Below are 72,089 nucleotides of genomic sequence, written 5' to 3'. Positions count from 1 at the left end.
GAAAACTTCAAAGACTGTTTGTCACAATTGACAAAGTCTTTGATTGATATGAGTTTTGATGGGCTAGAAAATCAGCTAAAATTCAAGAGGACATTTATCCTCTTCATCTAGAAGTGCTTCTTGTTGTCGACAACAATAAAAAATTTTTTCAGTTTACATGCCACCCATTCTTTATGTGGACACAATACAAGAATGGAATTGGGCTGCTCGTGTGCTCAACTTCCTCATCAAAGACATCAGAGAGAACAAATTGAAAAACAAATTTGTAGTTGATGGTTGCCAAATTTGCACTGATGATCGTATATTTTCATTAATCCACAAGCAAAAATAGGTCAGTGGATAGAATTTCTGGACCACCGTGGGTGTAACATTGGACTAGGAAGAAGCTAGTTAAAAGAATAAAAAGTGAGGTGAAGGATGAAGTAACTCAACAGAAATCTTTTCTTTAATTTCGGTGCATTTGTTTTAAATATATCATGCTAACTAATATTTTTTCTATTCTAAACTTCTAGGACCTATTAAGAAGAGCACAATTGAGAGACTAATCAAAAGACGAAAAGAAGGGAAAAGGGAAGGAAAAAAGGAAGCAACAAAAGAAGAAGACTGCTATATTGCACTCAGCTTCAAAAAGTGAAAATGATTCTGAGTATGAGTTTGATTCTGAACATCACTCGGAGGAGACACCTGAGAGAATGACAAAGAAGTAAGTATTACTTTTTGATGTCTTTTGTAAATATTTATTCTTTATTTACCTCGTGTGTTTGTACTTTTTCAGGATAGAATCCAAAAAAATGAAGCGTGTTATTGTGGATTCATCTTCCTAAACAGAGGCTGAATCTGATGATGAGTAAGATTCAGAAACTATCATTGTAATCTTATGTTTTGTTTTTTCATCAAAATTTTTTTTATAAACAGAATATTCTGTATGTATTGTCAGAAGTGAAGAAATGTAAAAAATAACAAAAAGAAGATTGAAGAAAAAAATAATAAGCCTGCACAAAAGTATGTGCTATTTTTTGTGTTTTTTTTTGTCAATTTTATTGTGTTTATTTGCCTGATGATTGTTTGTTTTTTAAGGATGGAATTCAAAAAGAGGAAGCGTGTTATTGTGGATTCATCTTCCTAAATAGAAGCTGAATATGATGACGAATAAGATTCAGAAACTATCATTGTAATGTTATGTTTTGTTTTTTTATCAAAATTTTCTTTACAAATAGAATTTTTGGCATGTATTGTCAAAAGTGAAGAAATGCAAGAAATAACAAAAGCAAGATTGAAGGAAAAAAATGATAAGCCTGCACAAAAGTATGTATTAATTTTCGGTATTTTTTTTACCAATTTTATTGTGTTTATTTGTCTGATAATTGTTTGCTTTTCTAGGATGCAGGAAAAAACTATAGATATTTCAAAAAGTGGGCTCTACTCGACAGAAGCTCACTATGATTCTTCCCAAAAGTAAGATTCAATATTTGAAATTGTTTCTTTGCTAAAATTTTCTAAAACCTGATGTAATTATCCTAGTTTTACTGAATAATATTTATTTTGTTCTTAAAATGGCACATGTAAATTTGTCGAGCGAAAATGATCCTGTATTTCAAATACAGTCAAGCTATCAGAGCTCTGTAAATCAACCAAGTCATGTAATTTATATTTCTATTACCATGACTTTATTTCTTTTGCTATCATAATCTGCTTCTGATTTCATATCTTTTTTTTTAGAATAAAAGGCCCTTTAAAATTTTATTCAAATAAAAAAGGCAAGAAAAAAAAAGAAAAAAATAACTTAGAGCCTACAACTATGTAAGTTCTCATACAACAAAAATTGTGTTTTTATTCAATACTTGAGGTGCTGTAGTGAGATGATTTCTGTGCATTACAGGTTTGAAGAACAAGAAGAAACACTAGATGAACCAAACCCTGTTTAGGAAGCAAGAATAGGAAAAGAAACCCAATTGCAGGAAAGGATGAGTAGCTCGTGTAACACCCTACCACATAAAGCTTTACGCTTAAGTCGTAAAATATAGGTGGTGAGGTGTTACGACCTCTAAAATAGTATAAAATAATATATATATATATATATATATATATATATATATATATACACACATATACACATATACATACATACATAGTAATAGTTGAAAGAAATTCATAACGAGGAGCCTTGAAAGAAAGCTTAAGCAAAAGGTCGCAAAAAGAAAAGCGCATTGCTCGCGTGAACGGAAACTCGGATAGGAAGAAAAGTAAAGATATATACATAAAGAGCAGAATATCAAAGATACAAAATATCAAGCTCTAGACTCGACCTACGAAGCTAAGGGCGGTCGGAGAATATTTACATACATATATATATATATATCCCAAATATCCCGAAATACATAAAGCAAGTATCTATTTCTCCATAGCCTCTAAGAGGATCAAACATAAGTATAAACGGAGAAGAAACTATATATATATATATATATATATATATATATATATATATATATATATATATATATATATATATATATATATACAAAGCAAAATATAGCATCCCAACTTCGCTTGCAGCAGGAACTCCAGACGCTCATCGAGGTACCTCTCGACCTGCATCTGAAAAGCAACAATATATGTATGGAATGAGAACCGGGGCTTCTCAACATGGTAATGGTGCCAACATAGGTAATATATAAGGTTCTGGAAAAGCCAGAGGCAATTCTAGAACTCCAATTCTCAGAATTAAACTTAACGGATTATATTAAACCATAAACTGGGCAAAGTCTCTAAGGTATTTATATTCTAAGCCTAACTTAACTTAACATTTCACTTTCCATCTCCTCTAATCCTCTGAAACACCGGTGGAACTACCCTCGTCACTCCTCCGCTAGACAAAGGATCTCTCAGTTGCATAGACATATAATACAAACAAAGAAAACACATAAAATGTAGTTATAGCAGATAGAACATATAGCAAATAGGCATATCTAATCAAATAGGCAAACCCAAGTATTTCACATTCAAAGAAAACAGACAAATCCATATGATGAATGCCTACCATATGGCTGATGAGTCTCATCTATCGGTTATATAGCCAAACTCGACATGTCCGGTAGCTAACCCTAGACAGTTGATAAACCACTATTTTATGGTTTATCTTGTACTCAATTGAATGGTTTTTATCAACTCTTTACCCACTTATTCATACTATTTGCATGTTTTACATTTTCCTTCCTCGTTTTGTGCTATGATTGAAAACATGCTTCTTTGATCTTATATTTGCCTATTATTAATCCTCTCTTATTACCACTAGATACCTTGATATGTGTGTTAAGTGTTTTCAGAAATTACAGGATAGGAATGGCTCAGAGGATGGAAAGGAAGCATGCAAAAGTGGAAGGAATACAAGAAGTTGGAGAAACTGCTAAGCTGTCCAGCCTGACCTCTTCGCACTCAAACGGCTATAACTTTAGCTACAGAGGTCCAAACGATGCGGTTCCAATTGCTTTGGAAAGCTAACATCCAGGGCTTCGATTTGATATATAATTCGCCATATCTGCCTCGAAGTTAGGGGATGCGAACGCATGAATGACGCGTCCGCATCGCATCTACGAATCTCAACCCGCACGGCTGCATGGACGACGCCTCCGCGTCACTTGCCCGCGACCTGAACGTAACAGAAATCATAGGGGGCGATTTCTGGGCTACTTTTGACCCAGTTTTCAGCCCAGAACACACAGATTAGAGGCTATAAAGTGGGAAAATGCATCCATTCAGGGAGCTCGCCAATTTTTACTTTCCATGATTTAGATTTAGTTTGGAGAGAGGTTCTCTCCTCTCTCTTTAGGATTAGGATTTAGATTTAGAATTTTTATTCGCTTTCAGGATTATCTCTTTTGGTCAGGTTCAATATTCCTTTTATTTACTTTTGCAAGTTACTTTATGAATCCTTTCATGTTACAGATCACTCTTTTATTAATGTTATTTGAGGTATTTCAATTTAATATTGATTTCTTTTATTTATGCTATTGTTGCTTTTACTCTGAAGACATTTTTATTCCAGTAGATTTACTTCCCCTTTTGATTTTGGTTAAGAAATCAGTAACTCAGGAGTTGTCAAACTCAAACACGATTGATAATTGTTATCTTGTTAATTGATTTGAACTTCAATAATCCCAATCTTTTCTTAGGAAATAAATAGGATCCGAAGATCAAACCAATTAATCCCTTGACCTTCCTTTATATTAGTAAAGGCTAACAAAGTGGGAGAAAAATCCAATTCTCATTACAATTGATAAGGATAACCAGGATAGGACTTCCTGTTTTCATACCTTGCCAAGAGTTTATTTTATAGTTATTTATTTATTTTATTCTTCTTATGCAACATACTGCTCCCTAATTTCTAAAACCCCTAATTTACAAACTCATAACCAATAATAAGAACATACCTCCGTGCAATTCCTTGAGAAGATGACCCGAGGTTTAAATACTCGGTTATCAATTTTAAAAGGGGTTTGTTACTTGTGACAACCAAAACGTTTGTATGAAAGGACTTTTGAAGGCTTAGAAACTATACTTGCAACGAGGATTTATCCGCAAATTTCTAGACCACGCAAAAGTTTTAACGTCAAAATGGCGCCGTTGTCGGGGAACTGCTAACGTGTGCCTTATTATTGGTTATTGTAAATATTTTTCTTTTACTTGTTTATTTATTTCTGTTTTTCCTTTTTAATTTTATTTGCTACTATGAACTCTCACCCCTCTCGCTTTGAGTTTGGTTCTAACTTTGTTGAAGGAAATAGAAGTTACAGCAGGAATATGCATCAAGGTCAGACCAATCAAGGATGGATGGAGCCAAGAGGATCTAATCAACCCTTTAGGCAACAACACCCTCCAAGACATCATGGACAACGACCATTCTACAATGCATACCCAGTTGATAGATATGGTGGGCAACCTTGTAGCTACCAACAAGCCCCATCCCGTGCCTATAGACCATCCTCTCAACATAACCTCGAACCACCACACTCACAAGCTTCTCTTCACCATTCGCCACCATATGATCCTCACTTACTCTGATTCCAATCCAATCACTCCCAAGCACCACCACTTCCCTATGTGTCATGTCCAAATCCATCACCCAGAGAATCAGAAGTTCGCCTCAAGAAAACAGTAGAACAACTTCAAACAACCATTCGTCAACTGGAGCAAGCAGTAATTCAATTAGCTTCTAGACGTTCGAACATTCAAGGACCAACCACAGCCCCATGTGGACAATCTAATGAAGAGCGTAGCATGAAGGAGATACTAGAAACTCCAGTGGACAAGACAGAGCATGAATTCGTACTAGAACAAGTAGAAGAAGCTGTCATTATGCAAGAAGAAGAGTTGGTTGAAGATTTAGGAGACGCTGAACTTCCATGGGAATCCAGAGCTGAGGAGAACTCCGTCGAGGACACTACAGTTGATGCTAAGGAAGATAGTGCACAATCCCCAAGGCAAGTCGTTTATGAAGAACTAGACGGAATAACCCAGGACAAAAATTCCCTTGATGATGATAGTCACAAGTCAAGTTCTCTTAGTAATGAACTTGCATCCGCAAGTGAATTCTCTAAGATCGAAGAATCTTCCCCAAGTAAATACGAAGATGATGTGGAGGTAGATTTCTCTCAACCTCCAGTCTATGACTTAAGTGATGAGGAGGACATAGAAGACTTTGATCAGGACACAGATGCATTTGAAGATCCTTGCAAAGAAGTGGAAAAATTCACAGAAGATTACTAGGGAGCAAAACTTACAGAACCACTGAAAACACCTATCCCAAGGCCATTACCACCTAATACAAGCTTCAACTGGGTACACTCCTTAGCTTTAATCTTTACTTTTCCACTTGAATATGGTTTGCTTGAAACAGATGGTCAACTTAGAGCTCTCTGCGGCTTTAAGAGTAAGAGGGAAATGGCTCGCACTCAGAGCTGGTGCACAAGGTTCAATAAGGTTCCACGCTTCAACTCGAAGTGCACGGATTGGTATCATGTTCAATCAAATGGATCTCGGAAAACGTTTGGTCATCTTGGTGAGAATCTAATTTCCAAACCGCCCGGATGGAAAAGTATAGATCAAAACGAAGGCGGATTTAGAACCAAAGTTTGGGATCCTGGAAAATATTCATCATCACGGGAGCCTGAAAATCTGTTTGAAGCTGCTCAGAAGCTTCACATGCCTAGTTTGGGACCCCGGAGGCTGTTGGCATTCCAAACATTGGTGGAGATTTCTGGACGAATTTAAGCATAAGCCACCATAACAAGAAGCTCACCAAATGTCCAACTTAAGGACTTTAACTAAAAGTGCTAGGTGGGAGATAACCCACCATGGTATGATAGTTTCTTTTTCAATTTTATTTCATGTTGTTTGTTTTTATTTTATTTTTATTGAACCTGGAATTATTCATAACATCCATATCAGCACTGCATATTGCATAAAAAAAAAAGCACGCATGCGACGCGGCAGCGTCGCTGATGCGTCCGCGTCACTAGTGCGTTGGGGAGAAAAAAATTGAACAGAGAGTCACGGGAAAGTGTGGCTGGAGGCGCGCCTTTAGCATAATTTGACCCCACGCGACCGCGTCGCTCACGCGACCGCGTCATGTGGGAACTTTGGCCTCCCACGCGACCGCGTCACCCACGCGGCCGCGTGACCTGAAAATCGACGTCAAAAGGGTGCATGGCCGAAAGTTGAGTTGGAATTGGGCTGGACCCGTGCTAGCAGCACAAGCCCTGCCACGCGAACGCGTCACCTATGCGTTCGCGTCATATTGGAAATAAGGCCACCCGCGTGATCGCGTCGACCACGCAATCGCGTCACCCTGGATTTTGGCAATACTAAGTTTTGAACAGAGAGTTGTGCGACCGCGAGGCTGCACTCGCGCCACTAGCACAAATCGAGTCACGCGATCGTGTGCCCCACGCGTCCGTGTCACCCAACCTTATCGCGCACCACGCGATCGCGTCACCCACGCGACCGCGTCGCCTGCGTCCCACAACTTATCCAGATTAGTGCCAACTATCTTATCTTTTCTTCTCTACTCCTAATTTCTTCTATCTTCTCTTCTTTCTCCTCCTTTCTTACCTTCTTTTTCTTCATCTTTTTAATTTCTCATCCTTTTTCACTTTCATTTTATTTAATTTATTTGCATACTTTCATTCATTGCATATTTTTTTATAAATTTATTATTTTACAATTGGTGTTCAAATTTTCTTATTTAACTGTTGCATCTTCTCTTGAATTATTTTGGGTGCTTAGTGACTTGTTTTATTCTGGATAGGTAATATTATTTATATCAATGCCAATTTTTTATACCTGTATTACTTTTACATTGACATGAATTTATATTATCTCTCCTTACCCACACTCTCTTCCCTACTTTTGCAATTTTTGCACCACTGGTATGCCATGGCTTCTATTATTTTCTCACGTACATGTTGAAGCTTCCATGTAAATGAGACTCTTATCATTTGGCATTAACCCAACTATATTTTATTTTATCTTTATTTTTGGGTTACTTTCCTTCCCTTTTTCTTTCAAGATGGCCACCAGGAAGAGAACCGGAAGACGTTTGCATGGGAGAGACACACAAGTTCCTACGCACATTCCTTGATGAGAAAAGCATCAGTTGGAACAACCCGTCCACCTGCACATCTTAGCATGCACTGAGGACGGTGCAATCTTTAAGTGTGGGGAAGTCGATACCGATCTCCATGGGTTTGTTGCTCTTCTATCTCAACACCAATGGTTCATTTTTCTTGTTCATTGTTGCATTTGCATGATTGATTGCATATTTGTTTGATTTTTGCATATTTTACCACTTGGTTAAAGTAATATTTTCTCTTTCAAGAAACCTTTTAAAGTATTTCACTAATTTGAATAAAATTTTGTTACACTTGTTTGAAGAAATATTATATTGGAACATGGTTTAGAGCTCGAACACACAAAACCTGTGAGATTTTTTGAGCCTAATTGATTGGTTGCATTTTGTCAACCAATAATTTATTTTTGATGTGTGTTTTTCTCTCTAAAATTGTGATCTTTTTCTTGCTTAATTCTATATTTCCATGGTTTGATGTATGCATGCACTTACATGACTGAGGCCTTTGTTTCACTAAGCTTACATACCCATATGGCCTTACCTTTCATTATCCTTTGCAAACCAATTTGAGCCTATTTTACCCCTTTGTTCTTTACTTTAACACATCATTAACTCTAAGCGGAAAACAATAATGTCCTTAATTTGAATTCTTGGTTAGCTTAGACTAGTGAAAGTGCTCATGAATTAAGTGTGGGGAAAAGTGAATTTGGAAACAATTGGTTTAAGAATTGGGTATTATATATCTTTATGAAAATGTGAAAGAAATGTTTAGAACATGATTCATGCATTCAATATCTTAATCATATGCATATATATATATATATATATATATATATATATATATATATATATATATATAAAAGTGAGAAAAAGAAAAGAAAAAAAAAAGAAGAGCAATTAAGCAAAAAGGGGACAAAATGCCCCAAAGTAAGTGGTAAAAACAATGCATATGTACTGTACTTAAAATTAGAATGCATGAATATGTGGAAAACATGGTTAATGGATAGTTAGATGTGGTATTATGATTACATGGATTGTCTAAAGTTAGGTGGAAAGTTTAAGTTAATTAAGGATTCAGATTTTAGTCCACTTGGCCAAATACAATCCTACCTTGACCCTAACCCCATTACAACCCTTAAAAGACCTCTTGATATGTGTATCTGTGCATTAAATTTATGTTTATTGTTAGATGAAGAGCAAGCCTTAGAAAGCAAGGTTAGTAGAGAATTGAGAGAATCGAACCTTAAACACTTGAGTGATTAGAGTGTATACACTACCAGTGAGGGTTCGATGCTCAATCCCTTGTTCCCTGCTTTCATGAGCTATTTTCTTCTTTCAAGTCTATTTGTACTTCATTTTCATGATTTGAATTAGTGAAATCCAGTTCATATTTCTTCTTGAAGGATTTTTTTACTTTTAACTAAGTAGGTAGAATCATTTTGCATGTAGTTGCATTCATATAGATAGGTTGCATTTCATACATCCTACCATTCCTCTTCATCTTTATAGCTTCTCTTGAGCTTAGCATGATGACATGCTATTGTTTAAGTGTGGGGAGGTTGATAAACCACTATTTTATGGTTTATCTTGTACTCAATTGAGTGGTTTTTATCAACTCTTTACCCACTTATTCATACTATTTGCATGTTTTACATTTTCCTTTCTGGTTTTGTGCTATGATTGAAAACATGCTTCTTTGATCTTATATTTGCCTATTATTAATCCTCTCTTATTACCACTAGATGCCTTGATATGTGTGTTAAGTGTTTTCACAGATTACAGGGCAGGAATGGCTCAGAGAATGGAAAGGAAGCATGCAAAAGTGGAAGGAATACAAGAAGTTGGAGAAACTGCTAAGCTGTCCAGCCTGACCTCTTCGCACTCAAACGGCTATAACTTTAGCTACAGAGGTCCAAACAACGCGGTTCTAGTTGCGTTGGAAAGCTAACGTTCGGGGCTTCGATTTGATATATAATTCGCCATAGCTGCCTCGAAGTTAGATGATGCGAACGCGTGAATAACGCGTCCGCGTCGCATATGCGAATCTCAACCCGCGCGGCCGCATGGACGACGCCTCCGCGTCACTTGCCCGCGACCTGAACGTAACAGAAATCACAGAGGGCGATTTCTGGGCTACTTTTGACCCAGTTTTCAGCCCAGAACACACAGATTATAGGCTATAAAGTGGAGGAATGCATCCATTCAGAGAGCTCACCAATTTTTACTTTCCATGATTTAGATTTAGTTTGGAGAGAGGTTCTCTCCTCTCTCTTTAGGATTAGGATTTAGATTTAGGATTTTTATTCGCTTTCAGGATTATCTCTTTTGGTCAGGTTCAATATTCCTTTTATTTACTTTAGCAAGTTACTTTATGAATCCTTTCATGTTACAGATCACTCTTTTATTAATGTTATTTGAGGTATTTCAGTTTAATATTGATTTCTTTTATTTATGCTATTGTTGCTTTTACTCTGAAGACATTTTTTATTCCAGTAGATTTACTTCCCCTTTTGGTTTTGGTTAAGAAATCAGTAACTCAGGAGTTGTCAAACTCAAACACGATTGATAATTGTTATCTTGTTAATTGAATTGAACTTCAATATCCCAATCTTTTCTTAGGAAATAAATAGGATCCGAAGATCAAACCAATTAATCCCTTGACCTTCCTTTATATTAGTAAAGGCTAACAAAGTGGGAGAAAAATCCAATTCTCATTACAATTGATAAGGATAACCAGGATAGGACTTCCTGTTTTCATACCTTGCCAAGAGTTTATTTTATAGTTATTTATTTATTTTATTCTTCTTATGCAACATACTGCTTCCTAATTTCTAAAACCCCTAATTTACAAACTCATAACCAATAATAAGAACATACCTCCCTGCAATTCCTTGAGAAGACGACTCGAGGTTTAAATACTCGGTTATCAATTTTAAAAGGGGTTTGTTACTTGTGACAACAAAAATGTTTGTATGAAAGGACTTTTGAAGGTTTAGAAACTATACTTGCAACGAGGATTTATCCGCAAATTTCTAGACCACACAAAAGTTTTAACGTCAACAGTCCCTATGTGCGCGCATCTCCAAGAGTCTATGCATATATATATATATATATATATATATATATATATATATATATATATATATATATATATATATATCCAAATTTACATCTCATTGGAGGGATTTCCGGGGAGTTAAAGTGTTTGGCCACATCTTGTGACGTAGGGTCAACAGTGTATCGAGTCTCAACCTAGAGCGAGTGGTGGCTAGCTACTGCATCTACTCAGGAAAACTCGTATCTCATATAATAGAAGTTCAATAAGCCATATCATCGTTCAAAATTCAATTAATCATGATCATTTACGGCCATAATTCATCACATATTCAGCATTTCTCCTCTTCTCAAACATAAATCATTCCTTCAAATATTTTTCTTCACTGTCAAGTTAACTCCTTCTCTAAGTTCACCCATTTTCCTATGATTAGGGACTAGGTACAACAACTTAGAAGGTAAATATAGAGGTTTAGAAGTTAGAAAATAGGTTTAATTGATATAACTTTTCCAAAACAGGGATTCCGCGTACGTATGCCATGTTTTGTGTACGCGGAGGTGTAATTTGTCTATCTCGCGTACGTGACCCTTGTCCGCGTACGCGAGCCCCTTGGACAGGGAAGCCTTCCCGCGTCGCGTGGTACTGCTCGGCAACACGAGCCTGTAAATCTCCCCATTTTGCGTACACGGGACGTCTGAACAGAGCTTAGGGTCTGCGTCGCGTGTATGTTCGCGTACGCATGCCCATCAAAAGTGGTAAAAAGCTGCTAAGTTCTGCAGAAATTACTTTTACACACCAAACTTCCAACGGGCATAACTTTTTCATTAAAAATCATTTTTTGTCTGTTCTTCAAACGGCATAAACTTCACGGACCCAATTTTATTTGAAATAAGTTTGACAAAATTTGAGGGTCCAGAAGTCAAGTTATGGCCCGCCAAAATTGGTCAAAAATAAAGTTGTTATCAAAATCACCAAATCTCTATTTTTATCAACACCCGCAATCCAACCCAATGTTTTACACCCCAAAACAACATTAAACACATTCAACATAGTTTCATAATCATTCAATACTTTCCAGAACATATCAATTCTTAATTTTAGCAATTCTATCCCAACAATACTCAATCAAAACCATACAACTCATCAACACATCAACATTTACAACTCAAAATCATCATTCTCATCAATCATCATCAAAGGCTCATGACAACTCAAAATATTTACCACATATCACTAAACCTTATCAAGTTCACATAGTTTAACCTATCCTATGGTCATCTAGCCTAAGTTTTCACTTTACATTATATATTATCTACGAGAAACCTAAATCATACCTTGGTCAATTCCTCCCAAATCCTAAAATGCCACAAATATCACCATTCCACCAATGTCCAAAGCACCATACACTCATCAAATAGAAACCTAGCCTCCAAGATCTAAATTCAGGCTCCCAACACCACCAATTTGTCTCCAAAACTCATAATTCACTGTAATACCATATAAATATCACTATATCAACATAGGGTTCGCTATACCAATAATTTCACAAGAGTTAGAAGACTCACACCTTACCAACGGATGTTTGGGGAAAGACCCAGCTAGTATACAAGGCTAATTATATCATAAACACCAAAATTTAACAAAATCTCAACACAATTGCTCAAAAATTTTGAAATTAAGGGGGTGAGCAGCTGGGTGAGGAAATGAGACTTACGTACCACTTTGTTCCAATGGATTCGAAGGACTCAACGCGGTGGTTGCATGGCCGCAGACGGTGCGGCGATCAGAGATCCAGATTGAGAGATATATGTGATTGAAATTGAATAAGGGTTTGGGTTAGGGTTCCTTGGCTGTGGCTTCCTCTTCAGTGTGATTCCATTTGATTTTTGGGGAAAGAGAAGCTAAGTTATGCCTTTTATATGATGGAATTTGGGTCCGGTCTAAACGGTTCAGCCTAATGGCCCTATTTTACACCAGATTCTTTAAAATTAGTGTTGAAATTCGTATTTTTAATATTTTCCCTCTTTAGATTAATAAAATTTTGTTTTCTGATGTATTTGATTATTAATTAATTTATTAACTAATTATTTACTAATTACATGGGGTTTACATCCTACCCACCTAAATAAGAATTTTGTCCTCAAAATTAGGATTCAGTTACATGAGAACGAGTATAGATGGTCCTTTCTCATTTTTGATTCAAGTTTCCAAGTATGTTCTTCAATTCTAGCCCGACTCCAAGCAACTTTGACTAATGAAACCTCCTTTCCGCGCAGTGACTTAACGTTGGTATCATCAATCCTGACTGGAGTTACTTGAAGTGTCAGATCCTCTTTAAATTGAACTGATTCTGGTTCTAGAATATGGTTGGCATTAGATGTGTATTTTCGAAGTTGCGAGACATGAAACACATCGCGCAAGTTTGAAAGATGTGGTGGTAAAGCTATCCGATATGCTACTAGCCCAATTTTTTTCAGAATCTGAAATGGACCGATGTAACGAGGATTTAGTTTCTTTGCTTTGATCACTCTACCCACTCCTGTTGTTGGAGTAACCCTTAGGAATACATGATCTCCTTCATTAAATTCTAAAGGTTTCCTTTTCTGATTAGCGTAACTTTTTTGGCGGTTTTGAGCAGTAAGCTTTCTATTTTTATTTTTTTTAATCTGTTCTATAGTTTCAGCTACTAACTTGATTCTCCAACTTCATACTAACACAGTGGAGATCGTCACTTTCTTCCATACAGAACCTCATACAGAGCCATTCCGGTGCTCACATGGTAACTGTTGTTGGACGCAAACTCTACTAGCGGCATATACTGATCCCAACTCACCAGTTGATCCAGCACACAAACCCTAAATATATCTTCTACGGTTTGTATCGTCTTCTCTGATTGACCATCGGTTTAAGGATGGTATGCTGTACTTAAGCTCAATTGAGTTCTGAACACTCGTTAGAAAGCTCCCCAGAATCTTGAAGTGAAATGAGGATCTCTGTCGGAGATTATGGTGGTAGGCACACCATGCAATTTTACAATTTTTAAATGTACAAGCGTGCTAGCTCCTCCAAAGCATGATTCATTCGAATGGGCAAAAAGTGAGCTGACTTTGTCAACCGATCCATAATCACCCAAACTGCGTCAAATCTAGCCGAAGTCCTCGGCAATCTTGACACGAAGTCCATTACAATACTTTCCTACTTCCATTGTGGAATTTCCAAAGGTTGTAGGGTTTTGGATGGTAATTCAATTCAAAATCATAATCTTCCAGCAGCTCCATCCACCTCTTCTAGTGCATATTTAGTTCCTTCTGATCAAGGAGATATCTCAAACTCTTGTGATCAGAGAAAACTTGAAATTTGACTCCATACAGGTAATGCCTCCAAACTTTCAGAGCAAACACAATCGCAACAAGTTCCAAGTCGTGAGTCAGATAGTTCATTTCGTTTGGTCTCAATTGTCGAGAAGCATATGCCATGACATTACAGTGTTGCATCAGTACGCACCCCAGACCTTTCAACGACGCATCACAATATACCTTAAAAGGCTCATTCGGCTCAGGTAACACAAGTACATGTTCTGTAGTTAGTTTCTGCTTCAAAGTTTGAAAACTCTACTCGCATTTTGACGTCCAGACAAACAGTGCATCCTTTATGGTTAGCTTGGTCAAAGGCAATGCGATTTGTGAAAAACCTTTGATAAACCTCGTGTAATATCATGCCAAACCTAAGAAGCTCCTAATTTTTATCACTGAGGTTTGTTGCCCCCATTCCATCACTGCCTCAACCTTAGAGATCCACAATTATTCCTTGCTGACTCACCATATGTCCTAGAAATTTTACCTTATTCTTCCGAAATTCGCAATTAGAAAGTTTAGAGTATCACTTCCTTTCTTTCAAAATCTGCAGTACGATCCGCAAGTGTTCTGCGTGTTCTTCTTCTGTCTTAGAGTAGATCAAGATGTCACAATGAAGACAACGACGAATTTATCCAAGAAAGGACATAATATCCGGTTCATGTAATCCATAAACACCACCTGGGCGTTGTTTAACCCAAATGACATTACCGTGTATTCACGGTGGCCTAGCGGGTTCTAAAAGCAGTTTTTGGAATATCATCGTCTCTTACTCTGATCTGGTGATAACCAGACCTTTGGTCAATCTTTGAAAAGAGTCCTGCTCCCTGCAATTGGTCTATCAGATCATCGATTCTTGACAACGGATATTTGTTCTTCACTGTGGCTTTGTTTAGTTATAATCTATGCATAGCCGCATACTTACATCCTTTTTTTTCACCAGTAATACCGGCGCTTCCCATGGAGAAATGCTTGGTCAGATGAAGTTCTTGCTCATCAATTCCTCCAGTTGAGCCCTAAGTTCAGTCAGTTCCAACGGTGACATTCGGTAGGGCACAATCAAGATTGGTCCTGCTCCAAGCACCAGCTCAATTGTAAACTCGATTTCTCGAGAAGGGGAAAATTCAGGTATATCTTCAGGGAATTCGTTCACAACCAGAATTTGGTTTACACTCTGTTCCTTGCTCGACGCATTTGCAGCTAATAACATGAAACCCTAACATTCACTTCCACTATAGTTTACCACAACGGAATTCAAATAGTGTCCTTTCGCCACCACCGATCCTTCCAACCCTTCCGACATAAACTGTAATGAGCTTTCAGAATATTCGAGCAATACATGGTGTTTAGACAGCCAATCCAATCACAGAATTAGATCAAGGCCAGTCATCAGCAAGCAAATTAGATCATGGACAAACATTCGATGTTTAATTCGGAACGGGATTTGTTGATAACCTAATCTGGTTACGACAGCCTCAGAAGTAGGAGTATGCACTTGTAAGTCATAGGCCAATAAAGTTATTTTCAACCCTAACCCACTAACTTTATCAAATGATATGAATGAATGTAACGCTCCAATATCAAGCAAAGCAACTAAAGTTTTACCCCCAGTTTTGTAGTTACCTCTGATCAGTGTGTCAGACCTCTCAGCGCCATCAGCCGACATAGTGAATATCCATCCTTGCTGCTGAGCTCACCCAGTATCCTGCTTCTTCCTTTCTGGAAAATTCCAAGACATATGCCCGGCTCCACCACAGAAATAGCATAAACCTAGTTCGACCACACACGGAGTTCCCGGATGGTAGCTTTTGCACCTCTTGCAACTCAACTCGTTTTGAGGGTGCTTCCCAAATCTTCTTCCCTGGTGGTTATTGGTATTAAATCTCCAAAAGTTGTTATGGCCCTGTGGTTGTTGAGGGACATAACCTCCTTGATTTCGCTGGAAAGGTACTCTATGACTTCCCTTCTCTAATGCTGCTTTTCGCGCACAATCCTCGGCAACCCTGCTCTTATTCAACAGTTCCGAGAAGGTTCGGATCTCCATTGGTCTTACGGTGCCCAAAATATCACTCCAGGTCCTCCGTCGTATTTAATACACTTTCACTCCTCAAAGTCTCCTATAACTCCCTGACAAATCCTAGAGAATCGGCACAATTCCTCAAACATATTTGTATACTCAACAACTGACATTGAACCCTGGTTTAATTGTAGTAATTCAATCTCCTTAGTCGTTCTGACTGAGTTGGGAAAATACTTTTTGTAAAATTTAGTTTGAAACACCTCCCAACATATCGCAGTATTATCTCGCTGCAGAAGGCGTCGCATTCTTTGCCGCCAATATTAAGCTTCCCCCATTAACTAATAGGTCGAAAACTCAATGCATTGATTTTCAGGCACTTGCTGTGCTTGTAAAGCTTGCTCCATCGCCTGAAACCAGTTGTCGGCCTCTGTGGGATTCGTAGTTCCTTTAAAGGTCGGTGTATGTATCTTCAGAAAAGTGGCGAGTGTCATCAGCCCATTATCTCCATTACTGCTATTCCCATTATTGACTTAATTTCCTAACACCTTGGCTGTCGCCTGCATAGCCGCAGCCATGTTTTCCAAGGCAGCCACGAAGTTCACAAGGGTATTTTTTGTCGTTTCAGGTTCCATATTACTAGTCCTACCTCTCCCTCGACCGTGTCCGCGTCCACAAGTCACCATCTGGTCCCAGTTCACACTAAACAAGTGATATCAAGCTTATCAGTCTCAATATCTCAACTCTAGTGCTTCGAAGTCCCAAATGCATGCTCCTGAACAATTATGCCATAAATACTAGTTAGATATCCTAATTAGCATGTTTAGACACCTAGAGTATGCCCGTAAGCATCAGTCTGTCCCTCAGGCTCTACAGGAATGAACTGCTCTAATAACATAATGTAACACCTACCACACAGAGCTATACGCTTAAGTCGTAAAACAAAGGTGGTGAGGTATTACGACCTTTAAAATAAAATATATATACATAGTAATAGTTGAAAAAAATTCATAATGAGAAGCCTTGAAGGAAAGCTCAAGCAAAAAATTGCAAAAAGAAAAGCGCATCACTCGCGTGAACGAAAACTCGGATAGGAAGAAAAGTAAAGATATATATACATAAAGAGCAGAATATCAAAGATACAAAAAATAAGCTCCAAGCTCAACCTGCGAAGCCAAGGCCGGTCGGAGAATATTTACATACATATATATACATCCTAAATATTTCAAAATACATAAAGCAAGCACGTATTTCTCTATAGCCTCTAGGAGGATCAACCATAAGTATAAACGGAGGAGAAACTATATATATAAAAAGCAAAATACAACATCTCAACTTTGCTTGCAGCAGGAGCTCCAGACGCTCACCGAAGTGCCTATCGACCTGCATCTGAAAAGCAATAATATATGTATGGAATGAGAACCCGGGGTTCTCACAGTAGGGGTGGCAAAACGGGTTGAGCCCGTCGGGCAGATCCGCTAAACCCGCTAAAAAAGGCGGGTCGGGCTAGGAATTGGAGCTCGCCAAATTAAAAAAACCCGCCAAACCCGCACCGCCAAATTGGCGGGTTTTGGCGGGGCGGGGCGGGCCGGTCCGCCGGGCCGAAGATTTTTATTTTCTTTTTTTTTAATTAAATAAAAGAGTGATTACTATTATAAAATTAATAATTATAGAATTTTTAAACACTTTTTTTTTCATTTTTTATTTTTATTCTTTTTTGAGTTATTAACTTTATTTATTTTATTTTACAATTTTGTATATATGCTCAAATTATGTGACTTATTTTTTAAAATAAAGATGATTCTATTGACAAATATTATTTTGAACAATTTTATTGAAGTTAAAAATTAAAAAAAAATAGTAAAAAAATTATATTATAATTTGACTATTTTTTATTTGTATTTGATTTTTTAATTATTATTTTTTGGTTAATTTTAATGAATTTTATTTTTCAAAAAAAAAAAAAAAGAGTCAAGTGGGCTAACCCGCCAACCCGCCAATCCGCCATAAAACGGGGCGGGCTAGCATTTTGAACCCATTTTAGTTGGCGGGGCGGGCCGGTCCGCCCCGTTTATGTGGCGGGCCTAGGCGGGGCGGGGCGGGTTGGGGCGGGCCAGCCCGCTTTGCCACCCCTAGTTCTCAGCATGGTAATGGTGCCAACATAGGTAATATATAAGGTCCCGGGAAAGTCAGAGGCAATCTTAGAACTCCGACCCTCAGAATTAAACTTAATAGATTATACTAAACCATAAACTGGGTAAAGTCTCTAAGGTATTTACATTCTAAGCCTAACTTAACTTAACGTTTCACTTTCTATCTCCTCCAATCCTCTGAAACATTGGTGGAACTACCCTTGTCACTCTTCTGTCAGACAAGGAATCTCTCAGTTGCATATACATATAATACAGAAAAAAACACAGATAAAATACAGTTATAGCAGATAGAACATATAGCAAACATGCATAGCTAATCAAATAGGCGAACCCAAGTATTTCACATTCAAACAAAATAGAAAAATGTATATGATGAATGTCTGTTGTATGGATGATAAGTCTTATCTATCGGTTATATAGCCAAACCCGACCTACATGTCCGGTAGCTAACCCTGAATAGTCCCTCTGTGCGCGCATCCCCAAGAATCTATGCATGCACATATATATTAATCATCAAAATTTCCATCTCATTGGGGGAATTTCCAAGGAGTTAAAATGCCCGGCCACATCTTGTGATGTAGGATCAACAGAGTATCAAGTCTCAACCTGGAGCGAGTGGTGGCTAGCCACTGCATCTACCCAGGAAAACTCGTATCTCAGATAATAGACAGTGCAATAAGCCATACCATCATTCAAATTCAATTAATCATTATCATTAAGACTATCATTCATCACATATTCAACATTTCTGCACTTTTCAAACATAAATTATTACTTCAAATATCTTTCTTCATTACCAAGTTAACTCCTTCTCTAAGTTCACCATCTTCCTATGATTAGGGACTTGGTACATGAGCTTAGAAGGTAAATATAGCGGTTTAATTGATAAAAATATAACTTTTCCAAAACAGGGGTTCTGCATATGCACGCCATGTTTCGCGTACGTGGGGGTGTAATTTCCCCATCTCGCGTATGCGAGTCCCTTGGACAAGGAAGCCTTCCCGCGTCGCGTGGTACTGCCCGCATACGCGAGCTTGTAAATTTCTCCATTTCGCATACGCATGCACACTTCTGTGTATGCAAGGCATCTGGGCAAAGCCCAGGGTCTGCGTCGCGTGTTTGTTTGTGTGCGCATGCCCATCAAAAGTGGTAAAAAGCTGTTAAGTTATGCAAAAATTACTTTTACACACCAAACTTCCAACGCGTATAACTTTTTCGTTAAAAATTATTTTTGATCCACTCTTCAAATGACATAAACTTCACGTATCTAATTTTTATTTGAAATAAGTTTGCCAAAATTTAAGGGTCCGGAAGCCAAGTTATGACCCACCAAAGTTGGTCAAAAATAAAGTTTTTACCAAAATCATCAAACCTCTATTTTTACCAACAACCTCAATCCAACCTAATGTTTTACACCCCAAAATAACATTAAACACATTCAACACAGTTTCATAATCATTCAATACCTTCCACAACATATCAATTCTTAATTTTAGCAATTCTATCCCAACAATCCTCAATCAAAACCATACAACTCATCAATACATCAACATTTACAACTCAAAATCATCATTCTCATCAATCATCATCAAGGGCTCATGACAACTCAAAATTTTTTCCAAATATCACTAAACTTTATCAAGTTCACATAGTTCAACCTATCCTACGGTCTTCTAGCCTATGTTTTCATGTTACATTATATATTATCCATGAAAAACTAAAATCATACCTTTGCCTATTTCTCCCTAAGCCCGGAATGCCACAAATATCACAAATTCCAACAATGTCCAAAGCACCAAACGCTCACCAAATAGAAATCCAGCCTCTAAGATCTGAATTCAAGCTCCCAACACTACCAATTTGCCTCCAGAACTCATAATTCAATATAATACCATATAAATATCACTAAATCAACATAGGGTTTGCTATACCAATAATTTCACAAGAGTTAGAGAACTTTCACCTTACCAACAGATGTTTAGGGCAAGACCCAGCAAGTATACATGGCTAATTTGATCTTAAATACCAAAATTTTTAAAATTAATGGGGTGAGCAGCTAGGTGAGTGGTGCGAAATTTCTAACCACAAGCTAACCGGCAAGTGCACTGGGTCGTACCAAGTAGTACCTCAAGTGAATGAGGGTCGATCCCACGAGAATTGATGGACTAAGCAACAATGGTTAAGTGATTTACTTAGTTAGACAAGCAGAAAATGGTGTTTGAGAGTTTAATTGCATAGACAGTAATTTTAGAATAAGAATAGCAAACAGTAAACAAGTTGTGAAATAATATATGGAGAAAATAGTTAAGGCTTCAGAGTTATCTATTTTCCGGATTGACTTTTCTTACCAACTATTTTAATCATGCAAGATTTAATTCATGGCAAACTATATATGACTAAACCCTAATTTCTTAAACCTTTTTAGTCTCCTCTAACTTTCATCAACCGCCAATTCCTTGGTCACTTAATTCCAATTAGAGGGTGAAGTTCAATTTCTAGTTTATATGCCACAAAAACCCTAATTACCCAAATATAAGAGGATTAAATGTCACGTATCCTGTTAAGTCCAGATAATTAGAAATTTAGGAGAATATGTTTTCAAGCTGTTGTTCAAGTAAAGAGCTTTTTCAAGTTATACAAGAACCCAATTAGAACAAGGGTCATACTTCCGTTCCACCCAAATTCATAAGATAAAGAACGAAAACAATTCTTGAATTATAAATCAGTACATGAATTAAAATAGAAAAATAATAGTATTAATCCATACAATAGACAAAGTTCCTAACCTTAACAGTAGAGGTTTAGTTGCTCATGGTTCAAAGAGAAAAACTAGGATTCAGCAAAACTGTAAATTGTAGAATGAGATAGAAGAGAAGAAGAGATCCCGAATGGATGATTTTTTCCCTTTTATATCTAAACTAAATAATATTTCTTTTCCTAATTATAAATAAAATAAAAGTTTAACCAAACTAAATTAATTGATTCTCGTAGCCTTTGGAACGCATTGGGGACCACTCCTTCATTAAGGTCCACGTTGAACTTGAGAATTTCTAAGTTCAGCGTGGAGGAGGTAGTGGCTAAACTTGTGCTTTTTCTTGGGTCCACGCTGAACTTGAGAATTTTCAAGTTCAGCGTGGAGTGATGCGCGTGACTTCCTTTGGTGCGTTGGACTGGCGCTGAACTTGAGAAAGCTCAAGTTCAGCGTGGAGGAGGCAGAGCAGATTCCCTTGGAACTTCAAGCATTGGCGCCGAACTTGACCATTGTTAAGTTCAGCGTGGAGGTCACGTGTGCATTCCTTGGGAGCTTCTTCATGCTGGCGTTGAACTTGAATAACTTCAAGTTCAGCGTGGGGGAGGCAACTTACATTCTTCACTCTCTCTATTCTCTAGCCTTGACTTAAACTCCGTGAAATTTGTCCAAAATGCTACCTGAAATAAACAGAATTGCACACAACTCAAAGTAGCATTCATAATGGCTAAAATATATTAAATTTTGATTAAACTTAGCAATTCAAGTGCAAATTCACAAGGAAAAGATAGAAAAGATGCTCACGCATCACAACACCAAACTTGAATTGTTACTTGTCCTCAAGCAACCAAAATTAGTACATGATTAAGATGCGAATTTGCATGAGAAGTGGGAGTTCAGTTATGCTCATGTCTATTCTTAAAGTGGGGTTTATCTATTGTAATTCTGAACAGTTTTGGCATCTCACTCTCCTTTGAGTCAGAGGAATGTCACTGTCATTCGGGATTAGAATTCGGATTATATTATGAATTCTCTGATCTCTATACTCCATTTTAATCCTTGAACAAAGCATATATCCTTTACTTCTCAATGAGTTGGTGCTTTGCACCCTGAGTCTAGCCGTGACTTTAAATGTTCTGTCTCAATGGTTTGTTGACACAAGAACACCACAAGCACTTAACTGGGGAACTCTCCTTAAGTTCTGATTACTCTTTCAGCTTCTCCCAGACAGTGGTGCTCAAAGCCTTTGGCATACTCTGCTAAATGCATTTGGTCATGACTCTAAATATTCCGTCTCAAGGATTACTTGACACAAGAACACCACAAGCATATGACTGGGAAAACAACTCTTTGAGCTTTTAATCATGTCTGACCTCCCTAGTCATTGATGCTTAGAGCCTTGGACCTTGCTTTTTATTCTTCCCTTGCTGTTTCTTTTGCTTTAAGGATTAACTTTCACTAATTTTAGAAAATTCATAATGGTTCTCTAAATTCCTGTTCCTTATACATCAACATCCCTTAATTCAAATTCAAATATGCACTGTTGATATCATGCATTCAAAATCACATATAATACCACCACATCTAAGTAAATAAGACTACTCTTCAATATAAGCTTAATTGCTCATGCAATACATCACTTCTTTTTCTTTTTCTTTTTAGATTCAAGCTCAGCGAGCGGTACATGAGACAAACTTTTAGTACTTGATAAACCCATATTTCATGAGTTCTTTTGTGCTTAATTTGAGTGATTTATACAATCCTTCACCCACTTATTCACATTAATTACATGATTTTACTTACCCTTCCTTATTATGTCATATTGTGAAAAACATGTTTCCTAAGCTTTAAAATTAATTAATTTAATTACCTTTATTTCCATTCGATGCCGTGATTAGTATGTTGAGTAGTTTCAGATTTTCTAAGGCAGAATGACTTAAAGGATGGAAAAGGAAACATACTAAAATAGAAGGAGAAAGCAAAACGGAGCTTTAAGGAAACTGGTATCCACGCGATCGCATGGATGACGCGATCGCGTGCCAAGCACGAATCAGCAGCGACGCGGCCGCATGACTGACGCGACCGCGCGCCTTAAGCAGAACGCATATGACGCGGTCGCATGACTGACGCGACCGCGTGGCAAGGAAAAGCTCCAAATGACGCGACCGCGTGACCCACGCGGACGCGTGACAGAGGCCACGTATCAGAATTTACAGAATACGCCCCCAGCAAATTCTGAAGCCCTTTTTGGCCCAGATTCAAGTACAGACAGCATAGACCAGAGGTTATAAAGTGTGGGAATGCACCCATTCAAAGAGAGCTCGCATATTTTACTTTTCAATGATTTAGATTTAGTTGAGAGGGAGATTCTCTCTCTCTCTTTTAGGATTTAGGATTTCTTCTTGTTTTAAGAGTAACTCTGGATCCCAGGTTTAATGTTCTTTTATTTTAGTTTTACTTCTATTTATTTATTCCAACATTTGAATTGATTATTATAATTTGATTTAAGAATTCTTCCATGTTACAGACTGTTATTTGAATTAATGATAATTGAGGTATTTTCAGTTTATGATTGTTCTCTTCGATTTAAGTTACCATTGCTTCCCATCTAAGGATATTTTTATTATTCTAGCAATTTTACTTTTTCCCCTTTTGGTTCTGGTTAAGAATTTAGTAACTCAACAGTTATTAAACTCAACATAATTGATAATCGTTATCTTGCTAATTGAGCTGAACTTGAGTAATCCCAACCTTTTCTTAGGAAATAAATAGGATTCAAAGGTCAATTTAATTAGTCCCTTGACTTTCCTTGCCCTGGTACAGGTTGATCAAGTGGAGTTTAAATTCAACTTTCATTATAGTTGAGAGAGATAACTACGTTGGACCTCCAACTTCTCTTACCTTGCCAAAAGTCTGCTTTATAGTATTTATTTATTTTAGTTGCCATTTACTTTACTTGTCATTTAAATTATTTGATTCTCATCTTCTAAACCCCGATTACAACCTTTATAGCCAATAGTAAGAACATACTTCCTCGCAGTTCCTTGAGAAGACGACCCGATGTTTGAATACTCGGTTAACAATTTCTAAAGGGGTTTGTTACTTGTGACACCCAAAACATTTGTACGAAGGGATTTTTGTCGGTTTAGAGACTATATCTACAACGCAACTGTTTCTATGAATCTCTTTACTGGTAAAAATCTCTAACGTCAAAATGGCGCCGTTGCCGGGGATCTGCTAACGTGTGCCTTATTATTGGTTATTGTAAATATTTTTTCTTTTGCTTGTTTATTTATTTTTGTTTTTCCTTTTTATCTTTATTTGCTGCTATGAACTCTCACCCCTCTCGCTTTGAGTTTAGTTCTAATGTCGTTAAAGGAAATAGAAGTTACAGCAGGAATGTGTACCAAGGTCAGACCAATCAAGGATGGATGGAACCAAGAGGATCTAATCAACCCTTTTGGCAGCAACACCCTCCGAGATATCCTGGACAAAGACCATTCTACAGTTTATACCCAGCTGGAAGACATGGTGGACAACCTCGTAACTACCAACAAGCCCCACCCCGTGCATATAAACCATCCTTTCAACATAACCTCGAACCACCACACTCACAAGCTTCTCTTCACCATTCGCCACCATATGATCCATCCTTACCCCAATACCAATCCAATCGCTCACAATCACCACCACTTTCCTTTGTCGCATGTCCAAGTCCAGCAACCCGAGAAGCAGAGGATCGCCTAAGAGAAACAGTAATTAAATTTCAAACAACCATTAAACAACTGGAGCAAGCGATGATTCAATGGGCTTCTAGGCGCTCAAATATACAAGGATCAACCACAGCTCCATGTGGACAGCCCAATGAAGAGCAGAGCATGAAGGAAGTGCCAGAAACTCCAGTGGACAAGACAGAGCATGAATTTGTACTGGAACAATTAGAAGAAGCTGTCTTTGTTCAAGAAGAAGAGTTGGTTGAAGATCTAGGAGATGCTGAACTTCCATGGAATCCAGAATTGAGGAAAACTCCGTCCAGGATGCTATAGTTGATGCTAAGGAGGATGTTGTACAATCTCCAAGGCAAGTCGTTTATGAAGAATCAGACGGAATAATCCAAGAAGCAATTTCCCTTGATGATAATGCTCACAAGTCTAGCTCTCTTGGTGATGAACTTGCATCTGCAAGTGAATTCTCTGAGATAGAAGAATCTTCCCCAAGTGAATATGAAGATGATGCAGAGGTAGATTTCTCTCAACCTCCAATCTATGACTCAAGTGATGAGGAAGACACAAAAGACTTTGACCAGGACACAAATACATTTGAAGATCTTTGCAAAGAGGTGGAGGAATTCACAGAAGAGCACAAGGAAACGGAACTTGCAGAACCACCAAAAACACCTATCCCAAGGCCATTACCACCTAATACAAGCTTCAAGTGGGTACAATCCTTAACTTATAACTTTACTTATTCACTTGAATATGGTTTGCTTGAAACAGATGGCCAGCTTAGAGCTCTCTGCGGCTTTAAGAGTAAGAGGGAAATGGCTCGTACTCAGAGCTGGTGCACAAGGTTCAATAAGGTTCCACGCTTCACTTCGAAGTACACGGATTGGTATCATGCTCAATCACATGGATCACGGAAAACGTTTGGTCACCAAGGTGAGATTCTACTTTTTAACCCGCCCGAATGGAGACATGTAGATCAAGATGGAGGCGGATTTAAAAGCAAGGCTTGGAATCCTGGAGTTTATTCTGACATTTGTCATCCCGGGAGCCTAACAATATATTTAAAGCTGTTCGGAAGCTTTGCGTGCTTAGTTTGGGATCCCAGAGGCTATTGGCATTCCAAGCACTGGTGGAGATTTTTGGACGAATTTAAACATAAGCCACCATAACAGGATACTCATCCAATGTCCAACTTAAGGACTTTAACTAAAAGTGCTAGGTGGGAGACAACCCACCATGGTATGGTCGCTTCTTTTTCAATTTATTTTTTTTAATTGCTTTCATTTTTTCCTTTTTCATTTTAATTTATTAAACCTGGAATCATGCATAGCATTCATGATAATCATTGCATTCTGCATTTTTCATGCATATAAAAAAAAGGAGATGCACGACGCGACTGCATGCCCCATGCGATCGCGCCATATCGCGGAAAACACCACCCGCGTGACCGCATGACCCACGCGGCCGCGTGATATATATATCGGCGTAAGGATCCAACGAACAGAAAGTTAGGCTGAAATCGTGCGGCCCCTGTGCGTTTCGCACAAATTGGCCCACGCGATCGCATGCCCCATGCGACCGCGTCACTTGCACAATACCAATCCCACGCGATCGCGTCGCATGGATTGCACATCACCCCAAAAGGAGACAGAGAGTTGCGCTAAAACACCGCTGGAGTCGTGCGTTTAGCACAAATTCCAGCGGCGCGATCGCGCGACCCACGCGATCGCGTCACCCTTCTTTTCCCCCCTCTCATGCGATCGCGCACCCCACGCGATTGCGTCACTCCCATTTTCATCCCAACCACGCGACCGCGTTCCCCACGCGGCCGCGTGGATTCGAAAATATAACCCCCCAGCCCGCGAACCCTATCAGTCGCGAGCCCCCCACCCCCAATCCTCTTCTCCCTCTCTACTTCCTCTCCCTCCAACCACCCCCAGCACCACCCAGCCGCCACCACCGGCCACTCAGACGCCGCCGCCACCCTGGACGCCGCTGCCGCAACCTCCTCCCCTCCCTTCTTCTCCCTTCTTCCTGTCTCCTCCCCTCTCCACCACTGCCTCCGCGACCACCGCCCCCACCGCCGGCCACCCAGCTGCGCCCCCCTCTCTCTCCACCACTGCCTCCGCGACCACCGCCCCCCACCGCCGGCCACCCAGCCACGCCCCCCTTCTCTCTCCGCCACCCACCCGCACCCCCCTTCTTCTATCACTAACCAAAAACCCTCGCCGCCACTGCCCCCATCAGCCGCCACCGCGACACCATGCCCCGCCACCGCGCCAGACGCCGCCGCAGCCCCTTCTTCCCCGTTCCACCCCTCCCGCCTACCAGGTTCCGCAAAACGCAACCCCCTTTTATCCGTTCGTCATTTTTCTGTACTTTTTTTCCGTTTTTGTTCATCATTAGGATAGATAGATATGCATTCTGTAGTGGATTTTTAGGTTGTTAGGTAGCTTAGGCTGTGGTTAGTGGATCTAGGTCTGTTTACTTGCACTGTTCCTATTTTTGTTTTATCATAACTGCAATTTTGCTGTCCCTGTGACCTCGTTCATATGCTTTGATTTCTTGCAATTGCTGCTTGTTACTCTAAATTTTCCTATTTCTATTCATTGCTGGTAACTGCAGCTAGTTTTTAATTCATATGAACTGCTATGATTGCTGTTTATTTATCGGAATAATCCAATTTTAGCCGGAATGCTGTCCAAATTTTTTAAATTTTTTTTTCATTCATGTTTTAGTTTGGCATTTCTGAACTCTATTTTACTCTGCTTTACCCAAACCATTTCATGAATGCTATGGTAGACATTCTTATCCTCTTTGATTTCCTGGTTCATAAACCGTATTTGTGATTCACTGATTCCAATTTTTGCTTTCTCTATTTCTGTTCGAATCAGCATCACCCTGTTTTCCTTGTTCGATTATGAGTACTTCTATTCTTACCTGTGAATCCTTGTTATATGGAATTTTTCTATTCCACTTACTCTAACCCGCACTTTACTAACTCACTAATTTTATTTACTAATTTCTTTTTCAAATTCTAACCATACTAACCCTTTTGATCTCTTTTCTGTTTATTTTCACTTTCCTCTAACTTTTTAACCATGGCATATTGATTATTTTTCTGTTTAACACAAATTCAATCACATTTCAATTACTCATTTTTCTTATTCTATTTCTCCCTTGCTGCTTTGAGTTTCCTTTGTTTAATTGCCTTTTTGCTTTCCCATTTTATCCATATCCTGATTTTCTATTTTTCAGGATGTCTGCCTCACAGAGGAAAGGCAAAGGCAAAGCTACTGGCAAGCGCAAGAGAGGAGATTCCTCCCAGTCCATCATTGCTCTAATGCATGATTCTTCATGGCGGGAGAAGAACTTCACACAGCAGGAAAAAGCTGACCAGCTGCTCCCTGCGACTGATCCTATAAAATTTGCAAACCGGTACTGTGAGCTGAAGTACCCGGCTTTTGCAAACTCCAGAAATCTATACCTGGAGCGAACTCTGAAGATTCCAGAAGCCCTCCAGCAGTACACCACTGATCAAATTAAGCAAAGGGGCTGGTTTTTTCTGGAGAGAACACTGACAGAGGTCAATTCATCTTGGGTACGGGAATTCTACTGCAACTACTATCTCACTACCCTAGATGCAGTGAACCTGAGAGGAAAACAAATTCTGGTCACTAAAGAGGCCTTAGAGGACATTCTCTGGCTCCCAGCCAAGTCCGATCAGCCTGATGGTTATTCAAAGGCTGAGGAGGACATGCGCCAGATGAAGTTTGATTGGGATGCCGTGAAGGCACGGATAGCTCTCGACCCGACAATCCCTTGGGAGATGGGTCAGGACACTACCATGCCTAGAGGGATCAAGAGAGTGTACTTAAACGATGAGGCTCGGTTATGGCATCAGATCTTGAGTAATTATGTGATGCCGAGTACTCACGAGACGGAGATCACGGCTGCTATGATCACCCTCCTTTGGTGTGTTCTGTAGGGTAAGGACCTTTATCTGCCACGTTTCATTCGGCATTATATGGCCAGGGTCCACATCCGAGGCACCCTCCCCTTTCCATATCTAGTTACACAGCTTGGCCGTCAAGCTGACGTGCCATGGGAGGATGCCGATGAGAGACCACCAGCAGCGGATTGCAGGAAGATCATTCCGCACAGCCGAAACTTCTTAGCCCTGGGCCATAGACCAGCACCATTCACTGCTACTGATGAGTCAGCCCCACAGTCTGCTGGACCCTCTTCCTCCACTGCTGCACCACCTACCCCTGCTACCACCACTGCACCTCCACCTGCCACAGAGCCCGTCTATCATCTGGTGCACCGCTTGTTCCGACGACTTGACCAGATGGAGCATCACAACAAGCGGCGCTATGAGCACCTAAAGCTGATGATACGATCCGACGACATCCCCTCCGAGCCCGACACACCATCCGAGGCATCTGAGGAGGAGGCGGATGCGCCCGAGGCAGAGACCCATCCCCAGGAGGCAGCACCAGCCGCACCACAGGCAGTGGTCCCACATCAGATTGAGGCTGCGGATCTTGAGATCCCGATCCAGTCACCACCTCCTCCACAGCAGCCAGACCCTCAGCTCACCACCACCACTGCGACTCTAGCTACCATTCCTCCCAGTGATGACACTCCTTCACACCTGGCTTGATTGAGCATCGGGGACGATGCTTCCTTTTAAGTGTGGGGAGGTCGCCATCTCTGGCGTTTATTTTGGTGAACCACTACATACTTTTTCTTTTATTTTGGATATTTTTCTGTATTTTTCTCTTTTTCTTTTACTGTTATTTTCCGAGTACTTATACATTGCTTTTATGTATTTTTACTCTATTTTTGCATTTTGCATCTTTAGTTCATATTTTTAGTTATTTAGTTTAGTTTGCAATTCTGATTTATTAGTGGATTAATTAGTATAGTTTACCCTTTTTAGCATAAGATAGTATAGTTTAAAATTGAAAAATATAAAAAGGAAGTAAGCTAGAAAATTGAACATATCAGATTTAAATCCACAAAACTTGTATATAGCATTACATGATGTAGTTAAGCTGACAACATTTCATCAAGGAGGAACATTAAAACTTTAAAAGCCACCCTAAATAATTTTTTTATGAGAATAATGGGAATTTTTAACTAAACCTGCATACAATATATAATTGATATATGATGCTTGAGTTAGAGAACACACAGCCTGTGAGTCTTGAGCTTAAATTGTATGGTTGCATTCAAACCATAATTTCATTTCTGTGTGTTACATTTCTTTTTATTCTGATGTTCTTTCCTTTGCTTTAATCTATATGTCCAATTATAGAATATAGAATAGATACATACCAAGAGAATGATTGAGGCCATCATTTGATTTTAGCTCACTCATCCCAAATTAGCCTACCTTTTACATCACCCTTGTTAACCCCCTTGAGCCTTTTAAAACCCCTTTATTCTATTTAGCCAAATTACTAGCCTTAAGCAGAAAAACAAAAGAAAATCCCAAGTGAATCCTTGGTTAGCTTAAGATAGAAAATCATGAATAGAGTTAAATGTGGAAAACCTTTTGGGAACATGGATGATAGAAACAAAAAGGTAAGAGAAGTTAAAAGAAATAAAATAAATTTGGGAAGCATGTTCATGAAAAAAAAATCTAAATGATTCAATTACCATGTGCATTAAAAAAAAAGAGAGTTATTTTTCAGCATTTAATAAAAGGGGATCCAAAAGAAATTCCCCAATGCAAAATAAAAGCAATGCACATGAAATAGAAAAAGCAAAAAGTGAAACATGAGCATGTAACAATAAGTGGGAAATATGGGAAAATAGGTAAAGAGATTTTGTTTTACTAAATATGTATGTTAGGTGAGATCTTAGTCTAATTAAGGATTCACTTATTAGCTCACTTGACCCTATACATAAAATCCTTACCCTTACCTTGACCCCATTACAACCTCAATAAAGACCTCATGACTTTTTGGCATGACTATATTCTATAATTGTTGATTGGTTAGATGAAAAACAAAGCTATAGAAACTAAGAATAAAAAGAAAAATAGAGTGAATAAACCCAAGAAACACTGAGTGACTAGAGAGTAAACACAAAATCCAGTGAGGGTTCAATAACTTATCAACATATATCTGTGCTTAAATTTACTAATTGTTTTGCAAGTTTGTACAAAGTTTTCTTTCCCATCTCATTTGCTAAAATTCTTTATTATTTAAGGGTTGGCTATATATATATATACATGACTCCTTAAGAATGTGAATTAACTTGGCTACATGTAAGCTTTTTATATGAGTGAATAAATTAGAGTTGCATGATGCATCATTCATTTAGGTAGTTGCATTTAAATTAGGTTGCATTGCATGACATTCCATCACTTTAGCCTTAATTATTTAGCATGAGGACATGCTAGTGTTTAAGTGTGGGGAGGTTGATAAACCCATATTTCATGAGTTCTTTTGTGCTTAATTTGAGTGATTTATACCATCCTTCACCCACTTATTCACATTAATTACATGATTTTACTTTCCCTTCCTTATTATGTCATATTATGAAAAACATGTTTCCTAAGCTTTAAAATTAATTAATTTAATTACCTTTATTTCCATTCGATGCCGTGATTAGTGTGTTGAGTAGTTTCAGATTTTCTAAGGCAGAATGACTTAAAGGATGGAAAAGGAAACATACTAAAATGGAAGGAGAAAGCAAAACGGAGCTTTAAGGAAACTGGTATCCACGCGATCGCATGGATGACGCGATCGCGTGCCAAGCACGAATCAGCAGCGACGCGGCCGCATGACTGACGCGACCGCGCGCCTTAAGCAGAACGCATATGACGCGGTCGCATGACTGATGCGACCGCGTGGCAAGGAAAAGCTCCAAATGACGCGACCGCGTGACCCACGCGGACGCGTGACAGAGGCCACGTATAAGAATTTACAGAATACGCCCCCAGCGAATTCTAAAGCCCTTTTTGGCCCAGATCCAAGTACAGACAGCATAGACCAGAGGTTATAAAGTGTGGGAATGCACCCATTCAAAGAGAGCTCGCATATTTTACTTTTCAATGATTTAGATTTAGTTGAGAGGGAGATTCTCTCTCTCTCTTTTAGGATTTAGGATTTCTTCTTGTTTTAAGAGTAACTCTGGATCCCAGGTTTAATGTTTTTTTATTTTAGTTTTACTTCTATTTATTTATTCCAATATTTGAATTGATTATTATAATTTGATTTAAGAATTCTTCCATGTTACAGACTGTTATTTGAATTAATGATAATTGAGGTATTTTCAGTTCATGATTGTTCTCTTCGATTTAAGTTACCATTGCTTCCCATCTAAGGATATTTTTATTATTCCAGCAATTTTACTTTTTCCCCTTTTGGTTCTGGTTAAGAATTTAGTAACTCAACAGTTATTAAACTCAACATAATTGATAATCGTTATCTTGCTAATTGAGCTGAACTTGAGTAATCCCAACCTTTTCTTAGGAAATAAATAGGATTCAAAGGTCAATTTAATTAGTCCCTTGACTTTCCTTGCCCTGGTACAGGTTGATCAAGTGGAGTTTAAATTCAACTTTCATTATAGTTGAGAGAGATAACTACGTTGGACCTCCAACTTCTCTTACCTTGCCAAAAGTCTGATTTATAGTATTTATTTATTTTAATTGCCATTTACTTTACTTGTCATTTAAATTATTTGATTCTCATCTTCTAAACCCCGATTACAACCTTTATAGCCAATAGTAAGAACATACTTCCTCGCAGTTCCTTGAGAAGACGACCCGAGGTTTGAATACTCGGTTAACAATTTCTAAAGGGGTTTGTTACTTGTGACACCCAAAACATTTGTACGAAGGGATTTTGTCAGTTTAGAGACTATATCTACAACGCAACTGTTTCTATGAATCTCTTTACTGGTAAAAATCTCTAACGTCAGTACTGAAGGTAAATAACAAAATTAAAAATAGCAAAATTAAACTAAAACCTAGGAATGAAAACAACCAAAGATCATGCAGACGTTCAAGTAAAATAGCAGAAAATAGGAATATAACATAATAAGAACGGAAGGAAATATAGAATGAAAGGAACTCAACCACCTCAGTTATCCTAGTGGCCGTCTCATTCTTAAAGCTGTGCTGCTCCGTGAAGATGATTCGCCTCCCTTTGATGCCATAAAAATAAATAGAAAAGCCATAAGCGAAGCAACAATACCAAACTTTAAAGTTTGCTTGTCCTCAAGCAAAGAAGAACTGAAAGCAGGAAGGGACATGAAAAGATGTACGGAGGAGTAAAAATAAATATTATTGCAAAAGAAGAATAAAATGATAAAAAGATAAGAAAGAGTAAAATAATTAAAATATATATATATATATATATATATATATATATGGTAGGGGATGAGAGGGGTTACATATATTAATATATGTAAGGGTGGGGAGGTCACGGATGCGGGGAGGGATCAGGAAAGGTGGGTGAGATTTGGTCAAGGGAGGGGGGGGGGGGTAAAGGCACACTGAACTTGAAGGGAGCAAGTTCGGCGCCACTGCTTGGCGTATGTGCTCTCCTTTTTTTACGTCATTCTCCACACTGAATTTGGAATTTTTTAAGTTCAGCGTGGGCCTTCCAGAGCCTCACACCCAATTTGTACGCACACTTCTACGCTGAACTTACAAAGGATCAAGTTCGGCGCTATATGCTTCTCACTTTGCATGTTATTACGCCGCTTTCCACGCTGAACTTGGGAAATTCCAAGTTCAGCGTGGACCTTCCAGAATCAAATTTTCTTTTTATATGCATGCACGACGCCAAACTTGGAAATCCCAAGTTCGGCATCAACCCTCTCCAGGGTGGGCAAAAATTTTCTAAGTGTCCGGTTCCTATTCTAAAAATATCTACATGATTAAAACACACGTAAAAAAAAGGAAAAATAGTAAAAACTCAATAAAAATCAAATAAATAATAAAACCAACACAACGGAAAATAGACTAAGGATACAAAACCATCGGGTTGCCTCCCGACAAGCGCTTCTTTACTATCACTAGCTTGACAGTCAGCTCCTCTAAGGAGGAGGATCATATGGGCTCAACTCTTCACCCCTCACTGTGAACTTCTTTCCTGTGCTCCCATTGATCAACTCTATATGCTCAAGAGACAGGATCCTATTCACTGTATGAGGTAGGATTGGACATGTAGTGAATACCACTTTCATTCCTGGGGAGAAGTCTTCAGTGGGAATCTTTTTGTTTCTCCATCCCCTAGGTACTTTCTTCTTTTTGGGAACCTCCTCCTTGGTGGATGATGCCTTTCCGACACCAAACTTAGGTTTGATGTTAGGAGGAATTTTATTGATTGTCACTAAAGGAGGTTTGAGCTGTAGATTCTGTTGTGCATCATCAGGAAGGTTTGGATCAATAAGCTCAGTCTGCATGCACCTCTCTTCTTTACCTGCTGAATGCATATCCTTGAAGACATGAAAGACCAGTTGCTCATTATGTACTCTAAGCACTAATTCACCCACTTCTACATCAATTAGAGCTCTCCCAGTGGCTAGGAATGGTCTTCCTAGAATTATAGAGGCATTCTTATCCTCTCCCGTGTCAAGAATCACAAAATCTGCTGGGAGAACGAACTTACCCACTTTGACCAAAATATTCTCCACTAATCCATATCCAGGCTTTATAGATTTATCTGCCATCTGTAATGCTATCCTTGTGGGTTGTGCCTCTCGGATTTACAACTTCTTCATCATAGACAAGGGCATTAAATTTATGCTTGCCCCTAGATCACATAGGGCTTTCTCAAAGGTGGTGCTCCCAATGGTACATGGAATTTGAAAGCTCCCTGAATCTGGCATCTTCCTTGGCAAGTTATTCTGAATTATGGCGCTACATTCCTTAGTCAGGACCATTGTCTCATCTACCTTTAAAGGCTTCTTCTTTGATAACAGCTCCTTCATGAATTTGACATAGAGATGTATTTACTCCAAAACCTCAGCAAAAGGAATATTGATTTGCAACTTCCTGAAGACTTCCAAGAACTTTGAAAACTGCTTGTCCTTGGTCTCCTTTTAAAGTCTCTGAGAATATGACATTTTAGGCTTGTACTCAGGTGCCTTAGGCAATGTAGGATGAATGTCAAGAGAGTCTAAGAATGGATTATCTGCACGCTTTGGAGGGACGTGCTCTACTTCTTCCTTCTTCTCCTCTGGAGCTTCTTTTTCAACTAGCTCCTCATTAATTTGTGCTTCAGTACTTGCCACTTGTCCACTTATCAAGGTGATAGCCTTGCATTCCTTTCGTGAATTTGGAATTGTGTTACCAGGAAGGCTATTAGTGATCCTCTGATCAATTTCATCAAACTTTTGTGGCTAATTGACCCATCTGAATCTCCAAGTTCTTGATTGATGTTCTGGTTTCATGTATAAAGCTTGCCATTAGTGCTTCCAAATCAGTGTTCTTCTCACACTGAGGAGTTCCTTGCTAAGATGACTGAAACTGGTGGTTATTGAAATTGTTCTGATGGAAACTGCCTTGAGAATTATTATTAAAATTCTGTGGCCTCTAAGGTTGCTCTCTCCACCCTGAATTTGGGTAATTTCTCCACCCCTGATTATAAGTCTTAGTATATGGATCATTATTAGGGTTTCTAGGAACACTCCCTATGTAATTGACCTGTTCAGAAGAAGATGGAGCATAATCATAATTCTCATTTTGCATAAAATTACCTGTCATGTAATAAGGGACCTCTTGAGGTGTATTTTGGGTGTTGACAACTGAAACTTGCATTCCACTCAACCGTTGAGTAATTAGATTTATTTGCTGAGACAAAAGCTTGTTTTGAGCAAGAAGAGCATCAACAGCTTCCACTTCCAAAACGCCTCTCTTCTGAGAGGTCTCAGAGTTCATAGGATTCCTGTTGGAGGAATATAAGTATTGGTTGTTAGCAACCAACTCAATAAGCTCAGTGGTCTCCTCTGATGTCTTCTTCATTTGCAAAGAAGTGCATGCAGAATTATCTAGGCGCATCTTGGACATTTCACATAAGCCCTTATAAAAGATATCCAGATGAGTCCATCTAGAGAACATGTCCGGAGGGCATTGCCTAGTCGGTAGCTTGAATCTCTCCCAAGCTTCATAAAGGGTCTCACCATCTTTCTGTCTGAAAGTTTGAACCTCCGCCCTTAGCTTAGTCAGCTTTTGAGGTGGAAAAAATTTAGTCAGAAATCCAGTGACAACCTTATCCCAAGTATCCAGACTCTCCTTGGGTTGAGAATCTAACCATAGCTTTACTCTATCCTTCACAGCAAATGGGAAGAAGATGAGTCTGTACACCTCAAGATTCACTCCATTGGTCTTCACAGTATCACAAATCTGCAGGAAATCAGTGATAAATTGATTTGGATCTTCCTGAGAGAGTCCATGATATTGACAGTTTTGTTGCACAAGAGTAACCAGCTGTGGCTTCAGCTCAAAATTATTTGCAGCTATAGGAGGCACCACAATACTTTTGCCATGAAAGTCTGCATTAGGAGCAGTGCAAGAGCCAAACACTCTTCTAGGTTGCTCATTCTCATTCAGATTTGCCATATTGGCATTAGTAGCATTATTATGATCCATGTTAGACTTTGCAGCCTTGTAAAGTCTTGCTTGTTGCAAACGCCGCCTGAAGGTCCTTTCAAGTTCAGGATCAAAGTCTAAAAGAGATTTCTTGTCCCTGTTCCTGCTCATAAACAAACAGAAAACAAAGAAAAGTAGGAATCCTTACGTCAGAGTGCAGAGAATTCCCAGTGAGGTAACCTGTGGAAAAGAAATAAAATAAAATAACTAAATAATTAAAGCAGTAGAATTTTAAAAATTATAAGAAAAAATGGGAATGAAAATTTCAAAATTTATATAAAAAAAAAAACAAAAAAAAAAACTAAGGGACACCAAACTTAATTTCAGGAATTAAGAAAAAAATAAATATATGATGCAAATTTTTTTTTAATTAAAGACAAATAAAATACACTAATAAAATATAGAAATAAAAAAATAATGGAAAGAAAGAAAAAAAGAAAAAAAAAACGAAAATAAAAGAACTAATGAAAGTTAAAAAAAAAAAAAAATAAGAATTAAAGTTAAAGAAAAAGAATGAACGATGACAGGGGGAGGAGGAATTACTAACGCCAAAAAAAAGGAAAAAGAATTAAAAGAACATAAAAGAAACGGAAAATAAAAATTAATAATGCTAACAGAAATTAATTAAAGGTTAAAGTAAAAACACTTATAGAAATAGATCAAGCAAAATTAAAGCAAAAACGCCTAATCTAAGCAATCAAACAACTGGTAGTTATCAATCACAGTCAATTCCCGGCAACGGTGCTAAAAACTTGGTACGGAATTTATAACCATAAACTAACCGGCAAGTGCACCGGGTCGTACCAAGTAGTACCTTGATGAGTTCATATTTTTCGGTATATTTTGGTTTGATTTGAGTGGATTTCATCATATAAACCCACAATTATTCACCTAAATAGCATGGGTTTGTGTTTGATCCCTAAATTGAACTTAAATGTGAAAACATGTTATTTTGTGCTTATTTTGACTAATTTTATTCTATTTACCTTCCATTTGATACCTTGATGTTGTTTGTGAGTGATTTCAGATGAATAAGGTAGGAATGGCTTGGTGGGAATGGAAGAGGAGCATGAAATTGGGAGAAAGCATGAAAAAAACAAAGGAGGAGAGCGTAGCCATGCGTGCGTATGCACAAGGATCTGTGCGTACGCACAAGGAGGAAATCAGCACGCGTGCATGCGCACAACCCTCTGTGCGTACGCACAAGAGGAAATTCGGCGAAGTGTGCGGACGCACACATCTGTGCGTCCACACAGGTACCAGCGCATGCCTCCATTAAAAAGTCACGTGCTGCGCAGTTTTGAGGGTCTCTAGGCCCATTTCTGAAGTGCTGAAGGCTGGTTTGGGAGGCTATATTAAGGGCATATCAACACATAACAAAGGGATCTCACTTGTAGGGTAGAAATACATAGTAGGAGTAGGAGTAGTGTAGATTAGGAAATTCTCTCTTAGGGTTTTAATTAGGGCTTACAGCATTTTATACTTTAAGTTTAATTTTGGATTCTAGCAATTGCATTGTAAGTATTTCTTTAATTTCTCTTTTAATTACATCACTTGTTCTACACTTTCATCTATTTCAATTTCTCTTACCAATTTATATATAGTCTTGCAATTTTGGATTTCTAGTTGGTTAATTTGGTGTTTGATGATTATTGCATGTTTGTTTGAGTTGCTTTTATTGATTTTGAGCATTTGTGATTGATAGCTTTCCTTAATTTACCAATTTTTCCATGTTTTATGTTTATGCCCACTATATGTTTGATGAAATGCCAATTTTGATTATGGGGTAAGTTCCATCCCTTGGCTTGGGAGAAATGAGTGTATGGATTACTAGAGCCATAATGTCCAACATTTAGTGATAATTCCTGGGTTGTTAATTGTTCTTGTTCCCACTAACGCTAATTTGTTGCTAAGTTAATTGGCAAGCAAGCTAGGATTTGTGGGTTAAGAACACTTATGCTCATTTAACTTACTCTCCGATGTGAGGGTTGACTTAGTGAGATTAATCCATCATAATTATCATAGTTGTGGTTATGGCAAGGAAGGGATTCCATAACTCATCCCAAGTCAAGGTTTCATTTATGTTTTAAACCACTTTTCCATCAATTTTGAGTCTTACTTGTTTATATTACATACATAGTTCTTTTGTTCTTTTATTACTTCATTAATTGCAATTTTGTCTAGTTCTTTTATCTCTTTATTTGTTTGCTTCCTTATCATTGAAAACACCCTTGTTTCCCATAACCAAAATTGTGTGCACTCTTTGGCATTAGTTCCTAGGGAGAATGACTCGGGACTTAAAACTCCCGGTTATTTTATGTTGATTGTGACATCTTTAAGATTATAATTTGATTGATGATCAATGGTTGGGTTTGGACTATACTGGCAACGTCAATCCTATTTTTAGTGTGAAAATCCAAACCCGTGCTATTGGTCATTTGTCATACCTCAAGTGAATGAGGGTCGATCCCATGAGGATTGATGGACTAAGCAACAATGGTTAAGTGATTTACTTTGTTAGACAAGCAGAAAATGGTGTTTGAGAGTTCAATTGCATAGACAGTAATTTTAGAATCAGAATAGCGAACAGTAAACAAGTTGTGAAATAATATATGGAGAAAACAGTTAAGGCTTCAGAGTTATCTATTTTCTGGATTGACTTTTCTTACTAACTATTTTAATCATGCAAGATTTAATTCATGGCAAACTATATATGACTAAACCCTAATTCCTTAGACATTTTTAATCTCCTCTAACTTTCATCAACCGTCAATTCCTTGGTCACTTAATTCCAATTAGAGAGTGAAGTTCAATTTCTAGTTTATATGCCACAAAAACCCTAATTACCCTAATATAAGAGGATTATATGTCACGTATCCCATTAAGTCCAAATAATTAAAAATTTAGGAGAATATATTTTCAAGCTGTTGTTCAAGTAAAGAGATTTTCCAAGTTATACAAGAACTCAATTAGAACAAGGGTCATACTTCCGTTCCACCCAAATTTATAAGATAAACAACGAAAATAATTCTTGAATTATAAATCAGTACATGAATTAAAATAATAGTATCAATCCATACAATAGACAGAGCTCCTAACCTTAACAATGGAGGTTTAGTTGCTCATGGTTCAGAGAGAAAAACTAGGATTCAGCAAAACTGTAAATTGCGGAATGAGGTAGAAAAGAAGAAGAGAGCCCGAAGGGCTGATTCTTTTCCCTTTTATATTGATAAACCCCATTTTTAGGGTTTATCTTGTGCTTAATTTAGTAGATTTTATCCATTATTCTCACGATTATTCATATAATTCGCATGTTTTATATTTTCCTTCCTAATTTTGTACTATGATTGAAAACATGCTTCTTCGGCCTTAAATTTGCTAATTTTAATCTCCTCTTATTACCATTCGATGCCGTGATATGTTTGCTGAGTGTTTTCAGGGTTTATAGGGCAGGAATGGCTTAGAGGATGGAAAGGAAGTATGCAAAAGTGGAAGGAACGCAAGAAAATGATGTTTTGAGAAGCTGGCAGCGACGCGCACGCATGGGCGACGTGTACACGTGACCAGTGTAGCAGACGAGCGACGCGTACACGTGAACAGCGAAGTCGCACAGCAATGCATATACGTGACTGACGCGTACGCGTGACAAAGCGTCACGTGCTGCATTACACAAAGGACGCTGGGGGCAATTTCTGGGCTGCTTTTGGCCCAGTTTCAAGCCCAAAAGTGAAGCTTAGAGGCTGTAGAGTGGAGCTGGATGGGGGCATGAATCATTCAACACTTCATTCACATTATTAGGTTTTAGATGTAGTTTTCTAGAGAGAGAAGCTCTCTCCTATCTCTAGGTTTTAGGTTTTTAGTTCTATTTCTTCTTCAATTCAGATTTCCATCTTGCTTTATTCTAGTTTCTATTCTACATTTTACTATTCTAGCACTTTAGTTTATCTTCTCTTGTTGATTTATTTATTTTCCAATTTGGTTTATGAACTCTTGATGTTAGATTCAATTTTCATATTAATGCAATTTATGTTTTTCATATTTATGATTGCCTTCTTCAATTTGTGTTATTGATGCTTGCAATTGGTTATTTAGATTTTATCATCCCTTATTAATTTTATATGCTTTTATCTTGTGCCTTCCAAGTGTTTGATAAAATGCTTGGTTGGGTTTTAAATTAGCTTTTTGTATTCTTAGCTTGGATTGAGTAATTAGGGACTCGTGAATTATCAATGTCTCTTATTGGTTAGTGATTGAAAGTTGCTAGTTGGCTTGAACTTCACTAACTCTAGTCTTTGATTAGGATTTGTGAGCTCAAGTTGAATTGCTCAATTGACTTACCTTCAATTGTTAGAGGTTAACTAAGTGAGAGTAAAAGGCAATTATCATCACAAGTGACTATGATAATGAGGATAGGAATTCCAATTATTAATCCTTGCTAGGACTTTTCTTAATTGTTAGTTTACTTCCTCATTATTTACATTTCTTGTTCAATAATTAAAAACCCCAAAAAGATACTTTTCCATAACCAATAGTAACACACTTCCCTGCAATTCCTTGAGAGACGACCCGAGGTTTAATACTTCGGTTTATTTTTATTGGGTCTGCTTTAGTGACAAACAAAGTAAATTTTGATTGAGGTTTAATTGTTGGTTTAGAACTATGCTTGCAACGAAATTTCATTGAGAGATTCTTTACTGACAATTTTCCTGCGTCATATATCTAATCCTAATTAATGTAAAATATATTTTCTAAACTAAATAATATTTCTTTTCCTAATTATAAATAAAATAAAAGTTTAACCAAAATAAATTAATTGATTATCGTAGCTTTTGGAACGCATTGGGGACCACTCCTTTATTAAGGTCTATGCTGAACTTGAGAATTCCCAAGTTTAGCATGGAGGAGGCAGTGGCTAAACTTGTGCTTTTTATTGGGTCCACGCTGAACTTGAGAATTTTCAAGTTCAGCGTGGAGTGATGCGCGTGACTTCCTTTGGTGCGTTGGACTGGCGTTGAACTTGAGAAAGCTCAAGTTCAGCGTGGAGGAGGCAGAGCAGATTCCCTTGGAACTTCAAGCATTGGTGCCAAACTTGACCATTGTCAAGTTCAGCGTGGAGGTCACGCATGCATTCCATGGGAGCTTTTTCATGCTAGCGCTGAACTTGAATAACTTCAAGTTCAGCGTGGGGGAGGCAGCTTACATTCTTCACTCTCTCCATTCTCTAGCCTTTGATTTAAAATTCGTGAAATTTGTCCAAAATGCTACTTGAAATAAACAGAATTATACACAACTCAAAGTAGCATTCATAGTGGCTAAAATATATTAAATTTTGATTAAACTTAGCAATTTAAGTGCAAATTCACAAGGAAAAGATAGAAAAGATGCTCACACATTAATGAGGAAATGAGACTTACATACCACTTTGTTATGATGAATTCGAAGAGCTTAACGCGGTGGTCACGTGGCTGCAGACGGTGCAGCGATCGGAGCTCCGGATTGAGAGATATATGTGATTGAAATTGAATAAGGGTTTGGGTTAGGGTTTCCTGGTTGTGGCCTCCTCTTCAGCGTGATTCCATTTGATTTTTGGGGAAAGAGAAGCAAAGTTATGCCTTTTATATGATGAGCTTTGGATTTGGTTTGGGCTCGGTCCATCCGGTTTGGCCCAACAGCCCTATTTTTGGCCAAATTCTTTAAAATTAGTGTCAAAATTCATGTTTTTAATATTTTTTCCTTTTTATATTTATGAAATTTAGTTTTCTAATCTCTTTGATTAATAATTAATTTTTGGCTAATTATTTACTAATTACGTGGGGTTTACAGCTCGACTGTTGATATCGATAATGATCTTAAAGAACAAATGATTGTTCTTCGAAAACAAACTCATTCTCAATCTAAACCAATAAACATGTGAGTTTTCCAATTTAGTTTTCTTTTGCAATCATTGAGTTAATGGTTTGCACTGAAATTTGTTAATTTTTACTGTATATTAATTTTTTCATTGTTTGCCATCATTAGAGTGCCACTACAAATAATTGCTCCTTTAACAGAAATTCCTGTCTCTAGCCCTCCACCTAGTGAACAAAAAATTGCTGTGCAGTCTCCAACACAAGAATCTCTGCCACAAAAACCTGTTAAAGCGTAAGTTCTAGTTAAATTCCATATTGTTGCATAATTCCTTTTTGGTGCTTTCTTTTATAGTTCTTTTTTGTGTAATCGTACAGTCCTCCACAAATTAAATAACCTATTGTGAAATCTCCTACAAAGGAATATACGGAAGAACAACCTCAACAAGAATCTCACGAGGAAGCTCTCAAAAAGGAAACTCAGCATGTAGCTCTTCCTAATGTTTAAGTTCTATTTAATAAAATTTCTTTTTAATATTTTCTGTGCATTCGTAAACTATTTTATGTGTAATCATGAAGTTATCCACAGGCTCAAGACTTGAAAGCTAGAATAATGATGGTTGCTAATGCTGCATTGAAGAATGATTTTGGGACACCATCATTTAGCCTTGGTTTTAGTCAATCAAGTGATGAAGCTACAATTACCCAAGAGGGTGAACCACCAGCTAAAATGGAAAAATCTCAACATAGCCCAGTGTTGGTGGAAGAGTTGGAAAACTTGGTTGAGGTGATGGATATTGGGGTTGTAGCAGCATTGAAATATGCTATGGAGGAAAGTCCCCCACGAAAAAAGGTGCAGCCTAGTCTGAGCTTCCTTGAGAAGTTTAAAACTCCAGTAAAGGAAATATCAGAGGAACTTAAAGATGACACCAGTAATGAGTGGAAAACCATATTCAAGCTAGATCATGAATATCAACTGGAGGAAACTAGAATGCACTTTGCATCTTTAAAAGAAGAATTATATATAGAAAATTTAGTAATCCTAGATTAACATTAATAATTTTCTTATGAGTTATTGTGCCATATATGTACTAAGTTTGGATTTTTTGTTTTTGTAGGTGGTCTCTGCAATGTGTCTAATTCTAAACAGGAGGAAATGAAAAAGATTTAAAGAACTCGTATACTGTGTCCTACCTAATATTGTGGTAAGCTCTACTACCATTGAACTTTTGGTGCATTTTGAAAATATATTATGTACTAAACTAGTTCTTTTGGTGTTGTTCAAATATTGCAGAATAACATGTTGGCCAAACATAAGGAGGTCTACATTGATCCAGAAACTAACAAGCCCTTTCACATTGATGAATATAAAGAATACATGCTGTTTTTGGACAAGAAAAAGCTTGCATCCCATCCATTTGTAAGTTTTCATTTCTAAAGCTTCTTAAATAATTCTTTCATTAGGTGTCATTTCTGGGCTAAAATATTGTTCTCTCTGGCCAAACTTCAGATATTTTCCCTAGTTTTCTATGTGAATTATTAGTGGCTTTGGATTGCAGATGTTCAAAAGCAAAAGTTTCATGTCCTTGACCCATATCATAAAACATCTCCTTTTGATGTTAGAACACAAATTAATAAATTTGTTGTAAGTTATTTATGTGATACATATTTGTTGTATAAATTCTCACATTATATAATCTTCGGTTTGAAATAAGGTGCACTGGTACTTGTTTGTGTGACGCTATCATTTATTCATTTCATTTTGAAATATAGAGCTTCTTATATTTGTTTTTTTTAAGGCTTGATGATTTCACAAACGAAAATGTTTGCTAGAGCAAAACCTTTTACAGACAAAGATGAGGGCATCGAAGCACTATACATTAACATCAGTGGGCAACAAACTTAATAATGACTTACCAGAATCAGATGATTCATCCTCTTCAATATCTTCTTAGCTAGAGTCACCAGTATCAATAACCTTTTCAGCCCCTCTAGATGAAGCTGGTCTGTGCTTTTCTCTAAAATCAATTTTCCTTGGCCCTCTACTGTTGAAGTCATCACTGTTACTATCACTGATATCTCCCAAGACTTTAGTGGGTTTATACAGACTATCTTCAGCACTCTCATATAAGTTATGAGAGTCACTATCATCCTGTATTGGGGCTGGCTTAACAACTCGACTAGAACTTGTGTATTGCAGATGTTCCTTGTTCTTATTCTGAGCATGTGATTTTTTTGAAGGTTGATAGCCACTTCTTGGTTTAATAGTAGCTTTCAAGGGATCAATGCAAGGTTTTATAGGTTGGGAGAAACTTTTTGGTTGGAACTTGGGTTGGAAATTGGGCTTTTGTATGGGCTGAGAACTGTATTTTTTGGTGGGTTGAGAATTGGGCTTATTAATAGGCTTCTGTGTAGGCTGGGAGGACCTTGTATTGGGCTGCACATACTCCTTTTTTTAGGATGAGGATTGGGTCCAGAAGAAGTAGGAGTGGCTTTGGCATTATTTTTTGAAGTGGAGTGGAGAGGGTTAGTCTTGGATGGGTGTGAGTAGCTCTTTGTGGGATGAGATGTAATTTTGGTAGCTTGCATTTCAGGTTGTGTGGTGGGCAGCTGCAAGAAGGAGGCATTATTTGGCAGAATTACTTCATCATCCTCACTCATGCATTCCACCACGTGTGGCTCTGAAACTCCATGTTCAAAGAATATATTCATGATGTTGTGATTCCTTCTACAAGTCTTCCAAATTTTTAGCAGATCTTTATCAGTCTCCAACTTTCTCAACCTACTCTCAAGCGAGAGCCAAGGAACTTTCCACCAACATATGTCCCTCCCAGTATATCCCAGTTCTTTATAGTATCCTTTAACAAAAAACACATCAAGAGTATCCCCATCAAGACTTCTGTATTATCTGGTTTGTAGATTCTACTTCCTTTCTTATCATTTTTAAAATTTTCACTATGATGAAATATGAATGTCATCGGAGGACCCTCAATTTACGTAATAGCAAACAACAATATTAAGAAAAAAAAGTTAATGTAGCAAGCCATCTAAGCTTATCAATGCCTCCAAATCCTATCGAAAATTAACACAGAACATGCATCACAATAACTCATCACCAACACAAGAACTAAACCAGTAACCATTACTTCATTGACACGAAAAACATGGAGTGTTTTTCGAAATCACAAAAACAGAGTCTTGGCACTCTTACCCATATAACCAATCATAAACCAAACACTAGGATGAAATTCTAAACCCTATTATATTCACTAACAGATTCTTCACCATGACTCAATCACATAATGGGGAAACTAAGGGTTCACATAGTGTTACCAATTTTTTTTGTGCAAAAAAACAAAAATTTTACCTCTCACATAGAACGCCCAAATAACACTGTGTCGTTGTTTTCAAGATTTCCACCAAGCTCTAGAACTGACGCACGAACAATGCTCTATCTAATGGTTGCGAACGACGTTAAGGTCTTCTTTGTCTTTGTGATGGTAGTTCATGGGTCAGAGAAACAGAAAGTCACGGTGAGAGTGAAGAAGAACAAATGAGAACTTCTTCAGGAGACAAGGAGTTACACTCTCTACATTTAAAACGGTGGCGTTTGACAACTTACACACTCTTAAAGGGCAAAACGACGTTGTTTGGTAGGGTGTGCTGCCACTTCACGTTCCAGGTCAGCAAATCGTTAACAGCAACGTGAAGAGATTAATGAAAAGACGAACGTGATTTAAAAAAAATCATCCAAGGACTAATTTGATTAAAAAAATCATTCAAGGACAAAAATGGAGAACGCGTGATCTTTCAGGGACGAATTTGAGTATTAACCCAATTTTAGATTGTCTTTGATTCTCATCCCATTTTTTCAGCTGCTTCTAGGGTCTTAAAGCTTTCTGGGAGGTCCCAGAATTGAACCCAGATTGGAAAACCTTCAATCTTTCTTTCCTCTAATTGATCCTCTTCCGTCCACCTCCACACATGCAGCACATAGTCTTTGAAAAGTCAAGGAGTGACTTTTTCAATTCTTATCACATCCAACTCTTTGTCAAAGAAGAATTAGAAGTGGTTTTTCTCCATTCTACAATTCTCAATCCCTTTGGCCTGCCCCAAATAGCCCTTAAAGCATTTTCCTTCATACCAACAGAGAAAGCTTTTTCTACAAACAGTTTACCAATCAGACTATTTGTATAAGTGTTAATCCCTCTCCATACATCCTCCTCATTTAACATTACCACCGTCTTTGCCTCTCCATCACTATTTTCTTGATTGTCACGGTCAGGATCTTTTCTCCTCTCCATGGAGGTCCACTTTGAATCAAAGAATGATTAATGATGTGTTAATCAAGGTGTGTTTAGGAAGGCACGTCATGCAGTTGCACTAAAAATCCTAGTGGGTCAATAATTTTATTAATACACTAGTATTATTAATGTAAATTTGGAATTTAAGCACAAATATATATATTTATAATTATGATAGTAATAAAAATATTTGATTCCATTATATACTAATGTAAAAGTCTTACAAAACATAAGTATTCAACTTAATGATACTGTAAAAGTATTCTTTTTATTACTATTGTACTTTATATAGCAACTGACTTTAAATCTGAATACTAAGAATATCAGTTTTTCCACAATTATTCAAAAGGAGTACAAAAAATTATTATATCGTTATGACCATTAGTAGGCATAGGAGAACTTGTTTGGTGTTTTTGAGCATATTCACAATTAATAAAAAGAATATCAGTAATTTTAAATAAAAATAATAAAAAAATATTTTACAAGTGGTAAATAAATTTCGTATTTAAAAAGTGCATTTGGTCATAATTTTTACAGAAAATTTAGATAATTATTTAAGTAGCGATTAAAAAAAAAGAGCGAAATTCGTTCAATTTTTAAAAATATTTTAGGCCATTTGCAAAAACATAAAGCCACAAAAATTCATTAGATATAAAATCAACAAATTTAAAGATAAAAATGTTCATTTTTCAATTAATGCCTACAAAAAATTGTATTAAAATTCGATCTCTTAAACCTTCATTTAGTGTATGTATTATATATGCTATTTTCGTTACATTTTTAAATTTTCAAGGCTTATCTATCTTACATATCTATGAAAATTATTTTTATTAGTTATATAAATTTTTAAGTATCATTTTGGTAGTTTATTCTGTATCAAAGAATTTGAAGTTGCAATTTCTAGTACGGTTTCATTATACATTTAAATATTTTTGTCAATCAAGTTCAACCAAGATGACCCAATCTAACAAAAAAAATGACTCACATAACGCGTGCATAAATCACACACTACTTTTTTGTGTTCTTTTTTCTTCTTCACATATTTCCTTCTCATTGACATTCTTTTATTGCTGTTGTTGTTGCTGCATTTTTTTATTTGTTCTCCTCTTCTTCCTGGTGGTTATTGAAGTATTTTTTATTTCTTCTTCTTGTTTGTTTGATTTTTTTCTTATTTTTATTCTTGTTAAGATGGTGAAACAAGAAGAATTATGATGAGAATGTGAATTAAGAAAGAAAAGTTGAAGAAAAAAAGAAGATAATGATGATGATAATCCAGAAGAAGAGGATGATGAAAAGTTTGAATTGTGCATAATTTATCAAAAAAATAACATCAAAACTTTTTAACCATCACACAAGAATTTTCTTAATTTTGACACCAAAAATTTTTAACTGTGACACATATTCTTGTTAAGAGGGTAAAACAAGATTTATGGGAATTTGAAAGAAGATTACCAGGAGAGTTTTGAATTATGCAGAATTTATTAAAAAATAGCACCAAAAATTTTTATTTGTGACACATGAAGTTTCTTAATTTTGAAACCGAAATTTTTTAACCGTGACACAGGAATTTGTTAACCGTATTATTTTCTACTAAATGATATACTTTTCTTATCATTGAACTAGTTGAATGGTATTAAACTAATATATAAAAGGTCTAGCCATTCTAGTGTCATTTGCAACAAATTGTTGTATTTTTTAGTTCCCAAACACATTTGAATGTACTTTATTAGTTGAGTGAGTTAAGATTTTGGACTTGTGTTTTTTTAAAGATTTCTTTTGTCATTTACTAAAAATTGTTGTCATTTCTAACTAAATGATACGTTTTTGTTATCACTGAATTGATTGTATGGTATTGAACTAATATATAAGAGATTTAGCTATTTATCTATCATTTATAATGATTTGATGTGTTTTTTGAATCTAAAATATATTTAAATATATTTTATTGGTTGAGCTTGTAATTCTTTGAAAAGTTCTTGTGTTATTCACCAAAAATTTCGGTGTCATTCATCAAAAGTTCTTGTGTCGATCATTAAAAATTTATGTATTATTTACAACTAAATCTTGTGATTTTGTTATCGTTAAACTAATTATGTAACGTTTAACTAAGAAGAAGCAGAAGAAGAAGATGATGATAATGATGGTGGTGGTAGTGATGATGATAATGATAATAAAGGAGGAGACAGAATAAAAAAAAGAAAGAGAAGAAATTAAATGAAAAAAGGAGGAGGACGAGGTGGTGATGATAACAACGACAATAACAAAACAGGAAGAGAAGTAAAACAAAGGAGGAGAAGAAGAAAAAGAAGAAGAAGAAGAAAAAAAAAGTACGTACAAGAAAAAAGAAGAAAAAGTGCGACACAGTACCTTAGTTGAGTTTGATTAAAAAATCATTTGGTTGTCTAACTTTTGTGTTTTTAGTAATGGTAAATAAGAACGTCGCATCGAATATGTACCTAACTTATGCCTATACACGGAAGATGAGGGATCCGTTTAAACATGATGTTCGGTGTAAATCTTTACTTATGTTGTTGAACAACATCATATGCTCAAATGATTTGTTACAATTCGACCATTAAATTCTAAGTTTCCAACATCTCACTCTATAGCTTAATTTAACTGTTGATACAAAATTCGACATGGCAATATTTCCACTATGAAGTAACATGATGAAGGTACTATGAGATTAGGACAGTCGAAAAGGCGATAAGAGAATAATGGTAGCAGAGTCAAATATGTGACAGTGACGTCAAACTAATAAAAGGTGCAATAACACGCAGAAAACAAATGAGTGCACACTGAATAAGATTGGTTTGCACAATTATTATTTGATTCTTAAGGTGAGATAAGAACGTGGGTAGTTAACCCTGGAGAGTAAAGAACCAATAACGTGGGTAGAAAATCAATAATTATGCAGCACAGTACAGATTCTTTCTCTATAGATGGAGGAATAGAAGAAGGTCAGAGGGACTTTAATTCAACATTTCAAATTATACTAAATCTATGCAAGAAAGTTTTCCAAGTCACACTGACGTCAAGAAAAATCATGGAGTGTAAGTGCATGAAAGTATTTGAAGTCAATTTATTTTGTTTCTTTCTTTTCAGCTTTCTTCTTTGTTCTTCATTTGTTCTTTCATTTCCAAATTTGGAGTATTTCTTCATTATGTTTTCTTTTGCAAATTTCAGTTTGTAATGTTATTTAATTTTCAATGTCTTTATTCATGTTAATCATTTGGTTATAGCTCTATTATTAATATATGAATTCCAATATTTTTATACTATATACAAGGCTCATTTCAACCTCTCTTCTTAGAGGAGTCATATCTGCTTTCCAAATTGAGATTATTGATACAAAGCTTGATCGAAACTCCTGTTGAAATCAAGCAAAATAAATTGGCACGTCCGGTGGAATCCTAGTATGATTTAGTGTCCAATTTTGCATGCAATTACGTAGTGAAAAGCTAATAAATATGTCAGATATTGCTTCCACTTCGACTGATATGTCGAATAATGACGATGGACAGACTGGAAAAAGTAGCACGAGAAGACCGAAAACTGAATCGACTCCCGCAGTGGTTAGTGTTGGTCAAAGAATAACTCCTATAATTGTTACAGAGGGAATTCCTTCCACCACACCAGCAACATGGCCCCCTTATGAGCTGCCTCCTAATTATTCCCCATCTTATGAAAACCAAAATATTGAATGTTTATGAGGAGTTACAACAATAAGATATAAGCTTTTATACAATCCCTTGCCTCCTCCAAGGTATCCTCAAATGGGTATGCAAAGAGGCTATAACCTTAGTGGATTTAATTACAATTCTTATATCTATTTGATGAGTACCCATGACAATGCCAAGTGTCTTTCCGACACAGGACATAGGGTCAGCCCAGCCAAACGGGTCGATTATGGGTAGTAGGGGGATCTATTTTTCCAAAAATATCGAGGCGAATTCTTGTTGGGACAGTGCCTCCAAAAATAGTCAAATTTTTTGCTGTATAACAGATTGAAGATAACCACCACGACTTAGTCAATATGCTTACTCAGCAGATGCCTACAGTTTTAAACCCCATGATAGAAAATAACAATGCTAGAATAGAGTAAGTGACTAGTCAAGTCGATGACATTACAGGAGCAACTAATCGATCATTTAACCCTATAATATCCACATTAGGTAGAACACGTGCAAATAATCCTCTTTGGTACACAGGGAAGATGATTCAAATAGGGTATTAAATGATGTTAGAGCAAATAATACTGCTCAAGCCTATGGTCAAAACAAAACCCAGCTGTCGAGCGAGTTTTGAATAGAGCAGGGTTTAACATAGCTGTAACAAATAAGCCTTATTTTATATCCCCATTTTTCGACTATGTAATATAGGCTAAACTCCCTAGGGCATCAAGGCCCCGAAATCCCTCACCAAGTTTTCAGGAGAAAGTGGTGAGTCGATTGTCGAGCATGTGCCTCGGTATATGTTTGACATAGGAGAATTAACAAATAATGAATACTTGAAAATGAGTTACTTTTCTTCTTCTCTTACGAAAAATGCTTTTACATGGTTTTCTAATTTGCAGCCTAATTCGATTCACAATTGGGTACAATTAGAAAGAAGTTTACATGATCAATTCTCTATAGGATAACTAAAGGTAACCTTATCAGATTTGTTTACAATTAGCAGAGAGAAGGAAAAGCCAATTGATTATTATCTCATACAATTCAAGAATATGAGAAACATATGTTTCACTCCTATTCCTAAACTAAAGGTTGTCCAAATGGCTTTCAATGGCCTTGACTTTAGTATTTTTAAGAAGCTAGTGAACCGGCAGTTTGTCGACTTAGCTCAGTTGGTTGGCAAGGCTCAATAGATTGAAACACTCAATAAAGAAAAAGGAGCATGAGTCAAATAAAAAGAAAACTTTCTTTAACAAAAAGTAGCTTTTGTCGAATGCATGGCTGAAAAAAGAGTCGAATAATGAAACTACTTTTGTAATAATGTCAAAAGATTGTCTACCTTATGTGTGTCGATCTCTTAACCCAGCTAAAGAAAAAGCTCCCTTATCAAGGGGGAGAGCATATTCCTTTTATTTGACAAAATTTGAACAAATCTTCGACATGCTTTTAAATGATAAGAAACTTGTTCTCCCTGAAAGGAATAAAAATCTTTTTGTATTTGAAATTAGAAATAATTTGGTAAAATTCATCAAGCTTCTGGATATTATACTAATAATTGCATACATTTCAGGGACTTAATTTAGAAGGCTATTGAATATGGTTGACTAAAATTTGCAGAAAAGCCTGAAGTAAAGGTAGATTTTGATATTCCAAGTCACCTCGAACTTTGCTGAAGCTAAGGAATTGGCTTTTTGAGTTAATATGGCAATTGTCAAACCAGTTACCTAGGATGACCAATTCAAACTGGATATGTTTAAATCTGAGAGACTTATTTATTTAAAGGTAAGGGAAGATTTGTTGGATTTTTTGCTAAAGTAAAGAGAGGAGGAAGGCAACGTTGTTGTTTATCCTTAATGTAATGCTTTGTTCAACGCCTCAACTTCTAGGACATTTGAGTCTTACAAGAAAAGAAAAGAATATGTTTACCAAGAGGAATTAAGGCAGGCTCGACTGAAGCAAGTTGGTAAAGGTAAGAGCAGGAACCAATAAACACTCCTATCAAACAACAAATGTGTACTATGACGATGGTCGACAAAAAGGCTCAAGGGGTATCGACCAAAAATAAGATTCCAACTGCTAATGTTTCCAATAACAAGTGGGTTGACGTGGCGCAAAATTGCCGATTAAAATTTATAGAGAAAACAGCGTTGCAAGTATAGTTCTTAACCGACGAAAACTCCGCTTATCAATTTAGAAATGGTTGTCATAATTTTAGAATAAAAAAATACTGGGAGTAGAAATCCCAGGTCATCTCCTAACGAGTTGACAAAAGAGTGCTATTTTATTAGTCAGAAGTTTTCTGAGAAATTTTAAGAGTTGGAGAACAGAAAAGTAAATAATTGTAAATTAAAGCAATGAAAATTAACGAGAGAATTTATATAATTAAAATAAAAGCTTTGACCGGGAGAGGATTAATCGGAAGTTCTATCCTTTTTGGATTTTTCCAAGTGTAATAGTGAAAGGTTATTGTTCTACTTAGTTATCCTTTACTGAATAAAGGAAAGTCAAGTAACTAACTAACCAATTCTGAATCCCAAGTCCTAACCCTCTCTTAAGGAAGGATTAGGGTCAGAGACTAGAGAGCTAGCCAACAACTTCCAATAAAAATTAACACTTGAGTATTCCAACTCAAGGGTTTCCTCTTAATCAAATCCCAAGTCAAGTTGGGAGTCTACTCCATTGACATGAATACACCGTTCACAGACATATAAAGGGAATAAGAAGAAGACATGATAAAATAAATAATAACTGAAAATTAATTAAAGGTAAAAATAGTTCTTTGCATTAATAAATCCAAAATCATAAACATACCTATCTGAACAGGGTTAATGGAAATTAAAAGAGTAAAGGAATAAGGAAACAAACTAGAATAATGAAAACTTCGACGGAGGTAGTAACTCTTCTCAATATCCAAATCAAAAGCATAAAACTCAAACTATGAATGTGAAGGAAACCTAGAGGAAGTAGTCTTTTCTCTCTAAGATTCAAACTAAAAACTCAAAACTATGCGAATCAGAATGTGTGAATGTGTGTTGAGTCTCTGCTTGTCCCCTGGCTCTAGTCTGTGTTTCTGGGCCGAAAACTGGGAACCAAACTCAGCCCAAAATCGCTTCCAGCATTTTCTGAGATTTCTGCACGTGGCGCATGTCACGCGTACGCTTCTGGTATGTGCACGGGTCGCCGTGCAAACTCCAATTCACGTGCACGCGTCAGGTGCGCGCACGCGTCATTCCTCGCTTGTTATCTCCTTTATTTCTTGTGATCCTTCCATTTTTGCAAGCTTCCTCTCCATCCTCTAAGCCATTCCTGCCCTGTAAACCTGAAAACACTTAACGCACAAATCACGGCATCGAATGGTATAAAGGGGAATTACAAATACACAATTTAAAGGCTTAGGAAGTAAGTTTTCAACCATAGAACAAACTTGGGAAGGAATTGTAAAATCATGCAAATAGTATGAATAAGTGTTCAAAGACTTGATAAAAAACTACTCAATTGAGCATAAGATAAACCATAAAATAGTGGTTTATCAATTTTCCCACACTTAAACATTAGCATGTCCTCATGCTAAGCTCAAGGAGAGCAAAGGAATAAATAGGGGAAAGTAAGACTCATGAGATGCAACCTATATATGAATGCAACTATATGCTAAGATGTTTCTGCCTACTTGGTTAAAAATAAACAAGTTCTCCAAGACAAACATAAATTAGATTCCACTAATTCAAATCATACAGTAAAGACAAGTAAACCTGTAAGAAGATAGCTCATGAAAGCAGGGAACATAGAATCAAGTATTGAACCCTCACTGGTAGTGTATATGCACTCTAATCTCTCAAGTGTCTAGGGTTAATCATTCTACTCTTCTCTAGTCATGCTTTCTAAAACTTTGTTCTTCATCTAACCAATCAACAAATATTTAATGCACCAATGCAAACATCATGAGGTCTTTTCAAGGTTGTAATGGGGCTAAGGTAAGGGTGAGGATATATGTATGGACAAGTGAGCTATAAATTGAATCTTTGACTAACCTAAGTTCTCACCTAACACACACACACACTCTATGTACTTCTAAAATCATGCCTAGCTACCCAAAATTCCCACTTTTGCATCACATACTCATGTATCAAATTTTTATTTAATTTTACCACATATGCATTGATCTTTTATTAAACTTAACATTGGGGTAATTTTGTCCCCTATTTATTTATTTATTTAATTATGCTGTAAAATTGAATTTTTTTTTAATATGAAAGCAAACATAACATATCAATGCACATGGGTTTTTAATTTTTCTGATCTCACATGAGTGTACACCCAAATTCCCAATACTTTTGTCAATAAAACACAGCACCATTTCTTCAACCCAAGTTCCCACAGTTTCCCATACTTAATTGACACACAATCTCTATCTTAAGCTAACCAAAGATTCAATTGGGGTAATTAATTATTTTTCCGCTTAAGGCTGGTGATGTGGTAAAATATAGAACAAGGGGATTAAAAGGCTCAAGGTGGCAAACAAAGATAATTGAAAAGGTAGGCTATTTGGGATAAGTGAGCTAATAACAAATGATGGCCTCAATTATATGCATGCATGTAAATACACTAAACAATGAACATATAGAATGGAACAAAGCAAAGATTACAATCATAGATAAGAAAACACACACAAGAATAAAAATCATGGTTAAATAATATAACCATGCAATTAAGCTCAAAATCTCACAGGTTGTGTGTTCTTAGCTATAATTCATGTTCCAAATTACAATCCTCAAACAAGTTTAATACAAATTTTAATTTAAATTAGTGAAATACTATAAAAAAAAGGTCTTTGAAAAAGAAACTCATTACTTTAACCAAGCAAAACATACATGCAAACAATTATTATCATGCAATCTATGCTATCTAACAAAAGAAAAACTAACATGTTGGTGTTAAGAGAGAGAAGTTACCTCCGGAAGTCAAGGGCTGACCTCCCCAAAATTAAAGCTTGGCACGGTCCTCCGTGCCATCAGTAAGGAGCAAGGTAGGGCTGGAAGCATCGCCTCCACTGTCTGGTTTGCCTTGGCTTTCTGTGCTACTATATGAAGGGGAGTCAGGGGCGTCCTTCTGCTCTGGAGGTGGTTGAGTACCAACTATGAGTTCCTTCAGATAGTTGTATCGGCGCTTGTTACGGTACTCCATTTGCTCCATCTGTCGGTCTTGCCGGTCGAACCTCTCAAGGATTTGAAGTAACATCTGATGGGTGGATGATGCTTGTGGTGCAGAAGAAGGAGGAGTATCTAAAGATGGGCCTGCAGGCCAGCTTGCAGAGAGAACTGGCCGGCCCTAGGGATCAGGACCTTCGTGTCTCGTGCCCGATAGGACACACCTGTTGCAGAGACTAAATCTGAAACCAAGGCGAGGAAAGTCAGGTTACTTGATGCGTGAGCATCTTGTCTATCTTTTCCTAGTGAATTTGCATCTAAATTATTGAATTTAATTAAGAATTAATTATATTTTAGCCACTATGGATGCTATTTTGAGTTTTGTGCAATTTTAATTATTTTAGGTAGCATTCGGATGGATTTGATGAAGTTTCTACAGAGAAAGAGAAGAAGCCAAGAAGATGACCAGCGAATACCGACGCGGACGCATGGCTCACGCGACTGCGCGGAATGAAGAAAATCGCAATGACGCGATCGCGTGCCTGACGCGAACGCGTGGACTGGAATCTGCACAAATGACGCGAACGCGTGGACGACGCGGACGCGTCACATGCACCACGTGCAGAAAATGCAGAAAAACGATGGGGGCGATTTCTGGGCTGTTTTAACTCAATTTTTAGCCCCGAAAACACAGATTAGAAGCTGCAGAATGGATAGAACAAGTGGTCCCCACCCATCAACTGAAGATCTGTTAATTAATTCAAATTTAAATTCAAATCTTAAATTAGGAAAAGATATTATTTTAAGTTTAGTTTTAAATATTAGATTTTAAATTTATTAGGATTAGTTATAAAAAGGGATCTGATGCCATCAGATTGGAACTCGGTACATTTTTACCTGAATCCTTATTTTCTCTTTTCCATGAGCAACTAAACCTCCACTGTTAAGGTTAGGAGCTCTGTCTATTTCTATGGATTAATTTTATTGCTTTTACTATTTTAATTTATGTATGGATTTATAATTTAAGAATTGTTTTCGCTCTTTATTTTATGAATTTGGGTGGAACGGAAGTATGACCCTCTTTCTATTTGAGTTCTTGTAAAACTTGGAAAAGCTCTTTACCTGAACAACAGCTTGAAAACTATTTCTCCTAAATTTTAATTATCTGAATTTAATAGGATACGTGACATATAATCCTTTTACCTCTTGGATAATTAGAGTTTTTGTGGCATATAAACTAGAAATTGATTATCACCCTCTAATTGGAATTAATTGACCAAGGAATTGGCTGTTGATGAATTTTAGAGGAGACTAGGAAGGTCTAAGGAATTAGGGTCTAGTCACATATAGTTTGCCATAAATTAAATCTTACATGATTAAAATAGTTAGTAAAAAAAATTAATCAGGGAAAATAGATAACTCTAAAACCTTAACTATTTTCTTCATATTTTATTCCCAATTTATTTATCTGCCTGTCTTTAATATTTTTAATATTGTTTAATGTCTTTTGAACTCCCAAACATTATTTTCTGTTTGTCTAACTAATCCTATCAAACGCTATTGTTGCTTAATCCATCAATCCTCGTGGGATCGACCCTTACTCACGTAAGGTATTACTTGGTACGACCCGGTGCACTTGCCGGTAAGTCTGTGGTTAGAAAATCCGCACCAAATTTTTGGCGCCGTTGCCGAGAATTGACTGTGATTAACAACTATTAGTTATTTGATTGCTTAGATTAGGCGTTTTAATTTTAATTAGTTCTATTTTATTATTATTAATTTTTATTTTTTTTTATTTATTTTATTTCCCGTACAGTTTCGTTCGTTTCTCCCCCCTCCTGTTTCCTTTACGTCCTTTTGCTTTGATCTTTCTTTCTTTCTTTTTTTTAGTTCGTTTTTATTTTTTTATATTTTATTATTTCATTTTTATTTTAATTTCCTTCTATTTTTACTTTCTTTTATTTTTGTTTTTGTTTACTTCCATTATTTTATTTTCTCTTTCTATATTTTATTAGTTTTGTTTTTATCTTTAAATTTAATAAAAAATAAATAAATAAAAAAATTAAATAAATAAATAAATATTTTAGTATTAATATTTTTTTTTTAATTTCTGAAATTAAGTTTGGTGTTACCCAATTGCTTTTATTTTAATTTTTCTGTTTATTTTTTTTAAATTTTTGAATTTTTTTTATCTATTTAGTATTTTTATTTTATTTTACACAGGTTACCTCACAGGGACTTCTTTGCACTCTGACGTAGAGAGTCCCATTTTTTCTCGTTTTCTACTTGCGTATGCGCAGGAATAGAGACAAAGAACATCTCTTAGACTTTGATCCTGAACCTGAAAGAACTTTCAGGCAACGTTTACAACAAGAAAGACTTTGCAAGGCTGCAGAATCCACTATGGCAAATAATAATGCTAATGCCAATGTGGTAAATCCGAATGGGGATGATCAACAGAGGAGAGTGCTTGGCTCTTATTCTGCCCCTACTGCGGATCTTTATGGAAAAAGTATTGTGGTGCCTCCTATAACTGCAAACAACTTTGAGTTGAAGCCATAACTGGTCACCCTGGTGCAGCAAAACTGCCAGTATCATGGACTTTCTCATGAGGATCCAAATCAGTTCATATCTGATTTTCTGTAGATATGTGATACTGTGAAGACAAATGGAGTGAATCCAGAGGTGTACAGACTCATGCTTTTCCCGTTTGCTCTGAGGGATAAAGCAAAGCTATGGCTAGATTCCCAACCAAAGGAGAGTCTGAATACTTGGGAAAAGGTCGTTACTGAATTTCTCACTAAATTTTTCCCACCAAAGAAGCTGACTAAGCTTAGGTTGTAGGTTCAGACTTTCAGACAGAAGGAGGGTGAAACTCTTTATGAAGCTTGGGAGAGATACAAGCTACTGACTAGGCAATGCCCTCCTGACATGTTCTCCAAGTGGACCCAACTGGATATCTTTTATGAAGGCTTAGGAGAGATGTCAAAGATGAGCTTAGATACCTCTGCAGGTGGTTCATTGCACAAGAAGAAGACACCAGAGGAGACTATTGAGCTGATTGAATTAGTTGCAAGCAACCAATATCTCTACTCATCTAACAGGAATCCTGTGAACTCTGAAACCTCTCAAAAGAGAGGTGTGTTGGAAGTAGAAGCTGTTAATGCTCTTCTTGCTCAGAATAAGCTGATGTCTCAGCAAATAAATCTACTTACTCAACAGATGGGTGGCATGCAAGTCTCAGCTATCAACACCCAAAATCCACCACAAGAAGTCTCCTATGACATGGCATGTAACTTTATACAAAATGATAATTATGATTATGCTCAACCTTCTTCTGAACAGGTGAATTACATGGGGAGTGGTCCTAGAAATCCCAACAATGATCCATATTCTAAGACATACAACCAGGGATAGAGGAATCACCCAAATTTTGGATGGAGGGACCAACCTCAGAGACCTCAGAACGTCAACAATAGTTCTTAGGGCGGTTTCCAGCAGAACAATGATTTGGAAGCAATATTGACAGGTTTTAGATAGAAAACCAGAGCATCCATCAAGAACTTGGAAATTCAAATGGGTTAATTAGCCACAAAGGTCAATAAAATTGATCAGAGGACCACTAATAGCCTTCCTGGTAACACAATTCCAAATTCAAGAGAGGAATGCAAGGCTATCACCATAATAAGTGAACAAGTGGCAAGTGCGTAAGCACAATTTATGCAGGAAACTAAGGCCTCCATTAGAAACATAGAGGTGCTAGTGGGCCAACTGAGCAAGCAAATACTTGAGAGGTCTGCAAGTACAGTTCAAGGTGATACAGTGGTGAACTCAGGAGAAGATTGCAAGGGTATTCAATTAAGAAGTGGTAAAGTAGCTGGCTCTGAGACCAAGGCCAATAAAGAGCTAGTTGAAAAGGAAGCTCCAGAGGAGAAGAAGGAAGAAGTAGAACACGCCCCTCCAAAGCGTGCGGACAACCCATTCCCAGACTCTCTTGACACTTATCCTACTTTGCCAAAGGCTCCTGAATACAAGCCTAAAATGCCATATCCTCAGAGACTTCAAAAGGAGACCAAGGACAAACAGTTCTCAAAGTTCTTGGATATCTTTAGAAAGTTACAAATCAATATTCCTTTTGCTGAGGTTTTGGAGCAAATGCCTATCTATGTCAAGTTCATGAAGGAGCTGTTGTCAAAGAAAAAGCATTTAAAGGGAGATGAAACAGTAGTCCTGACTAAGGAATGTAGTGCTGTAATTCAGAATAACTTGCCAAGAAAGATGCCAAATCCAGGGAGCTTTCAAATTCCATGCACTATTGGGAGCACAACCTTTGAGAAAGCTTTATGTGATCTGGGAGCAAGCATCAATTTAATACCCTTGTCTGTGATGAAGAAGCTGCAGATCCAAGAGGCACAACCCACAAAGATAGCATTACAGATGGCGGACAAATCTATGAAGCCGGCATACGGATTATTGGAGAATATCTTGGTCAAAGTGGGTAAGTTCTTCCTCCCAGCAGATTTTGTGATTCTTGATACAGGGGAGGATGATAATGCCTCTATAATTCTAGGAAGACCATTCCTAGCCACTGGAAGAGCTCTGATTGATGTAGAAGTGGGTGAATTAGTGCTTAGAGTGCATAATGAGCAACTGGTCTTTCATGTCTTCAAAGATGTACATTCAACAGGTGAAGAAGAGAGGTGCATGCAGGCTGAGCTTATTGATCCAAACCTTCAAGAACCCCCTGATGATGCACAGCAGAATTTGCAACTCAAACCTCCTGTGGTGACAACCGATAAAATTTTGCCTGACATCAAACCTAAGTTTGGTGTTGAAACTGCATCATCCACCAAAGAGGAGGTCCCCAAAAAGAAAAAATACCCAGAGGATGGAGAAACAAAAAGATCCCCACTGAAGGTTTCTCCCTAGGAATGAAGGTGGTGTTGACCATCAATCCAGCATGGGTTTATACAGTAATCAAAATCCTTTCTCTGGAGCATATTGAGCTACGTTATGAGACATAGGAAAGAAGTTCAAAGTAAGGGGTGAAGAGCTGAGCCCCTATGATCCTCCTCCTTAGAGGAGCTGACTGTCAAGCTAGTGACGATAAAGAAGTGCTTGTCGGGAGGCAACCCGATAAATTCGTATCCTTAGCTATTTTTCATAGTAGTAGTTTTCTTAGTTATTTTATTTTTTTTTATTTTTTTGAGTTCTTACTAATTTTCTGATCATGCAGCTATGTTCTTCCAGGAACCGAACACCTCAAGCTATAATTTAAAAAAAAAGCACCCGACGCACCAGCGTCGCTGACGCGAACGCGTCATCTAGGGGTGCAAGAAAAAAATAAAAAGTTACAGAGAGTTGCGTGGGAGTGGCGCCAGAATGGAGCCTTTCGCACAAACGATCCCACACGATCGCGTACCTCACGCGTTCGCGTCGTTTGTGATTTTTGTCATTCACGCGGTCGCGTCACCGACACGATCGTGTGACCTGCAAATTCGACGTAAAAGAGCATTTGGGCAGAGAGTTGTGCCAGCTTGGGGCAAGAAGTGTGCTAAAAGCACAAATTCGGTCACGCGGACGCGTGACTGACGCGTTCGCGTCAGTAGCGTATATGACCATCCACGCGAACGCGTGCTTGACGCTAACGCGTCATTATGAAGAATGCGCGACGTACGCGATCGCGTGCTGCACGCGAACGCGTCGCTTACGCCGCCCAGTTTTCTTTCTCTTTCTCTCCCAATCCTAATTCTCTCTTATTTTCTTATCCTTTTATTTTTTTCTTTCATTTTAATATTTGTCTCTTCTATTTTCAGTTCTTCTTTGCTTGAGGACAAGTAAACCTTTAAGTTTGGTGTTGACGCTGCGCTTATAGGTTTTCTAGTACAAAAGGGAGGCGAATCATCTTCGCGAAGGAGCACAACCTGAAGAATAAAGCGACCGCTAGGATAATTAACGTGGTTGAGTTCCTTTCATTTTTATTCTTCCCCACTTTTTCCATGTTATGTTCCGGTTTCCTGTTATTTTGCTTTGTTTGTTGCATGATCCTTTATTAGTTAGAATCCTAGGACTAGTTTAGTTTTTCTATTGCTTTAATTCTGAAAAGATGTCTCATGTATTACTCACTGAGCTTGAAATATATATATATATATATATATATATATATATATATATATATATATATATATATATATATATATAGGAGTGATATATTACATGAGAAAGTGGGTCTATATTGAATAATAGTTTTATTTACTTAAATGTGGTGGTATTTTCTGTGATTCTGAATGCATGACATGAACAGTGCATATTTTTTTTTTGATAGTGAAGTTTATGAATGTTAAAATTCTTGGCTCTTGAAAGAATGATGAAAAAGAAAAATGTTATTCATAATCTGAAAAATCATAAAATTGATTCTTGAAGCAAGAAAAAGCAGTGAAAAACACAAAGCTTGCAAAAAAAAAATTTAAAATAAAGAAAAAAAAGAAAAAAAAAGAAAAAAAGAAAAAGCAAGCAAAAAAACCCAATAACCCTTTAAACTAAAAGGCAAAGGGTAAAAAGGATCCAAGGCTTTGAGCATTGATGGATAGGAGGGCCCAAAGGAATAAAATTCTGGCCTAAGCGGCTAAATCAAGCTGTCCCTAACCATGTGCTTGTGGCGTGAAGGTGTCAAGTGAAAAGCTTGAGACTGAGCGGTTAAAGTCGTGGGACAAAGCAAAAAGAGTGTGCTTAAGAGCTCTAGGCACCTCTAACTGGGGACTCTAGCAAAGCTGAGTCACAATCTGAAAAGGTTCACCCAGTTATGTGTCTGTGGCATTTATGTATCTGGTGGTAATACTGAAAAACAAAATGCTTAGGGTCACAGCCAAGACTCATAAAGTAGCCGTGTTCAAGAATCAACATACTGAACTAGGAGAATCAATAACACTATCTGAATTCTGAGTTCCTATGGATGCCAATCATTCTGAACTTCAAAGGATAAAGTGAGAAGCCAAAACTGTTCAGGATTGCAGTTGTAAACCCCACTATAAGAAAAGACATGGGCTTAATCGAATTCTCATTCTCATGCAAATTCACATCCTAAGCTTATATTAGTTTTGGTTGCTTGAGGACAAGCAACAGTTTAAGTTTGGTGTTGTGATGCGTGAGCATCTTGTCTATCTTTTCCTAGTGAATTTGCATCTAAATTATTGAATTTAATTAAGAATTAATTATATTTTAGCCACTATGGATGCTATTTTGAGTTTTGTGCAATTTTAATTATTTTAGGTAGCATTTGGATGGATTTGATGAAGTTTCTGCAGAGAAAAAGAAGAAGCCAAGAAGATGACCAGCGAATACCGACGCGGACGCATGGCTCACGCGACCGCGCGGAATGGAGAAAATTGCAATGACGCGATCGCGTGCCTGACGCGAACGCGTGGACTGGAATCTGCACAAATGACACGAACGCGTGGACGACGCGGACGCGTCACATGCACCACGTGCAGAAAATGCAGAAAAATGCTGGGGGCGATTTCTGGGCTGTTTTAACTCAATTTTCAGCTCCGAAAACACAGATTAGAAGCTGCAGAATGGATAGAACAAGTGGTCCCCACCCATCAACTGAAGATCTGTTAATTAATTCAAATTTAAATTCAAATATTAAATTAGGAAAAGATATTATTTTAAGTTTAATTTTAAATATTAGATTTTAAATTTATTAGGATTAGTTATAAAAAGGGATCTGATGCCATCAGATTGGAACTCGGTACATTTTTACCTGAATCCTTATTTTCTCTTTTCCATGAGCAACTAAACCTCCACTGTTAAGGTTAGGAGCTCTGTCTATTTCTATGGATTAATTTTATTGCTTTTACTATTTTAATTTATGTATGGATTTATAATTTAAGAATTGTTTTCGCTCTTTATTTTATGAATTTGGGTGGAACGGAAGTATGACCCTCTTTCTATTTGAGTTCTTGTAAAACTTGGAAAAGCTCTTTACCTGAACAACAGCTTGAAAACTATTTCTCCTAAATTTTAATTATCTGAATTTAATAGGATACGTGACATATAATCCTTTTACCTCTTGGATAATTAGAGTTTTTGTGGCATATAAACTAGAAATTGATTATCACCCTCTAATTGGAATTAATTGACCAAGGAATTGGCTGTTGATGAATTTTAGAGGAGACTAGGAAGGTCTAAGGAATTAGGGTCTAGTCACATATAGTTTGCCATAAATTAAATCCTACATGATTAAAATAGTTAGTAAAAAAAATTAATCAGGAAAAATAGATAACCCTGAAACCTTAACTATTTTCTCCATATTTTATTCCTAATTTATTTATCTGCATGTCTTTAATATTTTTAATATTGTTTAATGTCTTTTGAACTCCCAAACATTATTTTCTGTTTGTCTAACTAATCCCATCAAACGCTATTGTTGCTTAATCCATCAATCCTCGTGGGATCGACCCTTACTTACGTAAGGTATTACTTGGTACGACCCGGTGCACTTGCCGGTAAGTCTGTGGTTAGAAAATCCGCACCATTACCCGCCATCTGTACGTGTCCCATTGCCTGGCGGATGTGTCGGGGCAGGTTGAGAGGTTGCTCTGTCCGGATGCACCAGAGAAGAATAGCCATGTCTGCTGTGAAGGTTGACTCGTGAGTGCTCGGAAAGAGATAGTGGGACATAATCTGTGCCTACATGTGAGCCTCCAAGGTAAGTGACTGGACGGAGATGCTCTTGGGTTTTGACCGATGCGGCCCATAGATCCAGGTGCTGCCAGGTCAAGCGATAACTCCAAGGACGCTGGCCCAGTCGAACTGGTACGTCTGGCGCTTAAGAGAAGCCTCTTGATATGCATCCAATCCCTCTGGACTAGGTGGAAGGTCTAGTACTCTCTGTATGGCACTCTCGGAGACAGGAACTTGCTTCTAACGAACATAAATAGTCTGCAGGGTAGGTGAGTAGAAGTTGGAGTAGAATTCAACTACCCATGATAAGTTGGCCTCCCGTGGCCGCCTCCTCAAAAATCCCCACTGTCTCCTCTCAATTCGGGGCTCCACAAAGTCAACAAAGTGTGTTGGGACAATGAGCAGATGCTCATTGTTGTAGTTCCTCTTAGCTAGGATGGGGAACATCTGTTCGCAATAACGGTTAGTGAACCGTGTGGAGTCCCGTACGGGAAAGGCGATCTCTGCTGCATCAACTTTAATAATCATCTTTACTCGCTTTGTTGGCGGCTTGACGCTGGTAAATGGAAGCGACTTAGCCGGAGCTCTCTTGGTTCCTCTCCTTGCCAGTGTCTTGTCAGTGGCTTTCTCTTTTTCTTTCTTGGTACCCATGTCTAAAGAAGAAAGAAAAGGAAGAATATTAAATATAAATAACTAAAGAACTGGAAGGAAGAAATTCCAAGTGATAATGAATGCCAAAGGGAAGATAATAGCTTAAATACATGGTAGCTACAACATGTAGGTAAGACAACAATTAAGATCAAGAAGGCAAAGCATAATAATTAGACGCAAGAGGGTAAAAGCATGCAAGTACTAGGCATGAGAAGCATAACTCAAGCATCAAGTAATAGATGTGCCAAATTAAAGAGCATTTGTAATGATGACAATTGTGAACGATAATCCCAATACATGAGGGGCACTAGTGTTGTGAAAAAGAGGCATTCAAGTAAAAGAGTAAGACAAAATAGGATTCAAAATGCCAAAAAAGCTTTTTCACAAACACGTGGTGTGCAACTTGAAATAGGAATGAAAATAATAAAATCCAAATGCATGGGAGAGCCAATTTAATATGTCAATTGTCAAATCATTCCACATAATATCCACAAGCTCAAGTATAATAAGGTACTACCCAAATAAAACTCCAATACCAACATAAGAATGTATGAGAAAAGAAAGAAAAAGAGACCATAAATAAATAAGCATGAAAGAAAAATTGAGAAGAAAGAAAAATAAGTAAATGCAATATTTGAAAGAAGTATGAAAAAGTAGAGGAGAGGAGAGAGAGAAAAGAAACCTGGTGTAGAAGATGAAAAAGGGAAGAAGAAAGTGATAGATAGTAATAAGGAATAAATAAGAAAGAAGGAAGAAGAAAGAATAAGGATTGAACAAGAATTAGGATTGGGGGAGGGGAGAATTGAAATCTGGCATCGTTCTGATTTAATTGTGCGTCGCATGCGACGCGTACGCGTGGATCACATAAAGTTCAAGTGACACGTACTCCAGACGCGCACGCGTGCTCTCAGTTTGTGCGAATCGTGCGAAAGCAGCCCCGCGCGTGCACAACTCTCGGGTTGATACGCATGAGGGCTAAAAAGACAAACGACGCGTGCGCATCAGGTACGCGCACGCGTGGATGGGGGCAAAGTGAAAATGACGCGCACGTGTCAGGGACGCGTACGCGTGATGAAGATTGTGCTTCTAGCATAATTCTAGCCCCAAGCCAGCACATCTTTCGGGTAAAACACCCATTTACGCCGATTTCCAAGTCCACGCGTACGCGTCATAAACGCTTACGCGTGGGTGGCGAATAACGCAAGCGACGTGCACGCGTCAAGTACGCATACACGTGGGCTTGCTTGTGCATAAAGCACACTTCCAGTGCCACTCCCGCGCAACTCTCGCATCAATTCCCTTTTGTTGCGAGTGCCTGCATGACGCGCACGCGTGAGGTACGCGCACGCGTCGTTCACCCCTTTTTTTGGCAGGATGCAGAATGCGGAAATTATGACTCAACACTGATAAAAATGAAATAAAATAAACTTAAGAAAAATGAAAGATCGTACCATGGTGGGTTGTCTCCCACCTAGCACTTTTCTTTTGCGTCCTTAAGTTGGACGGTCCATGATGAGCGGATATTTTATACGCTTTTTGGGATTAATTTCATATAGTTTTTAGTATGTTTTAGTTAGTTTTTAGTTTATTTTCATTAGTTTCTAGGAAAAATTCATATTTCTGGACTTTACTATGAATTTGTGTGTTTTTCTGTAATTTCAGGTATTTTCTGGCTGAAATTGAGGGAGCTAAGCAAAAATCTGATTCAGGCTGAAAAAGGACTGCTGATGCTGTTGGATCCTGACCTCTCTGCACTCGGAATGGAATTTCTGGAGCTACAGAAGTCCAATTGACGCGCTTCCAATTTCGTTGGAAAATAGACATCCAGGACTTTCCAGCAATATATAATAGTCCATACTTTGCTCAATGATAAACGACGTAAACTGGCGTTCAACGCCAGTTCCATGTTGCAGTCTGGCGTCCAGCGCCAGAAACACGTTACAAGTTGGAGTACAACGCCAGAAACAGGTTACAGCCTGGCGTTGAACGCCCAAAACAGCCCAGGCACGTGAGAAGCTTTAGTCACAGCCCCAGCACACACCAAGTGGGCCCCAGAAGTGGATTTCTGCACTATCTATCATAGTTTACTCATTTTCTGTAAACCTAGGTTACTAGTTTAGTATTTAAACAACTTTTAGAGATTTATTTTGTATCTCATGACATTTTAGATCTGAACTTTGTACTCTTTGACAGCATGAGTTTCTAAACTTCATTGTTGGGGGTGAGGAGCTCTGCTGTGTCTCGATGAATTAATGCAAGTATTTCTGTTTTCTATTCAAACATGCGTGTTCCTATCTAAGATATCCATTCGCACTTCAACATGAATGTGATGAACGTGACAATCATCATCATTCCCCACGAACGCGTGCCTAACAACCACTTCCGTTCCACCGTAGAATGAATGAATATCTCTTGGATCTCTTAATCAGAATCTTCGTGGTATAAGCTAGATTGATGGCAGCATTCAAGAGAATCCGGAAAGTCTAAACCTTGTCTGTGGTATTTCGAGTAGGATTCAGGGATTGAATGACTGCGACGAGCTTCAAATTCGCGAGTGCTGGGCGTAGTGACAGACGCAAAAGGATAGTATATCCTATTCCGGTACGATTGAGAACCTGCAGACGATTAGCTGTGCGATGACAGCGCACCTGGACCCTTTTCACTGGAAGGATGGATGGTAGCCATTGACAACGGTGATCCACCAACACACAGCTTGCCATAGGAGGACTTGCGTGCGTGAATCAGAAAACAGAGGAAAGCAGAATTTCAGAAGACAAAGCATCTCCAAAACTCCAACATATTCTCCATCATTGCACAATAAGTATTTATATTTATGCCCTCTCACTTTTTACAATTGAACTTGAAAAACACTGTTGTTGGCATCCTGACTAAGAATAATAAGATAACCATAGCTTGCTTCAAACCAACAATCTTCGTGGGATTCGACCCTTACTCACGTAAGGTATTACTTGGACGACCCAGTGCACTTGCTGGTTAGTTGTGCGAAGTTGTAAGAGAGTAATGTGAACATTGACATTACAATTTCGTGCACCAAGTTTTTGGCGCCGTTGCCGGGGATTGTTTGAGTTTGAACAACTGACGGTGAATCCTGTTGCTTAGATTAGGAAAATTTTGTCTTTTGGGTCAGAGTCTTTTATATTCTTTTCAAAAAAAATTTTTTTTTTCAAAAAAAAAAATATTTTTTTCTTAGTTATTAAAAATACTTCTTCAAAACAAGTATTACATTTACAGCTCAATTGGCTAGAGCATTGGTCTATGTTCTTGATGATTGGGCACCGATTTTATTAAAAATCTTTTTCAAAAAATAATTTTTCTTGATCTTGTGCCAAACTTTAAGTTTGGTGTTTTCTTGTTAATCTTTCTATAATTTTCGAAAATTTTAGTTTGGTTTTCTAAAAATTTTAAGTTTGGTGTTCCTTCTTCATGTTCTTGTTGTTCTTGTGAGTCTTCAAGGCGTTCTTGAGTTTTCCTTGTGTCTTGATCTTAAAATTTTTAAGTTTGGTGTTCCTTGGTGTTTTCCCTCCAAAATTTTCGAAAATAAGGAGCATTAGATCTAAAAAATTTTAGATCTTGTGTTATTTTATTGTTTTTCTCTTTCCTCATTAAATTCAAAAATATCTTTTCCCTCTATTTTAAAGTAATTTTTCGAAAATCAATTTTAAAAATTTAGATTTTTTCTATTTCAAAATTTAAAACACTTATAAAAAAAAATTTATATCTTTTTCAAAACTTCCTAACCACTTTCTCTCTCCTTATTTTTTCGAAAATCTTCACCCATTTTTATTTATTTTATTTTAATTTATTTTATTTTATTTTCGAAATAAATAAATAATTAAATAAATAAAAATATTTCTTCTCTATTTTACATCATCTTCCTTTCTCCATCATGGATCTAAGCGGAAATGAACAGTCCAGAAGGACTCTGGGGTCATATGCTAACCCCTCTACTGCTTCATATGGGAGTAGTATCTGCATACCCTCCATTGGAGTCAGTAGCTTTGAGTTGAATCCTCAGCTCATTATCATGGTGCAGCAAAGCTGCCAGTATTCCGGTCTTCCACAGGAAGAACCTACAGAGTTTCTGGCACAGTTTTTACAAATCGCTGACACAGTACATGATAAGGAAGTAGATCAGAATGTCTACAGATTATTACTATTTCCATTTGTGTAAAAGACCAAGCCAAGAGGTGGTTAAATAACCAACCTAAGACTAGCATAAGGACATGGAAACAGCTGACAGAAAAATTCCTGAATCAATACTTTCCTCCCAAATGGATGACACAGCTAAGGCTGGACATCCAAGGCTTTAAACAAGGAGATAATGAATCTCTTTATGATGTCTGGGAGAGATACAGAGAGATGCTACGAAAATGCCCCTCTGAAATGTTTTCAGAGTGGGTTCAGTTAGACATCTTCTATTATGGGCTTACAGAAATGGCTCAGATTTCTCTAGATCACTCAGCTGGTAGATCTATCCACATGAGAAAGACAATTGAAGAAGCTCAAGAGCTCATTGATACAGTTGCCAGAAATCAGCATCTGTACTTAAGCAGTGACCCTTCCATGAAAGAAGAGGCTAAAACAGTAACTGCTGAACTCAGTCCTGTAGAACAAGCTGCTGAATTCAATCAGCAATTGGACTTTCTAACACAGCAGTTAGCCGAATTCAAAGATAGACTACAAGAGACAAGGATGGCTAATATAAATATGGAAGAACAATTGAAGCAAACAAAACAGCAGCTGTCAAAACAAATAACAGAAGAATGCCAAACAGTTCAATTAAGAAGTGGGAAAACATTAAATACCCCACCTCAAGGCAGCAGGAAGTCAAGAAATGAGCAAACCACCCAAAATCCATCTGAAGACAGTAAGAGCCAAGGAAAAATTAATTCTGGCATGAAAATGCTAGAAATTGGGTGGAAGGCTGGCGCTGAACGCCTAGACCATGCTCAGGACTGGTGTTCAACGCCAGAAACAAGCAAGGAACTGGCGTTGAACGCCCAAAAGAAGCACAGTTCTGGCGTTCAGACGCCAGGAACAGATGAGGAATTGGCGTCTAACGTCACTCCAACTTCTAACTCTGGCACTCAAATGCCAGAGAGGGATCAGACACACACAAGTGCTGATGACAACCCCTCTAAAAAGGCTTCTTCAACTATTTCTGTAGGAAATAAACCTGCAGCAACCAAGGTTGAGAAATATAAAGCCAAGATACCTTATCCTCAAAAACTCCGCCAAGAGGAGCAGGATAAGCAATTTGCTCACTTTGTAGATTATCTCAGGACTCTTGAAATTAAGATTCCGTTTACAGAGGCACTTGAGCAAATACCTTCTTATGCCAAGTTCATGAAAGAGATCTTGAGTCATAAGAAGGATTGGAGAGAAACTGAAAGAGTTCTCCTCACTGAAGAATGCAGTGCAGTCATTCTGAAAAGCTTTCCTGAAAAGCTTAAAGATCCCGGAAGCTTTCTGATACCATGCACATTAGAGGGAAATTGCACCAGGACAGCTTTATGCGATCTTGGGGCAAGCATCAACCTAATACCTGCATCCACTATCAGAAAGCTTGGTTTAACTGAAGAAGTTAAACCAACCCGGATATGTCTCCAACTTGCTGATGGCTCCATTAAATACCCATCAGGCGTGATTGAGGACATGATTGTCAGGGTTGGGCCATTCGCCTTTCCCACTGACTTTGTAGTGCTGGAGATGGAGGAGCACAAGAGTGCTACTCTTATTCTAGGAAGACCTTTCCTAGCAACTGGACGAACTCTCATTGACGTCCAACAAGGGGAAATAACCCTGAGAGTCAATGAGGATGAGTTTAAGTTGAATGCTGTCAATGCCATGCAGCATCCAGACATACCAAAAGACTGCATGAAAGTTGATCTCATTGACTCTCTAGTGGAGGAGATCAACATGGCTGAGAGTCTCGAATCAGAGCTGGAAAACATCTTTAAAGATGTTCCACCTGACCTAGAGGATTCAGAGGAATTGAAAGAGCCTCTAAAATTTCCTCAGGGAGAGGAAAAACCTCCTAAACTCGAGCTCAAACTATTACCACCATCCCTGAAATATGCATTTCTGGGAGAAGGTGATACTTTTCTAGTGATCATAAGCTCCGCTTTAAATCCACAGGAAGAGGAAACACTAATTCAAGTGCTAAGGACACACAAGACAGCTCTTGGGTGGTCCATAAGTGACCTTAAGGGCATAAGCCCAGCTAGATGCATGTACAAGATCTTATTGAAGGACAATGCTAAGCCAGTGGTTCAACCGCAGAGACGGCTAAATCCTGCAATGAAGGAAGTGGTGCAGAAAGAGGTCACCAAATTACTGGAGGCTGGGATTATTTATCCTATTTCTGATAGCTCCTGGGTGAGTCCTGTTCAAGTTGTCCCTAAAAAGGGAGGCATGATAGTGGTTCATAATGAAAAAAATGAACTGGTTCCTACAAGAACAGTTACAGGGTGGCGCATGTGTATTGATTACAGAAGGCTCAATACAGCCACCAGAAAGGATCATTTTCCTTTACCATTCATAGACCAGATGCTAGAAAGACTAGCAGGTCATAATTATTACTGCTTTTTGGATGGCTATTCAGGCTACAACCAAATTGCAGTAGATCCCCAGGATCAAGAGAAAATAGCATTCACATGTTCATCTAGAGTATTTGCTTACAGAAGGATGCCTTTTGGGCTGTGTAATGCGCATGCAACCTTTCAGAGATGCATGCTCTCTATTTTCTCTGATATGGTGGAAAAATTTCTGGAAGTCTTCATGGATGACTTCTCAGTATATGGAGACTCATTCAGCTCCTATCTTGATCACCTGACACTGGTTTTGAAAAGATGCCAAGAGACCAACCTGGTTTTAAACTGGAAAAAATGTCACTTTATGGTGACTGAAGGGATTGTCCTTGGGCATAAAATTTCAAACAAGGGAATAGAGGTGGATTAGGCTAAAATAGAGGTAATTGAAAAATTACCACCACCTGCCAATGTTAAGGCAATCAGAAGCTTTCTGGGGCATGCAGGATTCTATAGGAGGTTTATAAAGGATTTTTCAAAAATTGCAAAACCTCTAAGCAACCTGCTAGCTGCTGACACGCCATTTGTGTTTGACACAGAGTGCCTGCAAGCGTTTGAAACTTTGAAAGCTAAACTGGTCACAGCACCAGTTATCTCTGCACCAGACTGGACATTACCATTCGAATTAATGTGTGATGCCAGTGATCACGCCATTGGCGCAGTACTGAGGCAGAGGCATGACAAGCTTCTACATGTCATTTATTATGCTAGCCGTGTTTTGAATGATGCCCAGAAAAATTACCAACCACAGAAAAAGAATTGCTTGCAGTGGTTTATGCCATTGACAAGTTTAGATCATACTTAGTAGGATCAAAGGTGATTGTGTACACAGATCATGCTGCTCTTAAATATCTACTCACAAAGCAGGATTCAAAACC

The 72,089-nt window shown here is 37.6% G+C and overlaps 2 non-coding genes across 2 annotated transcripts; one reads left to right on the top strand and one right to left on the bottom strand.

Moving 5' to 3' along the window:
- Positions 1 to 35,760: 35,760 nt before the first annotated feature.
- On the top strand, positions 35,761 to 35,866 carry LOC112767546 (small nucleolar RNA R71). Its single transcript, XR_003184988.1, has one exon. It is a non-coding gene; the product is annotated as a small nucleolar RNA R71 (small nucleolar RNA).
- Positions 35,867 to 58,094: 22,228 nt separating this feature from the next.
- Positions 58,095 to 58,200, bottom strand: LOC112767761 (small nucleolar RNA R71). The gene has a single exon (XR_003185202.1). It is a non-coding gene; the product is annotated as a small nucleolar RNA R71 (small nucleolar RNA).
- Positions 58,201 to 72,089: the final 13,889 nt, after the last annotated feature.

Source organism: Arachis hypogaea, chromosome 17, assembly GCF_003086295.3.
Source record: "Arachis hypogaea cultivar Tifrunner chromosome 17, arahy.Tifrunner.gnm2.J5K5, whole genome shotgun sequence".
NCBI classification, from domain to species: Eukaryota; Viridiplantae; Streptophyta; class Magnoliopsida; order Fabales; family Fabaceae; genus Arachis; species Arachis hypogaea.
The sequence above is the reverse complement of the archived record's forward strand: the minus strand, read 5'-3'. Positions and strand labels throughout refer to the sequence as shown.